General features: G+C 37.1%; 1 long non-coding RNA gene and 2 pseudogenes across 2 annotated transcripts; 1 reads left to right on the top strand and 2 right to left on the bottom strand.

Annotated features, from left to right (window-relative positions):
* Positions 1-14,233: 14,233 nt before the first annotated feature.
* On the bottom strand, positions 14,234-25,697 carry LOC120223626. 2 transcript variants are annotated; one of them, XR_005526347.1, is made up of 4 exons: positions 25,605-25,697; positions 20,121-20,286; positions 14,625-14,679; positions 14,234-14,413 (listed from the first exon to the last, which is right to left on the bottom strand). It is a non-coding gene; the product is annotated as an uncharacterized LOC120223626 (long non-coding RNA). The 2 variants fall into 2 exon arrangements; XR_005526348.1 differs by lacking the exon at positions 20,121-20,286.
* Positions 25,698-46,800: 21,103 nt separating this feature from the next.
* On the top strand, positions 46,801-47,537 carry LOC120223623 (annotated as a pseudogene).
* A 1,872-nt stretch (positions 47,538-49,409) lies between these two features.
* LOC120223628 lies at positions 49,410-49,543 on the bottom strand (annotated as a pseudogene).
* Between the last annotated feature and the right edge of the window lie 22,546 nt (positions 49,544-72,089).

Here is a 72,089-nt window from a genome sequence, read left to right as displayed (position 1 = left end):
CTTTTGGGGATGTGTCAAGTAAGAAGTTGCTGCGGTGGAGGTCAAGGAGGTTGTTTCCTGCTTTCTCCTCTAGGGTGTTGATAGTTTCCTGTCTCACGTTCAGGTCCTTTATCCATTTTGAGTTGATTTTTGTGCATGGTGTGAGAAAATGATCTAGTTTCATTCTTCTGCATGTTGCTGTCCAGTTCTCCCAACACCATCTGTTAAAAAGGCTGTCTTTTTTCCATTGGATATTCTTTCCTGCTTTGTCAAAGATCAGTTGGCTGTATACTTTTGGGTCCACTTCTGAGTTCTCAATTCTGTTCCATTGGTCTATGTGTCTGTTTTTGTGCCAATACCATACTGTCTTGAGGATGACAGCTTTGTAGTAGAGGCTGAAGTCTGGGATGGTGATACCTCCCGTTTTGGTTTTATTTTTCAGTATTACTTTGGCTATTCGGGGTCTTTTGTGGTTCCATACAAATTTTTGGATAGTTTGTTCTAGTTTTGAGAAGTATGCTGGTGCAATTTTGATTGGAATTGCATTGAATGTGTAGAGTGCTTTAGGTAGTAATGACATCTTAACTATATTTATTCTTCCTATCCATGAGCATGGAATGTTTTTCCATTTCTTTGTGTCTTCTTCAATTTCCTTCATAAGTTTTCTATAGTTTTCATCATACAGATCTCTTGTATCCTTGGTTAGGTTTATTCCGAGGTATTTTATGGTTTTTTGTGCAATTGTGAATGGGATCAGTTTCTTGATTTCTCTTTCTGTTGCTTCATTATTGGTGTATAAAAATGCAACCGATTTCTGTACGTTGATTTTGTACCCTGCAACTTGGCTGAATTCTTGGATCAGTTCTAGTAGGCTTCTGGTGGAGTCTGTCGGGTTTTCTATGTAGAGTATCATGTCATCTGCGAAGAGTGAAAGTTTGACTTCCTCTTTGCCAATTCTGATGCCTTTGATTTCCTTTTGTTGTCTGATGGCTGATGCTAGGACTTCCAGCACTATGTTAAACAACAGTGGTGAGAGTGGACATCCCTGTCGTGTTCCTGATCTCAGGGGGAAAGCTCTCAGTTTTTCCCCGTTGAGGATGATGTTAGCTGAAGGCTTCTCATAGATGGCTTTGATGATGTTTAAGTAGGTTCCTTCTATCCCAACTTTCTCGAGAGTCTTTATTAAGAAGGGATGCTGTATTTTGTCAAATGCTTTTTCTGCATCTATTGACAGGATCATATGGTTTTTATCTTTTCTTTTATTGATATGATGGATCACATTGATTGATTTGCGAATGTTGAACCAGCCCTGTAACCCAGGAATGAATCCCACTTGATCTTGGTGGATGATTCTTTTGATATGCTGCTGGATTCGATTTGCAAGGATCTTGTTGAGAATTTTTGCATCCGTATTCATCAAGGATATTGGCCTATAGTTCTCTTTTTTTGCTGGATCTCTGTCTGGCTTGGGAATCAGAGTGATGCTGGCTTCATAAAATGAGTCCGGGAGTTTTCCTTCGACTTCTATTTTTTGGAATAGCTTGAGAAGAATTGGGATTAATTCTGTTTTAAATGTCTGGTAGAATTCCCCAGGGAAACCATCAGGTCCAGGGCTCTTATTTGTTGGGAGATTTTTGATCACTGATTCGATTTCTTCACTCGTTATGGGTCTGTTCAGGTTTTCTATTTCTTCCCGTGTGAATTTTGGTAGTGAGTGTGTGTTTAGGAATTTGTCCATTTCTTCTAAGTTGTCCAATTTGTTGGCATATAATTTTTCATAGTATTCCCTGATAATTGCTTGTATTTCTGAGGGGTTGGTTGTAATAAGTCCATTTTCATTCATAATTTTGTCTATTTGGGTGCTCTCTCTTTTCTTTTTGATAAGCCTGGCTAGAGGTTTGTCAATTTTGTTTACTTTTTCAAAAAACCAACTCTTGGTTTCATTGATCTGTTCAATTGTTTCTTTGGTCTCTATGTTGTTTATTTCTGCTCTAATTTTTACTATTTCTCTTCTTCTACTGGGTTTAGGGCGTTCTTGTTGCTCTGCCTCTAGCTCCTTTAGGTGAGCTGTTAGATTTTGGACTTGTGCTTTTTCTAATCTCTTGAAATAGGCCTGGAGAGCAATGTACTTTCCTCTTAGGACTGCCTTGGCCGCATCCCATAGATTTTGAATTGTTGTGTTTTCATTTTCATTTGTTTCCATATATTTTTTAATTTCCTCTCTAATTGCCTGATTGGCCCATTCATTCTTTAGAAGGGTGTTCTTTAACCTCCATGTTTTTGGCGGTTTTCCAGACTTCTTCCTGTAATTGATTTCAAGTTTCAAAGCATTGTGATCTGACAGTGTGCATGGTATGATCTCTATTCTTTTATATTTATTGAGGGCTGCTTTATGTCCCAGTATGTGATCTATCTTGGAGAATGTGCCATGCGCACTTGAGAAGAAAGTAAATTCCCTGGCCTCAGGATGTAAAGTTCTAAATATATCCGTCAGATCCATCTGGTCCAATGTGTCTTTCAAGTCCATTATTTCTTTAGTGATTTTCTGTCTGGTTGACCTATCCATTGCTGTAAGCGGAGTATTAAAGTCCCCTGCTATTAGCACATTCTTATCTATAAGCTTGTTTCTGTTTGTGATTAATTGTTTTAGATATTTAGGTGCTCCCATATTCGGTGCGTAGACATTTATGATTGTTAGTTCTTCCTGATGGATGGACCCTGTAATTATTATGTAGTGCCCTTCTTCATCTCTTGTGATTGTCTTTAATTTAAAGTCCAGTTTGTCTGATATAAGTATCGCTACTCCGGCTTTCTTTTGATTTCCTGTAGCATGATATATATTTCTCCATCCCCTTACTTTTAATCTGAAGGTATCTTCCCGTCTAAAATGAGTTTCTTGTAGACAGCATATTGATGGATTTTGTTTTTTAATCCATTCTGCTACCCTATGTCTTTTGATTGGAGCATTCAGCCCATTTACATTCAGTGTTATTATTGAAATATGTGGGTTTAGAGTCTTTGTATCTTTTGTAGGGTTCATGTTTGTGGTGGTGTCTCTGGTATCTTTGTTCCTTGCAACCTTTCCTTCAGAGCATCCCCCTCAGGATTTCTTGTAGGGCTGGCTTCGTGGTGACAAATTCTTTCAATTTCTGTTTATTTGGAAAGGTTTTTATCTCTCCTTCTATTTTGAATGACAGGCTTGCTGGATAGAGGATTCTTGGCTGCATATTTTTACTGTTCATCACATTGAAGATTTCCTGCCATTCCTTTCTAGCCTGCCAAGTTTCAGTAGATAGGTCTGTCACCACTCTGATAGGTTTCCCTTTGTATGTTAGGGCCCTTTTCTCCCTAGCTGCTTTCAAAATTCTCTCTTTGTCCTTGTATTTGGCCATTTTCACTATGATATGTCGTGCAGAAGATCGATTCAGGTTACGTCTGAGGGGAGTCCTCTGAGCCTCTTGTACTTCCACATTTACTTCCTTCCCCAGGTCGGGGAAGTTCTCTGCTATAATTTGTTCCAGGACTCCTTCAGCACCTTTCCCTCTCTCTTCCTCTTCTGGGATTCCTATGATACGGATATTGTTGCGTTTGACCGTATCGCTGAGCTCTCGAATTCTTCTTTCCTGTTCCTGGATCAGTTTGTCTCTTTTTTTGTCAGCTTCTTGTTTTTCTATAATGGTGTCTTCTAAATCACTTATTCTCCTTTCTGCCTCTTCAATCCGTGCATTGGAGGCCTCTAATTTATTATGGATCTCATTTATCGCATTTTTTAATTCTTCATGCCTATTTTTATTTTCCATTCTGTCTGTAGCCATAGTTTCTTTGATGTCCCCTATGTTTTTTTCAAGCCCAGCTATTAATTTTACCATTATTATTCTAAAATCTTGTTCAGTGATGCTGCTGATATCTGTTTTGAGCAGTTCATTAGCTGTCATTTCTTCTTGGAGTTTCTTTGGAGGAGAGGTCTTTCGTTTCGTCATTTTAGTTAGCTTTCCGGCTCTTGTTGGTTTTAAAGACCTATTATGCTCTCTGTTTCTATGAGCACTGCTATATCCAAGAAGGCTCTTTGACTTTCCAGGGCCTATCCTTTCAGAGAGTGTTTTTTGAATGGTATCCCCTGGTCTCTCTTGTTGGGACCTTGGTTATTTTATTTTCCTATTCGTAGTGATATTTGGGACTCTCCACCTTGTGTACTCTAGCTTGTTTCTTGAGGTAGCCCTGGAAAAGAAAACAGACAGACAAACACACAGGGAGCAGGAGCACACAAACGCACAGGCTAATTCAACTAACATGCAAAGCGAGAGGGAAAACGAAAAAGTTAAGAGAAAAGATGGAGGAGGGAGGGCGAATAATAGGGAGTATAAAATACATAAAAGGGTCAAAAAGGGGAAAAGAAAAGGAAAAAAGAAGAAAACCGATGGACAAAGAACGGTTTAAAGCATATACCTGGATTTCCCAGCTACAGTTAAATAGCCGTGTGTATGCAGTGCTGGTTGAAGAGCATAGAGAAAGAGAGAGAAGGCAGGGCGGGATGAGGCACAATTGGAAATAGAATGAACAGGCAGAAGGGATAAGAAGCTTTTTTCAAAGAGGTAAAGGGTAGAATATGGTTGGATAGGTGAGAGAAGGATGCTGGAATTATCCAGAGAAACTATATAGTCTAATTACTCCTGAGAGAAAGAGCTGAAAATGTCGGTAGGTGTAGAATTTACATTTACAGAATGGACTCGTTGTGATTGTTTAAGCAAGCTGGCGACCAGAGTTAGTCAGGTCAGTGTTCTGGGGAAAAAAGAGAGAAAAGAGAAAGAAGAAGAAAAAAAGAAAGAGAAAAAAAAAGGGAAAAAATGAAAGAAAAAGAAAAAAAAGGAAAAAACAAAAAAAGGAGAAAAAAAGGAAAAAGAAAAAGAAAAAAGAAAAAAAAAGGGAGGAGGGCACCTCTCAGGCAGGGGTGGGCGTGGCGTGATCCAATGCCTCAGGCGGGAGCTCTGCCTGGGCGGTTGTGGGGAGGAGAGTGACGGTGCTCCAGTCCCTTCTTGAAGCAAGCGCTGCTCCTCGCTTTTTTGGGCGTGTAAACTCCCCATACCGGGGGGCGCAGTCGAAGTTGGTTGCACTCTTCAACCCAGGCCAGGCCCAATCTCCAAATCCCAGTCCGCGCGCCCCGCTGAAGTTGCCTTACACACAGCTTCCCAGGCAGCCCCCTCGGGCAATTCCAGGCCCCTTGCCGAGCTCTGGGGGCGGAGTCAGAATCGCTGCTTCCTTCTCTGGGTCGGGCTGGCGCGCATGGGCGGGGGCTTGCCTGCCGGGTGCTCTGAGCCCGAGCCCGCTGGAGTGAGGAAACCCGGGTCCCTCTATGGCTCGTCACCCAGGAAAACCGGGTCCCTCTATGGCTCGTCACCCGAAACACGAACTCACAGGCTAATATCCCAGTTTTTAGCTCTCTGCCTTCCCTCTAGAGCCCCAGCCAGCCAGGGGCGCGGACGCCCGGTGTCCGCGCGGCTCTTTCAGGGGCCCCAGCCGCCCGGCAGCTACAATGGCGGCAGGCGTGCCACCACTCTGAAGTCTAGCCTCCAGGAGCAGCACAAAGAAGCAGTTTGTGTGCTCAGCTCCCCCCAGGACCAGTTGGCGTGAGGGGACCTGGTGTGCAGGTATTTGGGAAGTACAGTCTTTCTATGCACCGAGCGGAGGTTTTTCTCCCCCGATCGGAGGTTTTTCTGTTTCGGACTCTCTCCTTTTCCCCTCTCAATCCCCGTAGAGGGTAGAGTGGGATCGCCTCCCACCCCGGAGTCTCCGATCCCGGCCCGATTTTATCTTCCCCGGTTCGCACTCACGTTAGAAGGCTCTCTCAGTGGATTCTCCGTCCTTTGTCTCCCAATCTCTCAGGTTTTGTAAGGTTTCCAATGGCTTCAGATCTTTTCTGTGTGATGTATGGGCACGAGTGCAAGTACGGAGCTCCTTACTTCTCCGCCATCTTGCCCTCTCTCTACAATATGAAATTTGAACCTTCATTGATGAGTCAACCTGAGGGATTTGAAGGAGGTGAGGGTTAGGTAGAGGAAAGGAAGGAACTGGAGACGACTTCCACATTCCTTGCTTGAGCAGCTGGGCAAAGGCAATGCCATTTCCTGAGATGGAAAAGATTGAGGTAAAAATTAGGAATTGGAGAAGAGACTGCAAAAACAGAGAATGAGCTCTCCCACTGTGAACAAAAAATTCAAAAAGCATAAGGAAATACAGGTCATAAAACAAATCAGCTTCCGATAGTGCTTTATGACAGCGATGCAAATATTGGAAACATTGCCACTGTGGAAATTTACATCAAAGGAAATCTAGAATTCATTTTCTTCAGGAGTTTCAACCCTCCCCCCCATTACTATGCCAGTAAATTATTTCACTAATAGTTGGTAAACTGAATTTTAACATATTTTTAGTACTTCACATATGAATATCCATATGACGCTGGGAAAAAAAAAAACCAGAATTTGGATCTAGTAATTATAAAATGTAGCTCTAGAAAATATTAGCAAAATCCATTATGCCTCTAAGGGTTTTGTCAAATTGCTCCCAATAGTGCTTTTAGTAATGCTTTTATGTCTTCCCAAAGCAGCATGTTAGACACAGGGTGGTAGTCACTAGTAAAATTAAGTTGAGGAATTGTTAAAAATACAGAGTGGCTCATAAAAAGGAATCTTCAAATCAAAGTAACATGTGTTATTTGGAATCTTAAAACTAACTGAAATGAAAATTATGTACAAAGATCTTTACATATTACTTTTATCCAACAAAGCAAAAGATTATTTTAATACTCAGTGAAAAGAACATGGAAAAACAGCATAATCAATCCTAAAGTCTTTAATAGACAGATGAAACAGAGTACTCAACAGAAATGAGTCTACAAAATGGAGCATCACTGTATTTTCTTGTATTTCATAAAGTACATAAGTAACATTTTTTTCATTAATGATGAAGTTTAAAAGTCATCTGAGGGGCGCCTGGGTGGCTTAGTCGGTTAAGCGTCCGACTTTCGCTTAGGTCATGATCTCGTGGGTTTGAGCCCCGCGTCGGGCTCTGTGCTGACTGCCAGCTCAGAGCCTGGAGCCTATTTCGGAGTCTGTGTCTCCCTCTCTCTCTGACCCTCCCCTGCTCACGCTGTCTCTCTCTCTCTCCTAGAAATAAATAAAAATATTAAAACAAAACAAAACAAAATTCTAAGAAATCATATATAAATAACATGTTAGTCTTAGTATAAGCTTATTTATAAAAATGTAATACATGATGACTAATCCCAGTGTTCTTCCTCTTCAATAATCACCAATGAAACACTAACTCTTGCGAGGCTTCTTTTTTTTTTTTGGTTTGTTTCCTAGTTTCATTTTCTCCAGATCAGTCATTCTAACCAGAACCGAATGTGTTACACTTAATGTGGACAGGGAATTCTCCATTTATTAGAAATAAAAGCATCTTTTCTAGGATCTGTTCACTTATGAAATTCAAATCCCTTTTGTAGAGGCATCTGGGTGGTTCAGTCAGTTCAGTGTCTGACCTCAGCTTGGATCATGATCTCGAGGGTGGTGAGTTTGAGCCCTGCATTGGGGTCTGTGCTGACAGCTGAGGCTGGAGTCTGCTTTGGATTCTGTGTCTCCCTCTCTCTCTGTTCCTCATTTGCTTGCACTCTGTCTCTCTTAAAAACAGGTAAACATTGAAAAAAAAATTCAAGTCCTTTTTTGTAAAAAAAAAATTTTTAAAGGAATTTCCTAAGCATTATAAAAATTATTGGAATTCCATAAAAGAGTTGAGTCTCAGGAAACTCCTTTTCTTTTTCTAGACAGAATGACTGAAAGTGCTGGATATCTATTTCTGTATTAATTAATTAATTGATAAGCAAATGGATGGAAGGCAGATCTTCCTGCTTCTGCTCTTACCCTGTGTCTGTGCTCAACCTATCTGTGATCCTGTTAACCTAAGAGTCAGGTTATACCATTCCTCTGGCTGAAAAACTTCTAATAGCTCCCACCTTACCCAGAGTAAATTCTCATCATTACCCTGACCTACAAGGCTTAATCAGATTGAACCCTTATTTCTCCTCTGACTTCCCTTCTTCTGTCCTCTCTTTGTTCACTTTGCTCTGGCCTTCCAGCCTCCTGCAATCTACTGTGCTCATCCCAGGCAAGGCACTCTGTTACTGAACTCTTCACCCAAATGTTATTCAGTTGCCAAATGCAAGGTATTCACTTAAATGTAAAATTTTCAATGAAACATTCCCTGATGACTCTATTTAAGGAGCATATCCTTCATTACTCCAACTCCATTCTCTGTTTTATTCCTCTCCATAGTATGCATCATGATCTAGTACTTCACAAACTTGCTTATTCCTTTTCATTGATTTTCTGTCTTTACAGACTAAAATTTATATATACTCTAAGAGGGTAGGGTTTTTGTCTTCTATAGCCTCCATGCTTAATACAGTAACACATAGTAGGTGTGCAATATTTTTGTATGAGTGAATGAATCTAACTAAATATCCTGACAGCTCTGAATACTTGTGTATTTTTTTTCTAAATGAACCAAGAAGATATACAATTATTTTGATTAAAGCAATAAATATTTTACCAAAAAACCCACATTACTACACAGGCAGTCCTTTCGGGGCATATTTTATTTTCAGCCAAATAAACCAGCAAAGTGAATCATGACTAATAGAGTCAGTAGTCAAATATACCCCACATCCGCTAATAAACTTTATTAAAGGTTTGTGTGTAGACTCTAAAATTATTCAGTCTTTGGTTGAGGAAAACTTTCATTATCTTCAAACTAGTAAATAGTCATCATAAAGCAGTCCACAGCTTCTGCACTGGGCTTTTCTATGTATAATATAATAATATCTGTCTCATCTCCACTCTCATCACAGTATTTATCTACATTCCATTCCTCTGAAATGATAAAAGGGAAATCCACGTGAAATGAGGATGCTGTTTACTAAAATTGCAATTGATGTTTCAACTGCCATTGACTTCAGTACCAAATGGAAAACTGGTGGTACTGGACACATAATGATCTGTCAGCATGGCATGGCTGAGAAGAAATAAATGACGATATCTTGAAGTAAGAGTTTCTCCTCTATGCTTTAATATCTCACTTGTGGTGAGCCATCTTTCTAATTAGTGCTAAGTATGGCCCACAGGTGACCCAGTGAGGAAATGTCTCTACATTCTTTTCAAAGCCTGTCAGTGAAATGAATTAACAAAAGGATGAGTGACACTTATAAATTAGTTTGGTTAACTTCCAAGAGTACCAAATTAAATAAGCTTTTGCCAAGCTTGATTTATTGAGGATCGTTTCGTCTTTATGATAGCCAAAAGGAGAATCTTTTATTGCAAAATATATTTTATACAATTTCTATGGAAGACAAGAGTTCTATTTCTTAAGACTTCTAGGGTTCTTGATGTTATTAGCCAAACCAGCCTTAACGTTTCTATACATGTCTACCAGACTCGGATTCAGCAAAAGTCAACCAATGTGTCAAAGGCATTTGAGCCTTCTGTAAGAGGAAATTAGTGAGTCTTTGATTCTTTGCTATTATACTATCATAATAAGAAAAGTGCTGTTTATTTAATAGCTTGATTCATTCAAGGAATATTTATTAGGTACCATTAACTTGAGATTGTTCCATATTTTCTGCTATTCAGGAGTTTATTCTTTAGATGCACAAGCTGCCAAAATAATAAAGATAATTGAAAGTCCATATTGCATGAACAGACTGTCTGGAAAGCGCAGAAGATGCTATGATTCTCGAGGGCCAGGAGAAGAAAGGCAGCTTTTCTGAAAAGATGGTCATGGCAATCAGTCCTCCCCGGGAATAAGCAGAGTGACTCAAATTCAAGAAGGACAAAGTCCTGATAGCAGCCATCTACCCTTCCTAAAGACAGAGTGTTGTTTTTTGTCATTTGGATGATATGGTATGGGAAATCAGGGAAAAGACTTAATGGAATTGTGGGAGGGCATAAGTAGATGTGTGTCTGCATATGTGTCTGTGTACTTGTGAACATTTTTGTGTGTCCGTATGCCCTAATGTATGAATATCCAGGTATGTCCACAACCATGGGCTGTGAGAGGGTGACTTCCACCACCAACAGAATATTGTGGTGATCCTGGTCAGCTCTTCTGGGCCCTGTGCCCACTTAGTCTTAAAGACAAACAAAACAATCAATAATGCATGGCTACAGATTGGTCATTGTTCCCCAGCTTCAATGTGGCCAAGTATCATCTTGTAACCATAAACTATGCACAGCGATGCTGCGTGGCATATGTGGGGTACTATGAAACTGTACCAAAGAGGCAGACAATATTGGATCCAGAGGATACGGTGGGCTAAATATAGTTTTCCAACAATAAGAAGTGATAGGTTCAGACTATCTGAAAACTGACATGGCTGGAAGGCCTCCATCGCCACTTATCCAAAACAAAGCAGCAGTGTCACCAACCCAAGCGTTACTGCTATGAGTTGATCAGTAAGTCCAGAAAAGTCACTCTTACTGAACATCTCCCAGCCTGAGGCTTTGCCAAAAGTATCTCTTGATCTCATCTCACTGACTCTAACTTGCATGTTTATTTTAGGAATAAATGCATGGGTGTTTACCTCCAGGAAGCCTCAAACCCAGTCCTCTGCATGATCACAAAATAAACAAAGATAAAGTTATATGTCTGCATGACTACAAAGGGGTGAGTTAATGTTTCCTGAAACTGTACATAGTGCCTTTTATTATTTTTTTAATCAAGAGTAAAAGAAATATATTTTGGCTAAAGGAGTGTGTGAGGATACAAAGTATTTTACATTAAAAAAATTGTTCATCATCACTGAAGACATCTATAATTCAGAGCTACATATTTCTATGATAAATGCAGTACACTGACATATTGCTAAATTATTGAGCGATATACAGGAAGTATTTGTTTTATATACCTATTGTGTGATTCAAAAGACACTAGAACAATAAGGATGGCAAATGGTTTCATCTTGAGTTATGACATCTCTCTTTTGAGAGCGCTGCCTTGAATGCTGAGCTGGGAAGGATTCTGATGAAATTAATGTCTTGAATCAGCTGACAAGTATGAGGTGATCCATGAGCAGTGGAAAAGGTCAAGGAGGCACATGTGTCAAATATTTGCTTTCCCTACTGCTAAATACTTTAAATAAACTCTTAACAAGAATCATAAACCCAACTTATACAAAACCAACATCTTAATTTTTCCCTTAAAATCTGCTCAGTCTTATCTGGTTTAGTTCATGACAACCCCCTCCGTCCAGGTGTTCACACAAAACCTTTGGTATTTTCCTTGTATTCTCTAGTTCTTTCATAACACATATCCAATTCATCAGGAAAATTCTATTGGTCCCATAGTCAAGACATATTCAGAATTCAACTGCTATTCACCATTATCACCACCACCACCTTGCTCTACATTACCATCATCTCTTGTTGAGGTTACTGAGAGGCATTCCCAGTTGTTTCTGTTTTTACCCTTGCTTTCCTATAATCTATAATTCTCAGCAGAGCAAGCGTATTTGTTTACTATTGTAGCCGAAACAAATTACCACAAAATTAGTGGCTTAAAACAACTGTTTATTGTCTTACAGTGTCCCTGGTCCAAAGTCCAGGCACAGTGTGGCTCAGCTGGTTCTTTGTTTAGACAAAGTCAAGGCATAAGCAGGGCTGTGTTTTTTTTTGTTTTTTGTTTTTTTAATGTTTTATTTATTTCTAGGAGAGAGAGAGAGAGAGCGCAAGCAGGGGAGGGTTTTTTTATTTCTAGGAGAGAGAGGGAGACACAGAATCTGAAGCAGCCTCCAGGCTCTGAGCTGGCAGTCAGCACAGAGCCCGACGCGGGGCTCGAACCCACGAACCGCGAGATCATGACCTAAGCGAAAGTCGGACGCTCAACCGACTAAGCCACCCAGGTGCCCCAGCTGTGTTCTTTTCTAGTGGCTTTAGGGAGAAGCATGCTTCCACAGGTTGATCAGGCTGATGGTGGAATTCAGTTCTATGAAGTGTAGACCTGAGATTCCTGTCTCCTTTCTGGTTTTTGCTTGGTTATGGCTCTCAGCTTCCAGAAGCTGCCCATACACCTTGGTTTGTGGCCTTTTTTCCACCTTCAAAGCTATCAGTAGTGGGTGGCATGTCCCCCATACACTGAATCTCTCCTCCGCCTCCTTCCCTCTTCTGCCACATCCCTCTGACTAATGTTAGATGTAGAAATGTCTCTGCTTTAAGGTCTTTAGCGATCAGATTGGATCATCTATGATGATCTTACTACCTTAAAGTCTGTGATCTTAACTACATTGGCACAGTCCCTTCACATTAGTACCTAGATTAGTGTCTACTTGACAAATGAGGGGAAGGGAACCTTGGAGAATAGCTTTAGCGTTATGTCTACCGTGGCAGCCAAATGATCCTGTGAAAACATAACTAGATTATGCTTCTCTTCTGCTCGATATCATATAATGAGTTCTTATCTTGTGCACAGTAAAAGGCAAATTTCTCTTTGTTTTTAAGTTTACTTACTTATTTTGAGAGAGAGAGCATGAGTGGGGAAGGGGCAGAGAGAGAAGAAGGGAAAGTCCCAAACTGGCTCCACACTGAATCCTAAGCAGGCTCCACACTATCAGCACAGAGCCCAATGTGGGACTCAAACTCATAAACTGTGAGATCATGACCTGAGCTGAAATCAAGAGTTGGAAGCTAAAACAACTGAGCCACCCAGGCGCCCCAAAGCCAAATTTCTTAGAATGGACTACAAAAGCCAACACAATGTTTTCTTCCATTACCTATGACCTCATTTCTTCTTATCCCTGGTATTCATGGTTTCCTCAGAGAAAACTTTTTTTTTAGCATCTTAGCCTTTTTGAAGAACTTTAAATACATTAAGTAAGCATCCCTTTTAGCTGAAGTAAACCAATTTTTAAGACTTTGTGTAAACTAGTGTTTCTCAATCTTAGCACTATTTATATTTTGAACCAGATAATTCTTTGTTGTGGAGAGCTGTTCTGTGTGTTACGGGATAGTTAGTACTACCCTGGCTTCTACTCACTAGATGCCATTAGCACACTCCAGTTGTGATAACCAAAATGTCTCTAAACATTACCAAATGTCTCTCAAGTGACAAAATTCCCGCTGGTTTAGAACCAAAAAGGCCAAAATAAATCCTTTTTTATGCAGCAATACCAAAATGATGGCTATAATACCAAAAGCAGGTACATACTAGTTTCTCAAACTATAACTTCAGAATTTTAAGAATTTCTTTTTAAACACATTTTCTATAAATAATTACACTGGAATGGTAAAGCAGAAATGCCTGAAGTTTCTATGTTAATGAATAATCTTCATTCATTCAGAAACATGAATCAAACATAAGTTAAAGATGAAAACAAAGCATAAAATGAAACGGGTGGTCTATAGATAGCAATTACTAATATAGAACAATATAACTGGGCTGACAAACAATATAGGATCATCATACTCATCCCTTTATATAATAGATTAGCAAAATCTGTTTTATACAAATGCCTGATATTAATATCCAATCTCTTGGTTTTAGGAAATCCATTTTCAATAACCTAAGGCTGCATGTTTAAGAAGTCTCTACTGAATATTTAAAATACATCATAAATAGATTTTAAATAAGAGCTTAGTGAATGTCCTCTGGCATTCAGTGTAAGGTTAGTTACTGTAGAACACTAGGGTGTTACAAGATTTGGAAAAAAATAAAACTCTAATAAATGAATCCAAGTTATCCTCAAATGTTTTGGTGGAAAAAGTTATGTATGATGTAATGCTCACATGCTATTTTTGATTTCTGGACAGGAACAAAAGTATCATTTCAGAAGAGAGCAAAGTCAAGGGCACATTCTGTTAGCAGCAGCAGAAAAAAAGAAATAAAACCTTCAGACATAACCACCGATGATGATTGAAAAAATCATCTCCAAGGTGATCAAGGAATGTATGTACCTTTAAATTAAAACACCATTAAAAGCACAAAGAAATGTTTTCATTTTCACCAGACTGTAATCATACTGATGATGTTCAGAAACAAAATTCAAAATCAAGGACACAATTATAATGATCAATTATTAATATTTTTTAACAAATTCGCTATATCTAGAATATTGTTAGAACTGATACTTGTAACATTTAACATTCTTTCTAAAATGAATTAAAGTCTATATAATCCCATGTTTTCAGTTAGACAAAATTAAGGCACCATCTTAATTGTGATTGTTTTATTTATTTAGAGAGATGCCTAGCATCAGTAATTGCAGACAGACCTCCATTTTGTCAATATCCAGTCTGCCATTCAACCAACATTTCCTGAGAGTCTTCTCTATGACAGGCACTGTGCTCCCGCAGCAGTGACCAAGACAGATCTGGGCCCTCAGGTCACGGCTCTTGTGTTCCAGTGGAGGAAGAAGGCAAATAAACAAATTAAGAAATAATGAGTAATAAAATACGAAGCAGTGACAGCAATAAGGATGAAAGAACAGAGAGAGCTTGGGAAACAGATCAGATTGTTGGGCAGGACTCCCAGAAGAAGTGATTCTACACCCAGCCCCAAATGACAAAAAAGTCCGTGAAATTCTGGGAAAAAGAAATAATTACCATGCTGTTTAAAATTGAGGGGTCTTGAGCTGAAGTGCCGGGATGTTATTGCTTCCTAGAATCACGGAAGGGAGGAAAGTAAAAATGAATCAGAAGAGGCCACAGGATCTGCTTATTAGCATGTCAGCAGTTGCCATAATTTTACACATAGCCCAGAAATACGACACTTTTCTGACCTTGGTGATTCTTCCGGCAGAAATGAGTCCTGTGATTTCTAAATGAAAAGTGTAGAGTTCTAATCAAATGGATAAGTACAAGTTTCTGTAGACAGAAACTCAAAATTCCAAAGTAGAAAAAAATAGTAATCAAATACCCAACAAAAGTTCATAAGATTCTAAGATCACAAGAAACATGTGGTTTAAATCAAAGAAAAAAATAACTGAAATGTTTGTAGGTCCTAGAGTCAAGGGGAGAGGGGTTAAGCAGAGGTCCAAATCCAGAAGTTTGTGATTAGTTTGTGATTATCTTATAATTTTGAAGAATGCTCTGATTTCAACTATGCTGTGTGATTATCTGTCAGAACATGTATACTGAGTCTGACCTTGTACAACTTTTTCTTTATATAAGTAACTTTTTCTTAATATTAGGAGTCTAATACTCATGAGTGAGAACCCACTTTTTATTTTGAGGAAAAACTATAATCAGCTCCTACTCTTGAAAATCACATGACTTTTGAAGCACCTATGTGGCTTAGTTGGTTGAGCATCTGACTTTGCCTCAGGTAGAAAGAAAACCACATGACTTTCTAAATATAACCATTCTCTCTCTCTTTTTTTAAGAAATCTGTACACCACTCCCCACCTCCCCCCCACAAAGGAAATCCCTATACCTAGTACAGGGCTCGAACTCACAACTCTACCAACTGAGACAGCCAGACCCCTGAGCCCACTCTTTCTATCCTGATTTGGGAATAGGAGTGAGTCCCACAGTGAAGTGCCTACAGAGCTGAGAGTGATGACTTTCTGTTGATATCTTCAAAGATAAAAGATATACTTCAAAGTAAAGATATACTTCAAAGATATACTTCAAAGTAAAATCTCTCCAAATTTAACATTTCTTGTTCTCTGTCCCATTATAATTTATTTGTGGCATATACCACTTACCTTCTTCATTCCTAGGCATTCATAACCCCTAGTCATTTCTTTATCAAATTAATTATAAACATTAACTTTTTACCATTGTCAATTACAAAATATGTACTTTTTAAGTCATTAACATGATTTGGTTATTTCCCATGCTTATCCAAATGAATAATTTTCCATTAAAATTCTTACAAATTTCTGTGTGCTCAGAGGGACACGAATAAATACAATGAAAGGAAAAATTAGAAAGATTAAAAAACACAATCTGATGGTTTTAAAATAAAAATTCAAAAGTAGAATGGATAAAAATATTGGCATTCAGTTCTTCCAAATACCTTGCCAAATCATTTGTAAATTGCTGTGGTGTGTAAAAGACATTGTTCTTTAAAGTTACTTATTGAGAAATTCTTTCCATTTATTTTCAGTGATAAAGGACTGCCACATGATTAATTTACTTGTGTACAAAGCCAGTAAGATCTACAACAGAGCACAAGACATTGCCATTATTGTAAGTATACGTATTTAAAAGTGTGATACTGATATCTAGGGTGATATACAAATAATATCCACTTGGTAGATGTGTTAAATGTGCCAGGATGCCAGAAAGTCATTTTAACAAAAGTAACAGTAATTTATGATGTTAATAATAACTTTGTTAACTGGCACAGTAATTCTGAAAATAGGACATTTTTCCTTCTCTCTACTAAGATGAGAATCCTGGCATCACTAAGCATTTGCAATCAAATGCCATACCTGCATTTTGAAAAAAGTTAGTATGGACATTTTTAAGTATAAAATGACAGGATGATTTGTTTTGTTACCGGGGATTTGATGAATTGCAGTTTAGCATGAGTAATTCCTATAAGCATATATAAATGAAGTGTGGACAAAAATATTGTTTAGGGAATTTTGTATTTATGTATATTAATTGCCTGAGTTTTCAAGGATGACTGATACATTATAATTCAAACTTCAAATGCCCTTCAAATTAACAGACTGTACATGAATTTAAATCCTTACAAAGAAAGAGCACCAGGAGTTCTCCTTTCTATTGTGAGGTACCTGGAAATAAAAATCGGTCTTTTTTTTTTTTTGGTGTTTCAGATGAAACTGTCTATTGACCATCAAATTTTAAAATGCATCTGGAATGTTTTTTCTAAAAAAACAGTTTACATTAATGGGTGAAATTTCAAGGGTGAAGGAGAAGAAACTAAGGTAAATGTCCTATTCCGAAGCTTCAAAAGGTCATTTCCTCAAATCAAGCTTTAGTAATAAAATAAATGAAATAAATGTCCCATGCTCTCTTCGTAAGCACCAACACCCTTAAGGATGTGTGGCAAGAATATCTTCTTGGTGATTCGACTCAATCTTGGTTATTTAAATAAATAATCAGCTCAAACAAAACCCACCTGGTTTTTATCTTAAAACAATCCTTTTCCAAGTCTCCTAATATTTCCTGGCTAACTGAATCATGAGGTTGATTTTAAAAGTATTTTTGATAGCTTTTCTTTACCTGTTCTTGTAATTTCATTTCCATTTCCAGACAAAATCAGGGAGGGCTAAAAATAACAAACGTGACTAATTCTCAATTACCTGCAATAAAGAGAAGGCAAATGGGGACCCGGCATGATGGAATAAATTACATCCACTGATAGCTTAAAAATCCAATTTAACCATTACTTTCAACCTCCTTCTTATTAACAAATAAAATGGGACTACTCTGAGTTCCATTTCCTTTCCCCTTATCTGAAAATCTCCCTGATGGGGATGCTGACATGAAGATAAATGTCCCAAAGATGCATAAAAGGAGATAAAAAGGGAGCAGAAAACTATGGATCATTTATATACTTAATGTTTCATTCCAAATAAATAAAATTAGGAAAAATAACTGAATTGACTTAAACATTATTTCAAAGTACTAACCCACCCACTTAAGAGTCAGGTTTCAAATGGGCACTAGGGTTGGAACAAAATGTAGAAGATACTAAGATCTTCCTTTCAATTTTAAAAATGCATGATTTTGTATATAATTATGATACAGAATTGAATCTTCATAAATGAACTGCAAAATATTTTTTATAATTCAGTACTAGAAACACAGTTTATTCATTTAAAACATGAATAATTAATATTGTGAGAAGATGCAGAATTGTGCACAGAATGTTGATCTAGACAACATAAAATCTGATTCATGATTAACCTTCTAAATATCTTGCACAAATCATTTGATTTGGCCATAGTTTCCTGATTCATATAAGGAAGAAAATATGGTGGTGAGAACTACATTATCTCTAAATTCTGTTCTAGATTTATTTTTTTTAACCCAACAAGGAAATATCAGCTGTAAGCAAAATTCTTAGAAGAATACATAACTTTTATTGGATGACAATCTGTGCCTGAGCCCTGTGTCATTCCCCACTACACATACATATTCTTATATTCTAAAAATTCTTATAGTCACCATTGGGTGGTGACTATATAGATGGAGATTCAGGTGTATAGATATGTAATAAAGGAAACATAGCAAAATAATAATCATCAGATTTAGGTGGTATATATATATACACATACATTATATATATATTTTTATATATATATAGTGTTTGCTGTACAATTTTTTCAACTTTTCTGCCGGAAACTATTCATAATAAAATTTTGGAAATAAAACTCAATTCTCTGAGAAATTCTCTATAAATAAATTTAAGGTAATATTAGAAGAGGTTTAAACATTGCATGAGTTGTTCTTCTCAGACAATATCAAGCATTTGAGTATATGTAACCACTAGAACCTTCACACATTGCTGGTGGGAATGTAAAATGAAACAGCACTTTAGGAAACAATTTGGCACTTTCTTAAAAATGTAAACACTTAACTACTAGGTAACTCAACTATTCCTGTGTTGGGTATTGACCCAAGAAAATTTTTAAAAATCATATTTTATACAAGAATGGGTATTCATAGCAGCTTTACACATAGATGCTAAACATCAGAGAAAACATGAATGTCTATTAATTAACATGTGGTGAATAAACAGTTTACTGAAAGGACTACTTCTCAGCAATAAAAAGGAATGAGATATTGATACATGTAGCAATATGAATGAACTTCCAAATCATTATGCTGAGGGAAAAAAGCTAGACAAACATACATATTCTATGCTTGCAGAAAATTCAAACTAATCTACAGTGACAGAAAGCCCATCAGTGTTTGTCAGGGGACAGTGTGTAGAGAAGAAAAGATGGATTTCAAAAGAGCACAAAGAAGCTTTAGAGGATGATAAACATATTTGTTACCGTTATGGTGGTAATGGTCTTTTGGGTGGATGTAAATGTTGAGAACTGCTAAATCTTGCACTCAGAATATGTGTACTTTTGTTTACTTCCACTATACCTACATAAAATTACCCAAAAAAATGGGATAAGTGGGGCTTTACAACCATTCTTCGATACAAAAAAAGAAAAATACCATCAGATGCATTAGGAAGTAATATGGAGAATTTTATAATTAAAAAAAATTATGTACAGGGCTTTCCTTGTGCAGAACAGATGCTGGGTATCATTTCCAAGTAACCTTCATGGACATGCATACATTCATGGTTGTACAGTCTAAGTAGTCACAGAGGGTCCCATACTTGGTTTAATGCCTCACTGTTGCCACCTTAAAATTCTTTGTAAATTTTAAACAAAGTGCCTCTCATTGTCCTTTGCCACTGCACCTGGCAATTATGAGCCAAGATCATGGAATCTTTCTGGAGGCAACTTATCAGAACCCAGCCTCTTGGTAATAAAGAGTAGATCTGTCCTCAAAGCATCACCCATATCTTAGAAATTCTATACGGAACAATATATGGAAAATTAGATCACACAGTGGGGATTTTTTGGATATCATTAGCAAGATACAATGTTTCTAGACTCAAAGTACTTGCAAAACATGGACTTTCCTGACAGAACCAGGAAACAACTACAGAAGCTCTAGAAAGTTAATGAGAAACTTTGAGCAAGTCAAATTTCTTTCACTTTTTTTTCTTTCTATATCAGGATATAAATTATACCTCATTTCCCTGATATGTGTTCAGTAGTTAGAGGACATCTTTAGGAGTCATCTGAGAGTTGATGATGTACATGTGATTTGCTAGGGAGCTCTGCAGAGACAAACATGGTAAACTGTCCTCCACAGATGTTTGTGTACCGCAATCACCAAAACAGCCATGCACTGAACAATTTTCCAAGCAGAAAGCAGAGACAGAGAACGATTGTAAGAGTACTGATGTTATTCAATCTCCTCCCCCCTCCCCTTTTTACCAACAGACATGATAAATATGAACAAAGTGATCCTGTACTGTCAACAAGAGAAGCTAATTAATAATGTATCCCTAGGTAACTTGCTGGGATTTCTTTGTGAAACAAAGCTTACCTTCTCTGTTTTCTCTTTCACTTTAAAAGCTTCAGGTCTTTGCATATCACTGAGTAGAGACCAAGAAAAAGTTCTTGCCTTAGCTACACAGAAACTGAACAGAAAAATAACAAGTCCTGGGTCACTTGCTTGATGTCCTAGAGCTAGATGAGCTGTGTTTTAGAGACTGTTTATTAAAAAAAAAAAAAAAAAGTCGTAAGACTTTGCTGAGCTGTGAAACTTCTTCTTCACCACAGAAGAAAACAGACAAAAATTCAGAGGTGGAAAGAAAAAAGAAGTAGGTAAGCCATTCACATTAAAAACCATGAATTGGGCTTACAGTACTGGTAGATTTATATTAACGGGTATCGTACTATATATTTCAGCTCATAGGCAAATTGTTCATATTACTATAGTAACTATTGTACCATTGTTCATAAAACTATTGTAAACACATGTTATAGGTTAGAGGCAGAACTCGGAGGATGGAGGGCTGCAGTGTGTCAACAAGCACAAGTAGATTATTATCTAAGAGTGACATCAAATGGCCTGAATGTTTCACCAAAATGAGTTTTAGGCCCTCAATACTCACAACTTGTTCTATCCATGGTAGAGGGATAACTTTGAGCTGATTATTGGTTGGTTGACTGGCTGAGGAATATCTCAAGATTTGCACTAGTAAACAGCTCAAGAAGTTTGGCTTTGTCCTGGGTTATCCTAGGTCCAGAGTATAAGGAAAACCAAGAATATTATAAGAATAATTTATGACTTCCAGGTTCCAAGCCAGGATTCCTCAGCCTAATTGTGCCATGACATTAAGGATTAGATGATCACCAAATCCCTGATACCATAATCTCAATTGCCCTAGACACTTTTCAAACCCATGTAAGAGAATGCTCTATAAATTTAAAATAATAAATCGTACAGAATAACTGAAATCCTTAACTCAAGTTAATTTGACCACAGTACTAATGTGGATGCTATTTCTGATTTTCACCTTTGAAATTGTGTTTTGGATGTCAGACTCTCTTTTCAAATGTTACTTTTATTATGTTAACTTTTATCCCACAGTTTTGGAGTAAATACAATCATTCCCCAGCACCCCTCCCCCCCTAAAAAAAGCAGCAGAGGAAAAGATGTAGAATAAATTTGCCTTCCCAAAAGGCAGAAACTGTTCATCCAACCTAGGTATAAGGCTATATAAGAAGTGTGCCCAGCAAGCTTTCTGGTAAGGTCACAGAGAGGATGCCTTTCCTTGAAAGGAAACTATTCCGGGTATTCCTTCTACTCTAACTTTAAAGGCAAAGATTTTCATTTCCACTAGAGTGCCATTATGTGGAAGAGGAGAGCAAGTGAGAAAATACATACTTAAAATAAGAAGCAAGAACGTAATAAATAATTTTGCAATTATTTGGTGAAGGGTGATGCCCTAATAAAATCTCTATTTTATCCTATTGACCCCAGGTGGGTTTTGTCTATACCAGAGTTTCTTGGCATTGGCACTGTTAACATTTTGGGCCAGGTAATCATTGGTCTTGTACATTCCAGCGCATTTAGCAGCATCCCTGGTCTCTTCCCCTTACATGCTAGGAGCAGTGCTATATACTCCACAGCTCAAGACAACAAAAAATGTCCCCAGACATTGTCAAGTGCCTCCTTGGGGGAGCAAAATCACCCCTGGTTGAGAACTACCATCCTGAATCATACTGCCTCGAATAACATAGGGTACAGTCTCCTCACACAGCTTGTGTATATACTGTTTCCACACACACACACACACACACACACACATACACACACACACGCACACCTTTCAGATTTTTAAAAAATGATTTGTTAAGGGAAATGCTAAAACTTAAAGACTGTTTTTCTTTATTTGAATTCACCCAATATTTACTCAGCACCTATGGTATGCAGAGTAGTGTGCTATGAATTAAATAAGTTCTAAAGATGAATAAGGAAAATTCTCTTCCAAAAAGAGTTTGCAAACTGTAAAGAGGAATTCAAATTACTGGATCACATTGCAGAGTAAAATTAGCACCATAACAGAGTAAGAGGGGCGCCTGGGTGGCTCAGTCAATTAAGTGTCCGACTCTTGATTTCAGCTCACATCATGATCTTGTGGTCCGTGAGATCAAGAAGCATGTATGGTTCTGTGCCGACAGTGCAGAGCCTGCTTGGGATTCTCTGTCTCTCTCCCACTCTCTCTCTGTCCTTGCCCCACTCATGTGTGCTTGCACTGTCTCTCTCAAAATAAATAAATGAACATGAAAAACTGAGAGGGGAAAGATGGTAAGAAATTAAAAGAAGATATGACACTGAGGCGTATGGATGAAACAACCTCCTCAAAGACTCTGTAGAGCACCTTGCCCCAGCCTTGCCCTGCTCCTTGAGGACAGCTTTAAAAGATTCTGAATATAAATCTATCTCCCCAAACCACCTTCTCATTTTTAGTAATGTTAGGAGACATAGAAGGGCCATAGATTTCCCTCAAGTGACATTAAATTTCAAGGCACCTAATCAGAGGTGCCTGATTAACTGTCACTATTCGGTGTTAATACTCTTATTACATCACGTTCCCTGCAGATGACTATTTGCTTTTCACAGAACTTTGGTAATTAAGTGAGAGAATTACCAACTTCATTTTGTAGGAAAGAACTAAAGGCCCAGAAAATATCACTGATCTTTCTTAAGACTACTGTGAGAATTACCTTTACATCCTTATTTAAAAACTTAGGATTAAAAGTTATATTCTAATGGGCTTAAATTACAACTGACAGTAGCTTGAATCAGAACCTGGTTTGGCTATGAGCTAAAAAGTCAGCTTACTTTATTATTAAGAGAGCCAGGAGAGAATGGTTTCATGCATAAACCTTGCCTATAAAAATCTGTAGTAATCCAAGTGTTAGTTTCAAAAGAGAGGCTGTGTATCAGAAAATTGATGACTAGAAAAAGATCTTAATTATTTCTTCCATTATTCTAATAGTAAGAGTAAAGAAGTTAGGTGAGGATACAAAAAGTCTGCTCCTGATCTGTTATGTGTTTTTTTAAATTAAGTCTTTTATTTCAATTCCAGCATAGCTAACATACAGTATTATATTAGTTTCAGACATACAGTACAGCGTTTCAATAGTCTTATATATCATTATCCAATGCTCATCCTGCTAAGTGTATTATTAATCCTCTTCACCTATTTTACTCATGTCCCTGCCCACCTCCTCTCTGATATGTTTTATTTTAAACACATAAACCAGAGGGGCACCTGGGTGGCTCAGTCCGTTAACCATTCAACTTTGGCTCAGGTCATGATCTCATGGCATGTGGGTTTGAGCCCTATGTTGGGCTCTGTGCTGACAGCTCAGAGCCTGGAGCCTGCTTCGGACTCTGTGTCTCCTTCTCTCTCTGCCTTTTCCCTTCTCGTGCACACGTGTGTGTGTATGCACGCTCTCTCTCTCAAAAATACACATTAAAAGAATTTTTTTTAATGAGTAAACAAAGGAGGTCAAAAAAGGTAAACGACATCATTTCTTTAGCTAACAGACTAAGCAAGATGAACAGAAAAGCAAACCAAAAGTCCTGTTTTGTGGGAATGCCACAAAAAACTTCCAGAACAGGATAATGATCCATGACATCTTATTATACTGTACTGCACAGTTGCAAACACAGTAGATTCCAAAAGAATAATATCCAATATAGCCACTCAGGCCTAAATAGAGACAATGCTAAGACTAAGCAAAGGTGAATAACAGAAGGATGACTGACGTTTAAATAAAACCTCTTAATCTAGTAGCCTGTTTAAATGAATGCTGGCATTAATATTTATTATTACAAGTTTCAATTACTATTTAAAATTACCAATTTTTGTCGCATTTTATTCTTAATGTGAACCACGTCTGTGGGTCACCTGTTGCTTTAGACTACAAGAAAGCAATCATCTCACCACTGTACAAGTTAATTTAACTACAAGTTATACAAGTACACAGAGAAATGCAATAACTCCCAACATGTTGGCCTTATACCAGGTCACAAAGAGGCAGGAAGTAGAATATTGTGATAGGAAAATCATCAGAAAAGACACTGACTTCCTTACGACCCAGCAATAGCACTGCTAGGAATTTACCCAAGGGATACACAAATGCTGAGGCATAGGAGCACATGTACCCCAATGTTCATAGCAGCACTCTCCACAATAGCTAAAACATGGAAAGAGCCTAAGTGTCCATCAACAGATGAATGGATCAAGAAGATGTGGTTTATCTATACCATGGAATACTACATGGCAATGAGAAACAATGAAATCTAGCCATGTGTAGCCACATGGATGGACCTTGAGGGTGTTATGCTGAGCGAAATAAGTCAGGCAGAGAAGGACAAATATTGTATGTTTGCACGTATAGGAGGATTAGGAGGAACTTGACGGAGGAACAAGGGGGAGAAGAAGGGCGGAAATGGTGGGGGAGAGGGAGAGAGGCAAACCATGAGAGACTCTTGAATGCTGACAAAAACTGAGGACTGATGGATGTGGGGGGGAGGGGGGGATGGGCATGGAGGAGGGCACTTTGGGGATGAGCACTGAGTGTTATGTAGAAACTAATTTGACAATAAACTATTTGTAAAAAAAAAAAAAAAAAAAAAACGACACTGACTTCATCCGTGTAATAACCATGGAAAATGAGATCTGGGGCAGTCAGTTAACCATAGGCTGCTTAGGTACTTCGAAACCATTAAAGAAGGTATTTAAAAGATTCTTTTAATTTTTCAAATAATTTTCACTTACAGAAAAGCTGCAAAAATAGTACAGAGAGTCCTCACTTCACCTAGTTGGCTTTAATGTTAACATTTCATAGAGTAATATATGGATAATTAGCATTGATTCACTACTACTAAACTACAGACATTATTTATATTGAATTTGCTTTTTCTCTATTGTTCTTTCTCTTGGCCAGGATCCTACATTATATTTAGTTGTCATTCCTTCTTATAAAGTAGAGTTTATGTCCTTCAAAAAATAATTTGACCTAACACTCTGGAACATGAAGCTCTAATTTCATAGACTATAGTAGGGTGGAAACTGCAGATTTGGGATCTGAAAATATCAGCATTACTTTTGCTTTTAATTCTAGGTCTAGTCACCCCAGGATCAGCAGAGCCATACTATCTCCTTAAATAGAAAAGAATCATTGAGTGGCTTTGTCCCTCTTGTCAATAATCCACTCACCATAAAAGTGAGAGTTTATTTCTGGACTCTTAACTCTGTTCCGCTGATCTGCAGGTCCACCCTTATGCTAGCACCACACATTGTGATTACTGTATCTTTATGGAAAGTTCCAATATGAAGAAGTGGGCCTCTTCCAATTTTGTTCTACTTTTCATAGACCCCTCAATGGGGGGGGAAGGATCATCTTTTCAGCAAATGGTGATGAGAAATTTAGAGCTTCTCCCACATCATCCACTAAAATCCACTCAAAGCATATTATAAACTTAAATGTAAGAGTTTGTTCTTACCTACAGTTTCCTGTGGAGTCACCAGGAAGAGAATGTCAAAGATGGGGGGTGGTGTCCAAAGAGGAACAAGCAGGAACTTCAGTGATTCTGCAGAAATTACTGGATGGGAGAGAAATATAAAATAGACACATGGTGAGAAGCCCAGCTCTGAAAGCAGCAACTTTTCACTATCTAGACCCCAAGGGTCATCTGCAGATTGAGAAATTCAGACATAATTAGTGACCATGTTATGTTAGAATGGAATTTACTTTTTAATGTAAAATAAATAAATAAATAGACAGAGAGAGAGAGAGACAGACAGACAGAGAGAGAGAAAAGAACCAGGAAGAACCTTCCAACTAGATTGTATATATGAGTGAAGTGGACAGTGTATTAAGTAAAACCCAGATTTCATAGTAACCAAGGCATTTTAGAAAACCATAAAAGGTTATCTCACTAAATCCTTTGGCTTTAATTTAACGAAATAAAATCTTCCATGTACATTTATTTTTTCTACAACCAAAGATATGTGCTTTCATGCATGCATGTCCCTGTGTGTGTATATTCACAGTGGGGTAAATATGGAGTTAATGTTTTAATTTCATTAAAACTGTAGGTATGCCACAAGTATTTTCTGTTGTCGATGGGGAACATGATGCTGATAACAATGAAAAAAAATTTTCATATTATCCATTTTTTCCTGGACCATTGCAGGCATCCTTTAATATCAATTTGAGTTTCTCTGGGTTAATTTTTCAGAAAGATCACTTTTTTTTTTTCCTTAAGCTTTACTGAGATAATTGACATATAATCTTGTATGAGTGTAACATGTACAATGGGGCAATTTGATGGCTGTATATAATGCAAAATGATGATCACAATAAGGTTAGTTAACCCATCCATCTCCTCACACAGTTACCGTGTTGTGTGGTTGTATGTGTGTGTATATTGAGAATATTTGTCTACTCTCTTAGCAACCTTCAAGTATACAACACAGCGTTATCAACTATAGTGACTGTGCTGTGCATTACATCCCTCAGACATATTCATCTTATAACTGAAAATGTGTGCCATTTGATCAATATCTCCCTATTTCCCCCATTCTCCAGACCCTGGCAATCACCAATCTACTCTTTCTATAAACAGAAAGTAGCTTTTTAAGATTCTATATAATGGTGACACCAGGTCATATTTATCATTCTGTGCCTTACTAATTTCACTTAGCATACTGCCCTCTAGGTTTATCCATGTTATCACAAATAGCAGGATTTCCTAATTTAATTTTGTGGCTGGAAACAACTCCACTGCATATGCATATCATATATATATATATATATATATATACACATAACACATTTTCTTTATCCATTTATCCATTAACATTTAGGCTGTTTCCATGTCTTGGCTATTGTGAATAATGCTACAATGAACATGAGGGTGCAGATATCCCTTCAGATTTTATTTCCTTTGGATATATACCCAGAAGTGGGACTGTTGAAACATACAGTAGTCCTATTTTTAATTTCTTTTTTTTAATGTTTTTTTAAATTTATTTCATAGAGAGAGAGACAGCATGAACAGGGGAGACTCAGAGAGAGAGGGAGACAGAATTGGAAGCAGGCTCCAGGCTCTGAGCTAGTTGCCAGCACAGAGCCCAATGCGGGGCTCGAACCCAGAACTGGGAGATCATGTCCTGAGCCAAAGTTAGACACTCAACCAACTGAATCACCCAGGTGCCCCTCTATTTTTAATTTCCTGAGAAACCTTCTAACTGTTTTCCATAGTTGCTAAACCAATGTACACTTCCATCAACAGTGCATAAGGATTCCCTTTTCTCTATGACATTATTCTTAAACATTTATATATTTTTGTACCTTTTCTTGGATATTACATTAAAAAAAAAAGTCATCTACTGCTGTGGCTAAAGGAGTATTGTTTGGATTCGTTCCTTCCAAATCTCACTTTCGCTCCTCTCCTGGGTTGGGGCATAAAACAAAACTTTATTTTTTCTGGACTATTTCTGATTTAAAAAAACATTATTCTTCTAAGTTTAACCATTTTAAATTGTTTTTATTAGTTGTCTAGATTTTTGAAAGTATTCCCAAGCAGTTATCTCATTTTGCTAAAATCAATTAAGTGTCAGTAATATTGTTTAAACTTAGAAAATTCTAAAGGATGTCCTTGGCTATGGAACTAAGTGTAGTTTCTTTACATTGACTTGAATCATTTCAATGTGTTTGCTTACAAAAAATCTGCAGTGGTTGGGGCGCCTGGGTGGCTCAGCTGGTTAAGTGTCACTTGATTTCAACTCTGATCATGTTCTTAACAGTTGGTGAGATTGAGCCCCACGTTGGGCTCTGCATTGACAGCACAGAGCCTACCTGGGTTTCTCACTCACCCTCTTTGTCTCAAAATAAAAAAAATTTTTTTACAACTGCAGTGCAAAAGAGAAGCTAAAATAAGACCAGATGATACACATAATGATTCAGATAAATCTTAAAGTCCTGCTTCATTTAGAAATATTATCAAATCAAAAACCACTCTTACTTTTCCTTAGTTCTTAAAACACAATTGGAAAAATGAGCATTCTCTTATTAATTTTACAGATTTCAAACAAATATCCTTGTTTACTAAAAAATATACTTTGCTTCTCAGAATACAATGCAAGAAATATTTTCTTTGTATGCTTTACATTATTATGTATAAAATGATCATAAAAATCTATACTAATTTCTATTTTATTTATGAAAAAAAGATTTCTGAGTGCATACTATGTATAAGACACTGTGCTAGAGTGATAAACATAGCCAATATGTAAAAATAAACAATAGAATACTGAGAAGCTAGCTGGAACCATTATTAAGCTTTTGGCTAGATTTTGCTTGGGGCAACACAGGCCAAGAATGGTAATAATAAACTGTACTAAGGTATCCCAACATGTCAGACTGAAGCCTGATGAAGGAGATGGAAACACGCGGCATTAGTGAACAGGTTTTGCTTTCACTGATTTAAGCGTAAGAGAGGAAACTTGGGAAAGTAAAACTTTCCCTGAAGCGGGGAAAGAGATGAATGAGCTTTCTCCAGGGGATGTACAGCTGCCAGTCTAGAAAACAAGCTAACTAGTATACCATTCACAGCCAAGAAAGCCCGAAAGCTTTGCCAGGCAGGCAAGGATGATTAATATCCAACCATTTATCCACCCACTGGGACACATTCACACTTCAGACAGCAAAAGCTGAAATCAAAAAACATTTTTTCCCTTTGCAGTTTTTTTGTGATAGCTTGATTCTTAACTAGCTTGCTTAGTGGTCACAGTGATCAAATTACCCAGTGTCATCATTTTATGTATCCTCTCATATTCTGGAAATACACAGTTAAATTATTGATGCTTTGCTTCTTGCAAAATAGTCTGTATTACACACTGAAATTTTTAGAACCTCGTAGTGCCTTTCCATGTTTCTTGTTCTAAATTAGCTTAGAAAATTAACAGGAAGCACAGCTCTCTGAGAAGCCGAGGGACACCTGTGTATTTCCCAACTCTTAATGATAAAACTGTTACCAAAATAGATGGCCACAAGTTCAGGAGGTCAAACAAAAGTGATTGAGGACCTTCATTTATTTGTTATGCTACCCTTCCTGTGTCTTATGTGCTTAATGTTGCTCTGTCATTATGAGAGCCCCTGCAGTTAGGTAAAAATAAATCATAATTAGCATTAATAAGTTACCTTTTGGGTAATAGGATTCCTAGTTGAGTCTGGCACAGATTAAGCCTTCCTTGAGAGTCTAATTAGGGTGTTACTTATCCTTTAGCTACTCTTGCCAATTACTTAACATAATCTTTGATCACTAGCTTATTTCGACATCTAAAAATATTAAGGTACAATTAAGAGAGGTCTTTTCGAGATTAGCTCCCACACTTTCTGGAAACAACTAGGGAAGTAAAATTAGAAAAAGCTAAGATGATCTTGCTTGGATGATTTAGAACACAAAATGTCTACCACTATTTCTGTAGCATAATTCTTCCACTGAAGTTCATGATATTGTAAAGCTTATAAGTCTTGGGAAATTATATCTAGACAACTTTATGAATATCTGTATACTTAAAACTTCTGTATCCTTTGTAATATATGGGAATTTTGGAAGATTTCAGAATTCCTTGAATCCACTAGTTAATAAAATGCACAAAATATAATGAGATCAACTAAAAATATAATAGTAGTAGTTAAAAAAGGAACAGCTACAACTTTATGCCCTAAATTGTAAAATATAATAGCCACAATAAGAAACGGAAGGTTCTGGGTTTGCAACAGTGCCCAGTTCCGTCCATTGCTCCCTGCCAAAATAGAAAGAAAAAAGAGGTAAGTGAACAATACACTCATTAATATCTTCCAATCTTCTGAATATGGAGGAAAGATAGTTAATAATGAAAAAGGTCAAGGGGCATGATTTATGAGTAGAAGCTCTGACATATCACATTGTGAACTACTGCAGTGTTAAGAGGGATATCCAGGGCTTCCTATTCTGCAGGACACTGGACTACCAGGGAAGGAGATGAGGGGCCAATGAACAATAACTTTATTTTTCTTAATCAGATTCTGAACTTTTAAAAAAATAAGGCAAAAGAATCATGTTATAGAGACAAAAAATTGTCCCTATTATTGATAAAACTGCATACGAGAATATGGAATGTAGTTGCAAGGTAGTGGGCTTCCTAATACTAAGACATTGATTTAGACTCACTTGCCCACACAGTAACAACCAGAACTGGAAATGTTAAGCCTTCCCCCTGTGAAGGCTCACCATTATAAAAATTAATAGAATCCAAGAGCAGATCAGAGCTCATGCTTCCTACAAGTACCTTGGTTCCCATAATGAAAGAGTGGCTTAACCATGCATGTCTACTTTCATGGACCAAACACTAAGCAAAACTCCTTCCAGCTACTCTCATTTCTAAAGGTAGTGAATAAGGTGGTGGTCTGGTCTACTTAGGGAAAATGTCCTCTTGGTAAAAGCTAGAGAATTCAAGGTTAACTTCCCTTTCCAACTAAGGTTATACTACTGTCTCTACAGAGTGTGTTCTACTAACAGAAAAGTAATCAGGTCTTAGAAGAAAGACCAAAGTCTTAGATGAACCCAGCCTTATCCCAGCTCTCCTTCTAGACCCAAATATGCCAGGCCTCAGGAAAATGAACCAAAAGTAGTGGTAAGTGGGGTAGGGAAAGGCAAATTATCTCAAATAAGATGGGTACCAAAGGGACATCTCCTATATTTTATCAGAATAAAATAGTTTGGATAAATATGCCTGAATCAGAGAAATAAATGAAAAATAATGGCATGACAACTTTGCAAAAATACTAAAAACATATTTGAAGGAAAGAATGAACCAAGAAAAACAATAAATGAGATGTGTAGAAGAGAGACAAAGAACTCAGCATGGAAGAAAGTATCATCTACAAAATAAAAGCAGCACTCCACAAGTGCTACAGAAACATTAAAAAAATCTACATAAAAAGAGCTGAAAATTAGATAATTAAAAAGTCAGAATGAGATAAAACATACTATAAACTTAGAGAAACAAATATAGAAATAATTTCATTAAAAATATATTGTCTAATTTAAAAAATAAAGGTGAATAGAATAGACATGGATGAATAAGAGAAGATTTGACATAATTATAATGAATTACAATAAAAGAGAAAGATAAAGAAATAACCAATGAGGAGGTGAAAATTATTTAAAATAGACAAAAATGATCCAGCATAAAGATAATATCTCTGAGATAATGAATATAAGGAAAATAGATCTGAAATGTAGGAAAACATGACTAGGGAGATTGAAAGGCATAATATCTCATGCAAAAAAAAAAAAACCTGATAAAAACAAGCACATCAAGATAAATTATGGCTAACTATTGAATTGTAAAGATAAAGGAAGATGGAGGTAATTCAAGATGGCAGCATAGGAAGACCCTGAATTCGCCTCCTTCTATGGATACACTAAATCTAATGCTGCATATAGAACAATTCTCTCTGAAAAAGACCTGTAAACTAGATGAAAACCTCCTCTTCAACAAAGGATAAAAAGGCCACAACAAGGTAGGTAGAAGCAGGGACAGAGTCTTGCCAAAAAGTACAACACCCCCCAGTACAACACCCCACAAGTGAGAGAGAGGGATCTCACAAATGTAGAGCATATCTCTGAGGAATGAAGAGTTCAAGTACCACATCAAACACTTCAAACCATGGGAACTACACAGAGAGGTGAGCCCCAAAATGTCTGGTTTTGGAAACCAATGGGGCTTACATCTAGGAGACATAAAGGGCTATAAAAAAAACTGAGACTCCATTCTAATGAGCTTGTTCCCAGAATTACTTATCCTGAGACCTAGTACAAAAACAGTAGGTTGGAAAGTACTTAGACCCCATGTGAAGGAGATTATTGGTTAATCTTAAAGCATCTATGAGAAGAGCAGAAGTCTGCTAGAACTTTCTCCAGGGATGGAGGCACTGGTAGGTATCACTGTTTGCAGTCTCCCTCTACTCTGCTGGCACTCCATGCCCCAAGCTGGGACTCTGCTGAGGTTCCACCCTGCTAAACGTGGCAGGTGGGTGCACCCTGGCTGTGTGTTCCCACATAGGCCTTCCCTGCTAAATCCAGTGGGCAGGTGTACCCTGGCCTGGCATTCACCTGTGGTCCCACCAAAGCTGATAGGTGCATACAATTCACACAGTGGATACCCTTTGACTGGCTGGTTCTGATGCCAGAGAAACTTACATTTCTGGGCCCTATGGGACTAAGACAATCTGAGACATAGTTCTTGGCAGGCTACCTGCAAGGCACTACACAGACGCAGAATGAATCATACCTTGGTTTTCCTATAACCACTTGGTCAAGACTGGGAAAGATAGCTGCTTCACCCAATTTAAAAAAAAACAAAAAACAAAAACAAAAAAACAGAGAAAGCCAAGTAAAATGAGGAAACAGAGGAAAGTGTTACAAATGAAAGAACAAGATAAAAACCACAGGGGGGAAAACCCTTATGAAATGTAAATAAGTAATATACCTGATAAAGAGCTAAAAGTAATGATCATAAAAATGCTCATCCATTGGAGAAGAATAGATGAACCCAAATAGATGAGAGCTTCAACAAATATATGAAAAACATAGGAAAGTACCAAACAGAAGTTACAGAGATGAAGAATACAATAGCTGAAATGAAAAATACACTAGAGGTGTTCAACAGGAGACTAGATGAAGCAGAGGAAAGGATCAATAACCTGGAAGACAGTGCAGTGTAACTCACTCAAACAGAGCAGTAAAAGTAAAACGAATTTTTAAAAAATGAAGATATTTTAAGGGATCCATAGGACAATGTTAAATGTAGCAACACATTTACATTACAGAGGTCCAAAAGGAAAAGAGAGAGAAACAGAAAATTTGTTTGAAGAAATAATGGCTGAAAACTTGACTAACCTGGGGAAGGAAACAGACATCCAGATCCAGGAAGCCCAGAGAGTTCCAAAAAGATGAACCTAAAGAGGTTCACACTAAGACACATAATAATTAAAATGTCAAAAATTGAAGATAAAGAGAGATCTTAAAAGCAGCAAGAGAAAAACAACTTAGTAGATATAAGGAAACCACCGTAAGAATATAAGCAGATTTTCTAGCAGAAACTTCGCTGGCTAGAAGGCAATGGCATGATATAGTCAAAGTGCTGAAAGCAAAAAAACTTCCAACCAAGAATATTCTACCCAGCAAGTTTTTAATCAGAATCGAAGGACAGATAAAGGGGTTTCCAGACCAGCAAAACTAAGAGTTCATCACCACTAAATCAGCCTTACGATGGATGTTAAAGAGACTTTGTTAAGTTGAAAAGAGAGGGCACTAATTAGTAACATAAGAAACATAAGAAAGGAAAAATCTTACTGGTAAAGCTAAATATATAGTAAATACAGTGGACTAATAATCACTTAGAGCTAACATCAAGGTTAAAAGACACAGGTAGTAAAAACAACAATATCTATGACAATTCATTAATAAACACACAAAACTAAAGAGATGTAAAATGTGACATCAAAAACATAAAATAATAGAGGGGGAATAAAAATGTAGAGTTTTATAATGTGTTCAAACTTAACTTGTGATCAACTTAAGATAAATTGGTATATATGTAGGCTGCTATATAATAGCCTCATGGTGATCACAAAGCAAGAACCACTGTTAGATAAATAAAAGATCATGAGAGTGAAATCTTTAAAAAGGCATCAAACCACAAGGGAAGAGGACAAGAGAAGAAAGGATCAGAGAGGAATTAGTAAACAGTCTGAAAACAGTGAACAAAATGGTAATAGGTACATACTCATTTATAATGTAAATGCAGTTAAATTCAAATGTAAATGTATTAAATCCTCTAATCAAAAGTGATAGAGGATAAAAATATACACGTTTTCCTGAAGTATACACAGAAGAATCCCCTGGTTAAATAACATAAAAAGAGACCTAACAAACATTACAAATTTAAAAAGACTGAAAGTATATTATCCAACCACAATGATACAAAACTAAAGACCAACAATAAAACAAAGCTGAATAATATACAATGCAAATATTAAATACTTAATATGTAAATATTAAACAACACACTACTGCACATACAATGGGCCAGATAAGAAATCAAACAGCAAATCAAAATATTCCTTGAAATGAAAGAAAAAGAAAACACAATATTCTAAAACCTATGGGATGCAGCAAAAGCAGATATTAGAATGAAATTTATGCTATAAATACCTGTATTATAAAAAAAAGTTAAAATAAACAACTTAGCATTATACCATAAGGACCTAGGAAAAGAATAAACTTAGCTGAAATTTAGTAGAGGAAGAAAATAACAAAGAAAAATCAAAAATAAATAAAGCAGAGACCAGAACAAACAATAGCATAACAATGAAAGTAATGAGCAGTTAAAAAAAAATAAAATTGGCAATGCTGTAACTACATTAACCAAGGAAAAGAGAGAAAATTCAAAAACCAAAATGAAAAATGGAAGAGAAAACAAAACACCAGATAACCACAGAAATACATAGTGTGAGAGCAGATTTCTATAAATGATTATATACTAGCAAATCAGATACCTTAGGAAAAAAACAGATAATTCCTAAAAATGCATACATTACCACGGTTGAATCCTGAATCCTGAATCTAAAAAGTAGGAAATGTTCTTAGAACAATAATAAGTATAAAAGATGAATTAGGAATCAAGGAAATTAGTAAAAAAAAATTTGGATATTTGTTTCTGCAAATCCAAATTTTTTTTACTGATTTTTTTATTAGAGTCTACGTCAGTATATTATGATAAAGAAGAACTTGGTAGCTATATTCAGTCTACAATTCATCTTTATTTCTTTAATTCTGAAATACAATTTCAATGAAATATAAATTTGTCATTATTATTTTAGAGTTTATTATATATTATATATTTAACACCTGCTCAGACCTCTTTAATTCTAAATCCAAACTATTTTAATATTCCATAAGTTTTTATGAACCATATGACTTTTACATTCATAAATATTGTTTTACTTCATAATCAATGTTTGCAGCTAATGTTCAGATAGATAAGAGAGAGTTTAGGTAGACTTTATATTTTTCCTAGACTTCTCCAAAATACATACCCTTTCTAATGCTGGGAAACCATCCTCAGAGTAGGATTGAGTATGAAACTAATGAAACTTCAGGCTCAGGTACCCTAACTTTTGGGAGCGTCTATGAGTTCAAGAAGTTGCCATAGGGTCACACCAGTCTTCCACTTTGAGATTTTGCAGGCAGCAGTACAGTGGTGGAGTCCTGGTAGAGATTGGTGTGCTTCCTGAGTTGAGGCGACAGAGCTGCGAGCGTGAAGAAACCAAAGGGACAAGAGCTCACCTGTCAGAGTATCAAAGAAGGAAAAGCTATACACCAAAAAAAAAAAAAAAAACCCTTGGGAGATCTTCACAGAGTACAGCTCTAGTATTTAGCAGAGAACTTATCAGCACATGTCTGTAAGGAACCATACAAAGCTGGGAAAAGAGTGATCCTAAATGATTAGAGGGGCTAATCAACAATGCTTAATGAAGGCCAGGAATAATTCCTTTTCCCAGCAGTGAGACCTGAAAACCTTATTATCATGGAGCATTCAAAACATTTCATCAGAAGTGTTTTGCCCTAGTAGTGGGGAATAATTAGTCCTAGACTAAATATTTCTCTGACCAGACCAACAAATCATAAAAAGATCAAACTGTTTCCAAGAACCCTGACTGTATCCCAGAACAAAATTCAAGAAGATGTACAGAAATATAAACATATCTAGAATGCAACAAGTTAAAAGTCATAATGTGTGGCATCCAATCAAACATTATGAGGCATGCAAAGAGGCAGAAAAACATGACTTATAATGAGGGAAAAATCAATTAATGAATGGACCCAGAAGTAACACAGATGTGAGGATTAGCAGGAAAAGATATTAGAACAGTTATTATAACTGTAATCCAGATATTCAAAAATTAAAGTAGAAACATGTAAAATATTTGAAAAAATACCTTCAAACTTCTGCAGATAAGATCTACCAACTATAAAAAGCTTCTGCACAGCCAAGGAAACAACCAACAAAATAAAGACAACCTACAGAATCAGAGAAGATATTTGCCAGTGATATATCTGATAAAGGGTTATTATCCAAAATATATAAAGAACTTCCCAAACTCAACAACCAAAAGCAAATAACCAACTTTTAAAATGGGCAGAACACACAGACATTTTTCCAAAGAGTACATGAAGATAGCTAACAGACACATGAAAAGATGTTCAACATCACTTATCATCAGGAAAATACAAATCAAACTACAATGATATATCATCTCACAACTGTCAGAATGGCTAAAATTAACCACACCAGAAATAACAGGAGTCAGTGAGGATGTGGAGAAAGGAGAGCCCTCCTGCACTGCTGGTACAAATACAAACTGGTGCAGCCACTCTGGAGAGCAGTATGGAGGTTCTGCAGAAAGTTAAAAATAGAACTACTCAACAATCCAGCAATTGTACTACTAGGTATTTGCCCAAAGAATACCAAAATACTAATGCAAAGGGATACATGCACCCTGGGTTTATAGCAGCAGTATCTACAAGAACAAATTATGGAAGCAGTCCAAATGTCCAATGACTGATGAATAAAGAAGTGTGGTGTACACACACACACACACACACACACACACACACACACACACGAATATTACTCAGCCATGAAAAGGAGTAAAATCAGGGTCCCTGAGTGGCTCAGTTGGTTAAGTATTCAACTCGATTTCGGCTCAGGTCATGATCTTACAGGTTTGTGAGATCCAGCCCTGCATTGGGCTCTGTGCTGATAGCCTGGAGCTTGCCTTGGGATTCTCAGCCTCCCTCTATCTCTCTGATTGATTCTCTCTCTCTCTCTCTCTCTCAAAATAAACTAATAAACATTTTTTTAAAAAAATGAAATCTTGTCATTTACAATGATATGGATGGAGCTAGAGAATACTATGCTAAGCGAAATAAGTCAGTAAGAGAAAGATAAATACCATGACTTCACTCATATGTGTAATTTAAGAAACAAATGAGCAAAAGGGGTAAAAAGGAGAAAGGCAAAACAAAAAATAGACTCTGAACTATAGAAAACCAAATGCTGGTTATCAGAGGGGAGGTGAGTGAGAGGATGGGTCAAATAGGTGATGGAGATTAAGGAGTGCACTTGCTGTGATGAGCACTGGATATTGTATGTAAATGTTGCATCACTAAATTGTACACCTGAAACTAATATTACACTGTATGTTAATTAACTGTGATTAATATAATTAATAAAAGCTTTTTTAAAAATAAAAAATAAAAATAAAAGTCAATCTAGAACGTCTTACCAAATTGAGTTCATTAAATTATTATTGCTTATAATTTTACCATTAGTTAATAAACATGCCAATGTCATTAAAGTTTCACAAATTCTAGATAGTACTGTTTTTAACTATGCTAAATTAATGGGCAAAAAATTGGTATATCTCCTCTTAATTAAGTAAAATGAACTAAATTTTAGATATGTAGAACATTTTGCATATTGGCCACTTATATTCTTCTTTTGGGGCTTGTGAAAAGGAATTTTAGTACAGACAATTTATAGATGCAGGCAGGCATTGGGAAGTATCTTTATGTGTGGAATCCCTAGCCACAGGGTTGAATTTAAGAAGCAGAATTTCTTGGGACACCTGGGTGATGCACTCAGTTAAGCATCCAACTCTTGATCTCAGCTCAGGTCAATATCTCACGGTTTGTGAGTTCAAGCCCAACATCCAGCTCTGCACTGATAGTGCAGAGTGATAGTAGATAGAGCCTACTTCAGATTCTGTCTTTCCTTCTCCCTGTTCCTCCCCCACCTTGCTTGCTCTCCCTAAATAAATAAATTAATTTAAAAAAAAAACAATTTCTTTTGGGAAGACTCTCAATCACAAGGCAGTGTTTCAAAAATATCAAGGTGTTTGGCAGATTATTTTAAAAAACAAAAGTTGAGCACAGAAGACCAAAGAAACCTTTCTCCATTGTAAAAATTCATGTAACAGTTTTGACTCAGCATAAGGTAAATGTGAGATATATTAAGTAAAGCAAAAAGCCACAGATAAAATAGTGAAAGACAATCACAGATTTGGGATCATTTGAATACAGTATCTAGCACTGTGCTTAACATATAATAAAAGCCCAGTAAGTGTTTGTTGAATGAATAAATGAGTGACTGAATAAACCATGGAAAACAAATTTCTCTGAATATCCTTTTCCAATACTAGCATTTCTTTATCTTGTTTTTTTATCCAGCTAAAATCCTTGTCATGTTAAGAGAAAAATGTAATTTTTTATGGTTTCCAAACTTTTCCTGCATATCATTTTTAAAACTGCATCATTTTACAAGTAAAATATCTTAGTTGCTGATAAAAAGAAACACTTTTTTCTGGAGTTATTGGATTTAAGTAATTTATCCAAAAAGTTGCCAACATATTAATTTAAATTGACTTGTAAAAACGTTTGGCATTTGTTACTTTCTTCCAGGATTAAAGTACAAGTCTGATCACAAAAGTCTTGTTCTTTCCTGCCACAATCTTCTAGGGTCTTCCATCCACATGTGCCACCGAGCATCTGAAGCAGCAATAGAAGACATGCCTCAAGGACTTTTGAATTTCACTACAATTTTTAGGGTGAACTTTACAGTAAGTTTTTTCAAGAGAAAGGTAGTCATTTGAAAATAGTTTTATCTGTTCCTGTAGGATATGCCTTACAAATCTTGTCAAGAGTTCTGCTGGGTCCTAAGTGACAGAAAACAGTAATAGAAAACAGAAACTTAACACTACACGGTGACAGATGATAGCAGTAGCTACACTTGTGATGAGCACAGCATAACGTATAGAGATGCTGAATCACTATGCTGGACACCCGAAATTAATGTAACATCGTGTGTCAACTATACTTGGATAAAAAAATAATAATTAAAATAGATTTTTAAAAAAGGAAAAAAGAAACAGTGGGTATAAACACAATGGATATGTTTTTTTAATACCCTTACTTGTATATCAGAATTAAACTTATCTCTATTTTAAACTGGACAGTTTCAGGTGGGGGCTCAGTCGATTAAGCACCCAACTCCTGGTTTTGGCTCAGGTCATGATCTCACAGCTCCTAAGACTGAGCCCCACATCTGGCTCTGTGCTGACAGCGCAGGGCCATCCTGGGATTCCTTCTTTCCTTTTCTCTCTGCCCCTCCTGCACACTCTCTCTCAAAATAAATAAATAAGCTTTGAAAAAAAAAGAATTTAAATTTGACAACTTACTGTCTTTAAAAATCAATTTTTATTTTCTTAAATCCCAATATGATGTTCACTTAGTTTCTAAATTTTTTCTTTAAAACTATGGGACATTCTTTGATGTAAACTGTATGATTTAAATATTTTGACTTTCATATTCAAATAGCATTTACTCTGTATGTTGAGAGCTTTTACTAAAGTCCATTTTTTCCTGTTAACTTTAAGTGGCCATAGAATTTTATAAATGTAGTTTTGATAAGACAATTTCACTTTCTATGTTATTTTTAAGATTAAAAAATGTTTACTTATTGATTTTGAGAGAGATAGTGTGCAAGAAGGGGAGGGACAGAAGGGGGTGGGGGAAGGGAATCCCAAGCAGTCTCTGTACTGGCAGCAGAGAGTCCCATGTGGGGCTCGATCTCATGAACTGTGAGATCATGACCTGAGTTGAAATCAAGAGTTGAGAATGCTTAACCAACTCAGCCACTCAGGTGCCCTTCACTATCTCTACTCAAAAAACAAATCACCAATACACACTGGTGCCATGAGAGGGAACAATGAACAATGCATTTTTTATTTCAACTATTCAAAAATATTGTTTTTAAGGAAAATAATGCATTTTAAAATATTACATAAGCTTTAACCTCTAATACTATTCTGTTTCTTTACTCACTGCTTAAACTCTGTTTCAAAGTACTAAAATCTTAGTGAAATTTTTAAACATTCTATTACTTAATTGTACTAGTCAATTATTGAATGTATTGCTTTTTTAAAGAATAATTGAACATAAGATTTTGTACATTTCCATTTGAAAATTTAAAAAATTTCTGAATTCATATAGGTAGTAGACCTTTCAAACAGTGTAAAAATATAGTTCACTCTTCAATCTTGGTGACATTTTATAATTGTCTTGTGGCTTCTAATGTGGGGCCATAACAGAGGGAAATAAAAACTATATGTCAAAGGTATGAAGAATTGCTGTAAGTTATTTTGTTAAATATAAGTTTCTAGGGCCTATCAATAAAATAGGTACAGCTATTATGTGAAGTTACACATTGCTTTAAGTTTTATATTAGTCAGAAATTCTTTAGCTACATTACCACCATTTTAAGCAAATTCTTATTTTTTTAATTTTTAATGTTTATTTATTTTTTTGAGAGAGAGAGAGAATGAGAGCAGGGGAGGAACAGAGAAAGAGGGAGACACAGAAACTGAAGCAGGCTCCAGGCTTTGAGCTGTCAGCACAGAGTCCAACGCAGGGCTTGAACTCACGAACCATGAGATCATGACCGGAGCTAAAGTTGGACACTTAGCCAACTGAGCCCCCCAGGTGCCCCATGAATTCTTATTTTAAAAAAGTATAGATAAAGCTTTCCTTTTTCTGTACATTAAAGATGGTCTTGAATTGAATCTTGAAGTATATTTATGTTAAAAATTTGAATGATTTTTCTCATGTTTCAAAAAAAAAGCTTAGTGAATCTCCTCAGACAACATTTCAGAGAAACTATCAGCATCTATAGAATCTACTTTGTAGACGGGCTGGAGCCAATCTTGGTCATCTTCACAACTGTCACTACCTACCTTCCCGAAATCACTTGTGCTATTAGGTGGACCATACAAACGGACACATTTTAGGTCATGTAGCTAACTTGTATGCATGTATCTCCAGTCTTCTGAGCACTCAGCTATTTTTGGGTCATTATTACTCTGTAAGGAGGCATATTTCTTGGCCAGAAGCGACTAAACCACACACTGTCATCTTTAATGAACTTGTGGTTAGTCATTCACCACACTTTTTCACTTGCCATTTATGTCACCAGAACAAGTAGGCTTTGCAAGACGCATCCAAATTTTATTTTTGGAAGTGCTTTAAAAAGGAAAATCCTTGGCTGAAGAATCACTGGAGTAAGGATATATTTTAATCTTTATATGTGGGGAACATCTATATTGGACTCTGTAAGCTTTTAAGATGAGATCACTGAAATTTCAATATTAACATATTTTGCAACTAATCTAGCTTTCTGAATGCATATATGGTTTAAATTGGATGTTTGCAAGGAAAATAGAGGTGAGAAACATAAATGTTGGCTAGCTAAAATACAGATAGGCAAACTTCATAAGGAAACGGCTTGTCCTGAAAATTTTAAGGTTTGATTATTCATGTCTTATCTCATCTTTCATTGCTGTAAATGTTAGTATTTGTTATCTCTACTATTTTTCACCAACACTGAAGTTCACATAGAAAATTATTTTTTAAGACTTTCATATCACTAATTGGGCTATAGCCAACTCTAATGAATATAAATTCCAAGTTATGAGCACAATGTGGTGGTGAAGAAGACTGTGGTGTCCGAGTATTTGTTTTTTCTTGGCCTCCATCATATGCTAACTTTATGATGTAGAGCAACTTGCTTAGTTTCTCTGTACCTCCATGACTTCATTTCCATTATTTTTTTCAAGTTTTTATTGAAATCCCAGTTAGTTAACATGCAGTGCAATATTAGTTTCAAGTGTAGACTTTAGTGATCCATCACTTATATATTACACCAAGTACTTATCCCAAAAAGTGCCCTCCTTAATACCCATCACCCATTTAGCTCATACCCCCACCCACCTTGCCTCCAGCAATCCTCGGTTAGTTCTCTGTTGTTAAGAGTTTGTTTTATAGTTTGCCTCTCTCTCTCTCTCTCTCTCTCTCTCTGGTTCTTTTTCTTCCCGCTATATTCATCTGTCCGGTTTCTCAAATTACACATATGAGTGAAATCATATGGTATGTCTTTCTCTGACTGACTTATTTCACTTAGCACAATACCCTCTAGCTCCATCCATATTTTTGCAAATGGCAAGATTTCATTCTTTTTGATGGCTGAGTTGTGTATGTGTTTGTGTGTGTGTGTGTGTGTGTGTGTGTGTGTGTGTGTGTGTTTATGTACCCCTTCTGTATCCATTCATCAGTCAATGGACGTATGGACTCTTTCCATAATTTGGCTATTGTTGATAATGCTGCTATAAATATTTGGGTGCATGGAACCCTTTGACTCAGTATTTTGTATCCTTTGGTGGATCATAGGGTAGTTCTATTTTTAACTTTTTGAGGAAACTCCATACTGTTATCCAAAATGGCAGCACTACCATCCAACAATGCAATTCCTACCAACAATGTAAGTGGGCTCCCCATTCCCTGCATCCTCACAAATATCTGTTGTTTCTTGTTTGGTTGATTTTTGCCATTCTGAGAGGTGTGAGGTGATATCTCATTGTAGTTTTGGTTTGCATTTCCCTGATGACATGAGTATTTTTCATGTATCTGTTAACCATCTGTATGTCTTCTTTAGAAAAAAAAATTCTACTCATGTCTTCTGCCTATTTTCAACTGGGTTATTGGCTTTTGGGGTGTTGAATTTGATAAGTGCTTTATATATTTTTGATACTTTATTAGATATTTCATTTTCAAATATCTTCTCCCATTCCAAAGGTTGTCTTTTAGTTTTGTTGATTGTTTCCTTTGCTCTGCAGAAGCTTTTTATCTTGATGAGGTCCCAATAGCTCATTTTTTGTTCTTGTTTTTCTGGACTTAGTAGATATATCTAGTAAGAAGTTGCTATGGACGATGTCAAAGAGGTTACTGCCTGTGCATTGCTTCATTTTCAAACTGTAATAATACTAACCTAAAACACTGGCCATTTTGAGGTTAAATGAGATGATTCTCTGAATTGCAAGAATAAGCATCCATATATCATTATTATTACCGACAGTATATTGCAGGTAACTTCAGGAGTCTCTGCTTCTATTCTTCTCTACCTGCAATCTATCTTCCCCACAGCACATGTTTAAAAATTAAATAATGTCACCACTGTTCTTGAACTTTTCAGGAACTTCGTGCATATTTGGAATAAATTTCAACCCCCTTATCAAAGCTTAAAAGGTCATGGCGATCTGTCGTCAAAGTGTTTTTCTGGCTCTGTCTCCTGATGCTTAGTGCTCAGGCCATAACATCCTTCTTGCTTCTCTAGCACACCAAATCCTTCTTGACACAGCACTCTCCACCAGCCTGTATCTTTTCTGAAAACACAGGATGTATGTATGGCTATTTCCCTTTAGGCATCAGCTCTGATGTTAGCAAAATCTTCCTTAACCATCATATTGCCCTGGGGTCTTTCTTCATAGAATTCAACACTAGCTAAAATGACCTCATTTACCCATTTACCATTTGTTCTCTTTTTCCCTCAGTCTACTAAAAGGCACACAGGTATAGGGACATTTTCTTTCTTATTTTCTATTATTGCCAATGCCACAACTGTCTTTATAAATATTTGCTTAATGACTATATAATTATAGCTTGGCTCAAAGGTGATGCAATTTCTATAACTTGGCCAAAACTCCCATAAGGATAAAAATCTCTATGGCAAGAAGCGATGGTTTCTAGGCTAGGAGTGTTTCATTTTAGTTAAATTTTATACTTTCTATCTATCAGGGCTACACAAACCATGGCAGGTCTGTGACTGTTGATTTTTTAAACCTCATGTGATCATGTAAGTCTCAAGAACCAGGTTTCAAGTTGAGAATTATATGAATATATGCAAAGGCTACAAGATGACAGAATTTTTATGGAGAATAGCCTAGATACCATCCAAAAAAACTGACTTTTGACGAGTTCCCCTACAAAACTTTCCACCCTTCCATATTCCTCTCATCCAGAACCCATACTCTGACTCACCGTACTCAAGAGACTTTGCAGATTTGCGGCTCCTTCCTCTGTTTGTTTCTAATCTTGCACGGCACCTTTATATGTTGTGATATTAACATGAAACAGATGAGACATTCAAAATTGGAAAACGTAAGGAAAGATTAGTAGGGAAACTATTTCCGAAAGACATGTGGCAGGAGGACTGGTGCAGCTATTCCGAACCTTCACAATCCCCGAATCTTAGAGTGATCAGAATTCAGAGGTAAGCGCCTGAAGATGGTCAGACCACAGCCGGCTTTCGGGGAATTCAGCCAGCTGGCTGCACGCTAGCAAGCAGGGAGCCAGACAATCCAGCCCACCTCACCTCTCCCACCTGCACACATCCGCAGGTGCCGTCCACTGGCCCACAGAGGCCATGCATAGATGTAACCTCTCGCCGCCCTCCCCCAACTGGGAGGGTTCGGCCAAGGGAGTGTACATTTGACGTTACAAAAAGAAGACAGACAACACCTCTTCCTCTCTATCTGTTCTGTCCTCTCTATCATTTGTGACCCACCTGTAACAAATCTGAAAGGATTAAACCCAAATCTAGGACTTGGCTACAGAAAAGTCCTTTCTGAGACCTCCATGTGCTCTGAATGCCCCACATTCCCTGCACTTGCTCTGTCTACTCCTCACACTGTCACTGTTTCCTCCTCACAGGTTTGTCCTGTCTTCTGGAACATACACTAACCACAACCTAAAGAGAGTGAAAAAAAAAAGAGCAGTACACCTTTAAGGGCTTCCACATTTTCTTTTTCAAACACTTCAGGGAAGTAATCTACTCCACTTGCTCCCATTCTGTTATCATCTACTCTCCACTTTGCCATACCAACATTTTCCCACTGAGTCTTCACACATCCACTACAATTATTTTAAGTTCAGCTTACTTCTAAACAAATCACTTCATCTTTCCTCAATATTCCATCCTTTATTCTCTGTCTCCTAAAGCACTGTAATCTGTAGAGTTTGCCCCTTTGTAACCTTTCTACATGCTGTTTTAGTTTTGCCCTAACTCTGGATAGTATCAAGTCTTCTTACTATTCCCCTCTATTCAATCACTTATTTATTTAATACCATGGCTTGAAATATTTTTATTTAGTATCTTGCACATTGGCAATGCTTCCAATTCCACTTTACCAACTAAATAAGTATCTCCTCCTACTTGATCCATATTCAAGCCTGTTTTACTTATCTTGGCTTATATTTGTCTATCCTTCTTTTAATATCATGGGAGAAAAAATAATCTCACTATTTATGCTACAACATCAATTGGTAGCCAAATCCTTTTACATTGTCTTCTGTAGTATCCCTACTATCAATTTACAGCATCACTACCCTGCAAGATTTAGGCCGTACTAATTCTTGGCTTGATTGTTGAAGCCATCTAATGTGTTTCCTTCCCTTCAAATTCTTCCTCAACCACTGTCCAGAGCCATCTTACAAAATCACAGAACTTATAAGGTAATTTCTCTGAGGGGAAATTTTCAATGAAACTTCCATTGCATTCTGAAAACCAACTCCTACAATAATACATGAAACCAATTTCCCAGAGAGCCTATAATAACCTAGTTAATGTTTTATTTTTTGACATTAAATATTCCAAAAAATAAAACTTAATATGTCAGTTAAAATGAAAATATTATAAAAATTTTACTAAGTCGCTAAGAAAAAAAGTTTCTTTTGAAATTATTTAGTCTGATATTTTAGTTGTCTTCATGATTCATTTTCTGATTTATCATTAGATGTGTACAAAGGAGGAAAGCACTGAAATTTACATGACTTTATGACACTTTCCAATTAAAATATTTTCACTATTGTTGATAATTAGTTTTATCTTATTATTTTATTCCACATCTATTTAACTTCATGGCAAGATGCAGCCTTTCTTCCACTAAACTGAGGATTTTAACTGTAGAATTAGGTCTTACTTTTTTGTATTAGGGGATGATATTGCTTTAAAGGGTAATAGAGAATGACTATAATTTTGGTATTAATTATATATAATAGAAGTATCTTTATAAGAGCTCTACAGAAAAGAATCTAGGTACTTCATATAGAATAATTGTACTTCTAGAAAAAAAAATTTCAAAATGAAACATGAGAGTATAGCAACAATAAAATGTGGTGAGAGAGTATATGAGAAGTCATTTGAAACAATGTATGTTAAGGGGAAGGGACTAGGCATCTCACCCAGAGGAGCCCAGGAAGTCAACAGTCAGAAGCAGGCACAACAGTCTCTGGAAGGAACTCCAGGAGACTGGCCACCACAGAGTCAGGCAGCCAAGGAGAAGCAAACACTCTGTAGAGGTTGGCAGTGAAAACACCACCTCTCCAGAAGGGGGAGCCTGGTAGGTAAGAGTGCCAGTCTACCGGTGGCTTTACCCCCCACAGCATCTGGGGCATACAAATTTATTGGCTCTCTTCATTCTTACAGTTTCTCCTTCAAGCACACTCAGAGTCTGTCAACTGAAAGACATGCAGACTGGCTTCAGCAGGACTAGCCTGGCAGTTGCAGGGCATTCCTCTGGTGTAAGAAGGGCTTTGCTCAGAGCCCCCTGAGGTTGCTGCTCAAAGCAATGTCTCAAAACCCTCCAAAAGCCCCTCTATCCCTCTGAGAGATATCACCCTGAAGCCATTCATGGAAACTGTGCAGATTGAGCACAGCAATGGCCAACCTCATGTGTACCACCAAGATCATCCTATTAGTGTTGGGGCCTACAAACTCATCAACTTGCCATATTCTTCCTGCTTCTCCCAGCAGAACAAGAGCCAGGTGTGCTACCTGTAGAAGCAGGTGGAGAACTATGAGCTGAAGACTTTGTGACAGAGGGTTAGGCAATCCAATAGCCAGGTGCACAAGCTTCAGGAGAAGCTGCAGTTGTTTATGCAAGTACCCTACCTGAACAACTTACTGCAGCCAGCTGCGAGCCCCCCAAAATCAATCTAGTGGTGGAGCCATTGTCCTGGATGCTGCATATCTGGGTGTCAGATCCCCAGGACATACCCGATGATACAACTGTTCTAGTACCTAGAAGAGGTGAACATCTCACATGCAGGCCAGCCCATGTAGAACTTCTGGTTTAACATTTTCCACCATGACACAAAAATCATGCATAGAGAGTGTAGTAGCTGCATCTACCAAGAGCCTGAAAGCAACAAGGAGGCCTTAGCACCCAGAACTCAGGTATTGTGGATGGAGGGCAAAGGGAACCAGCAAGAACTGTGCACCATGTCCCACTCCAGCACCAGTCCGTCCTTGCCAATGAGCCCCCCGGGGGGCAGATTACCTGAAAATTCAGGTTGAATTCTGGAGGTAAACTTGAATAGAGAGTCTCCATAGCAACCACTACCCAGCCCAGGACTCAGAATCTTTAGAGTACCTACAAGATGATGACCTCTTTATGCAGAGTAAGACTTCGAGCTGGGTGGGGCCTGGCCACCTGTGTGTCATGACACTTCAGCTTCACAGTAGATGCCCCACAGCAGGTGTGGGTGTGACCACAGTTCTCCATGGGTTCAAAAGTGTGGCCACTGTACCTTTGATGCCATAGAAAAAAACAAAGGCCTTTATTTATTTATTTTTTAAATGTTTTTATTTATTTCTAGGAGAGAGAGAGAGAGACAGCTTGAGCAGGGGAGGGTCAGAGAGAGAGGGAGTCACAGACTGAAACAGGCTCCAGGCTCTGAGCTGGCAGTCAGCACAGAGCCCGACGCGGGGCCGAACCCACGAACCGCGAGATCATGACCTAAGCGAAAGTCGGACGCTTAACCGACTAAGCCACCCAGGCGCCCCACAAAGGCCTTTATTTTTAAGAAAATAAATAAAAAGAAAAAAGGAAGAAGGCGCTCTACTTGGATAAATGATTTAAATGATTTTTATTAGTATAATGAAATTTACAATTTATAAAACAAATCAATTACATGCTTATTACTACAAATATTATTTGAAGTTTCTAACTATGATTTAATACTGCTCTACAGGTGAAGCAAGAATTGAAGCAAGAATTTGGCTAATAGCCATGTTCATTAGTATTTCTGAATAATACGATCTTCGGAAAATTTAACCTTTTAACTTTCACATAATTGTTCTTAGAATTATTTTAAGAATCAAAAGTATACACTAATTCAATACAAGGTTATGATATTAAATTCTATTTTATAGCAATTATAAGATCAGAATAACACTAACATACTTTCAAGTAGTTACACTGTCATCAAGACATAGGGCAAATCATCTTCAAAAATAGTCTGTTTAATGTCAAGACAATATAAAAATGAAGTGATCATTAATCTACATCTGAATGTAGAATATACATTCAGATGAATGAATGTGAAATATACATTCAGACAAGAATGTCTAAAAGTATCTGGTGAGGACTAAAATATCTGATGGAATAATTGCTAGGAAATATATTTTTACCTTCTTATTTTGTTATCTGATCATTCAGCCTACCTGCTAGAACATGCTCCATTAGCTAATTAGACTAGCTGAAATAAAAGACTATGATCTTGATTTAAATCATTCAAAAAGGTTTTTAATATAAAAAATACAAAATTAAAAATTTAGCCATGTTCAGCCAGCTAAAAATAACTTAATGTCAACTGGCCAAAACCTACTGCCAAGTATGTATTTTTTGCAGTTTTTGGAGTATTAATAGTAGGTTTTAGTGTGTTATTAACTTCCAAGCTCAACAATAAGCACTCATCAGTATTCTCCTAACCTTTTCAGAATGAACTGCGTAGGACTTACTGTGAACTCCAGTGCTAATGTGACCATCTAGTAACAGTAGCCAAATTTTAACAAGATGGTCCCTCCCTTATACAATGTAATATATCAATGACAATAATGCTTTATGTTTTTAGAGCATTTTCAGATCCTTTAGTTTCTTTTTCTAATAAATGAATTTGTGAAAAAGGGAGATCAGATATTTTTCTCCTTCCTAACTAAAGGAAGAAAATAATTTATAAGAAAATGTAGCTGACTTACTAAAATGTATACAAATATACAAAAGGAAAAAACAGAACCTAGGCTCCTGGGCATCCTGTGTTTTTTGCGATGATCAACAAAACCTGAATGGGAGTGCATATTTTCTCTCAAAAAACATTTTTATCATCATTGTTATGTCCAGAAGCTGATCCATTGATAGGCTCAAGACAATCCACATTTTTATTTCTGTTACCATGGCAATTTCCTAATTAACATTAGATAGCTCATCTTTACATACTTTCTTTTTCTCAACAGAAACCACACAGACTGCATCATCTCCCTCTTACTTCCCCAAAGGAGGAGAAGAATGGTCATCAATGGCAATACGCAGTTGTGGAAGCAATACTTAAAGCCAGCTTCATGCTCAGGAGAGAACACCATGCCTCCTAATCATACTCCTTTCTTTCAAAGAGGTAGCTTTCAAAGATACCTGAACAACATGGCCCTGACCTCCTTATGTAACAGTCCACCCATAGCATTTCAGTAATATCACTTTTCCCACAAGGGACTCTACCTAGATCTTTCTGTTCCTCTGGAATGGAGGTCATAGCAACTCTTATATGTTCATCTAGAGCCTAGGAAACCCTAGATTGCTCAGAAAATGGTTGTATTAGCTCACATAAGTACAATGATTGCTGAAAATACTGATTAGAGATTTAGTGCCAGATAATGTTTAATTGCCTCCTTACTTTATCTGTTAATAAATATATCTTAAAGAATGTCACTATAGCAAAGGTAAAAGCAAAAAACAAAACAAAGCAAAACAAAAAAACAACACAGGTTTTTCATATGCTCAACCAAAAAGGTACAGTGACACAGATCTACTCCAAGAAATAGGAAAAAGCTCAAATAAACAATTTGACCTTATACCTAAGGAACTTCAAAAAGAAGAACAAACAAAACCCAAGGTGAGTAGAAGAAAGGAGATAATAAATATTAGAGCCAAAATAAATGACGTGGAAATAAAAAAAAAACAATAGAAAAAAAAACAATGAAATCAAAAGCGTGTTCTTTTTGCTTTTCTTATTTTAGAGAGAGAGCAAGCATGGGCAGGGGAGAGGGGGAAGGAGGGAAGGGAAGAAAAAGGGGAGAGAGAGAGAGAGACAGAGAGAGAGAGAGATCTCAAGCAGGCTCCATGCTCACTGTGTAGCTTGACACGGGGCTTAATCCCATAACCCTAGGATCATGACTTGAGCTGAAATCAAGAGTCGGATGCGCAACCAACTGAGCCACTCAGGTGCCCCAAGAACCAGTTCTTTGGAAAGATAAAATTGATAAATCCTTGGCCAGACTCATCAAGAAAAAGAAGGAAAGAAAGAGAGAAAGAGAAAAGAGAAAAAGAGAGGAAGGAAGGAAGAAAGAAAGGAAGGAAGGAAGGAAGGAAGGAAGGAAGGAAGAGACGAACGAACTCAAATAAATAAAATCAGAAATGAAAAAGAAGTAACAACTGACACCACAGAAATACAAAGAATTATAAGAGAATACTACATAAAACTTCTTTGTCAACAAATTAGAAAATCTAGAAAAAATAGATAAATTCCTAGAAACCGATAACTCCTAAAACTAAACCAAGAAGAATTAGAAAATCTGAACAGACTGATTACTAATAATGAAGTTGAAACAGTGACCAAAACTACCAAAAAATGTAAATCCAGCAACAGATAAATTTACAGGTGAATTCTATCAAACACGTAAAGATAAACTAATACCTGTTCTCCTCAAACTATTCCCCCCCCCAAAAAAACAAAACAAACAAACAGAAGAGAAAGGAAAACTGACAAATACATTCCCTAAGGCCAGCCTTACCCCAATACCCAAACCAGTCAAAGGCATACGCAAAAAAAAGAAAATTACTGGTCAATATCCTTGATAAATATAGATACAAAAATACTCAACAAGGCGGAGGCAAGATGGCGGAGAAGTAGGGAGCTCCATACATTTCACTCGCCCCCATCTCTCAAATGGGGAATGCCTGAAGCCATAGGAACCCTTAAAGAATTCAGCAGTTTGGGAGGAAAAGGAGACAGAGTCCGCTGAAAAAGCAACCTTAGAGGTGTGTAAGTGCGAACTGGAGAAGATAAAAACAGGCTGGGACCCAGAGGCATGGAGGGAGGGGAGAGAGCCCCATTTATGGGGAGCCACGGTGAGTCAAGGGGGAAAGAAAGAGTGGCTGAAACTGCTCAGAGAACTATCCCTGTCCCTGGAGAAGAGAAAAACCTTGGCTCGGGACCTTGGCCGGGACAGAGAGTGATCCAGTTTACAGCTGTGGAGCTGACTTTGAGCTGGACGCCCAGGTCCCAGGCGGCACCAGGAGTAACTGCTCCTCTGCTCTCTAGCTCGACCTGGAAGGGAAGCAGCGCTGCCTGAAACCGCTCTACGCTCTTCTGGCTCAATCTCCAGTGGGGAAGTGGCCGGCTTGAAACTGCTCAGAAGGATTCGGCCTGCGAGTTTATATTTCTGGTGGTACCAATAATGTGCATGGACTAAGATCTGGAAATGAGGTGTGGCTTGAGTCATAGAACACGGCCCCCCTTGGCTATGCCCGAGGGACAGAAAGGTCTCACTAAAAAGAGTGATTTGCAACACTTGGTTCCAGAAGGGACCGGGGCACTGCCATTTTTCTCCCCACAACCACCAAGGCCAGACCTCAGGGAGTGGCCAGTGGGATGTAGTGGAGGCTAAGACATACCTACAGCAAACCACGCCCATCCCCTCTGGAGAGCTGGGTTTTTTTTTTTTGTTTGTTTGTTTGTTTGTTTGTTTTTACCAGAGCCCAGGGCAAGACCAACATGATGCACTGCCTTGATTAATTCTAGATCAATTCTTTCTATTCAGATGTATTATCCCTTGTCTCATTCGTATCCCTCCCCTCTGCTGGACAGGGCACTCTGGTCACTGGTTTGCTTAAACAGTCACATTTAATCCATTCTCTAGATGTATATTCTACACCTCCACCACTGCCTTTCTCTCTCTCTCTCTTTCTGGAGTAATCAGACTACATAGTTTCTCTGAGTACATTATGTTTGCTTCGTTCTCCTCACCTCCTAACATATTCTCCTCTTTCTCTCTGAATTAAGCCTCTTAGTCTCTCTGCCTGGTCATTGTCCACTTTTGCTTTCTCCCCACCTCTTTCATTTCTCTCTTTGTATATGCTCTTCCATCAGCACTGCATACACCCTGCTCTTTATTTGTAGCTGGGAATTCTGGTTTTATGCTTTTAGACTGTCCTTTGTCCTTGGGCTTTTTTTCTTTTTTTCTTTTCTTTTCTATATTTCTTCTTATTTTTTACATTTCTAAAAATTTTTATTATTTGTTTTTCCTCCTTCATCTTTTTCTTTTTCTTTTTCCCTTTTGGTTTCTTTGCTTGTTGGATTTGTCTGGGCATTTGTGTGCCTTTGTTCCCTGTGTGTTTGTCTGTCAGTTTTCTTTTCTAGGGCTACCTCAAGAAACAAGCCAAAGTACACATGGTGGAGAGTCCGAAATACCACTAAGAGTAGGGAAATAAAATAACCAATGTCTCAAAAAGAAAGACCAAGAGACACCATTCAAAGAACACTTCCTGAATGGACAGGCCCTGGGCAGTCAAAGAGCCTTCTTTAATACAAGTGCAGAGTGCATAACAAGCTTTTAAAACTAACAAGAGGCAGAAAGCTAGCCAAAATGATGAAATGGAGGAACTCTCCTCTAAAGAAATTCCAGGAAGAAATGACAGCTAAAGAACTGCTCAAAACAGATATAAGTAACATAACTGAACAAGAATTTAGAACATTTGTCATAAAATTAATTGCTGGGCTTTAAAATTGCATGGATGACTTCAGAGAAACTATTGCTACAAAGACTATGGAGCTTAAAAATACTTGTGATTAATTTTAAAATGCTATAAATGAGTTGCATAATAAAATGGAGGTGTCCAAAGCATGGATTCAAGAGGCAGAGAGGAGAAGAGATGATTTAGATGACACATTTATAGCAAATGGGGAAGCCGAGAAAAAGAGAGAAAAACTGATCCAGGAACACGAAAGGAGAGTTCAAAAGCTGAGTGACACAATCAAGTGAAACAATATCCATATCATAGGAATTCCAGAAGAGGAAGAGAGAGGGAAAGGCGCTGAGGGAGTCCTTGAACAAATTATAGCAGAGAACTTCCCCAACCTGGGGAAGGAAATAGACATTGAAATCCAAGAGGCACGGAGAACTCACCTCAGATGTAACTTGAATCAATCTGCACGATATATCATCATGAAACTGGCAAAATATAGGGACAAAGAGAGAATTCTGAAAGCAGCTAGGGATATAAGGGCCCTAATATACAAAGGGAAACCTATCAGAGTGGTTACAGACCTTTCTACTGAAACTTGGCAGGCTAGAAAGGAATGGCAGGAAATCTTCAATGTGATGAACAGTAAAAATATGCAGCCAAGAATCCTCTTTCCAGCAAGCCTGTCATTCAGAATAGAAGGAGAGATAAATCTTCCCAAATAAGCAAAATTTGAAAGAATTCATTACCAGGGGCGCCTGGGTGGCTCAGTCAGTTAAGCGTCCAACTTCAGCTCAGGTCATGATCTCACCGTTCATGGGTTCGAGCCCCACTTCAGGCTCTGTGCTGACAGCTAGCTCAGAGCCTGGAGCCTGTTTCACATTCTGTATCTCCCTCTCTCTCTGACCCTCCCCTGTTCATGCTGTCTCTCTTTCTCAGAAATAAATAAAAAACATTTAAAAATTTAAAAAGAAAGAAAGAATTTGTCACCACTAAACCAGCCCTACAGGAAATCCTGAGGGGGACTCTATGAGGGAAATGTTGCAAGGAACACAAGGTACCAGAGACACCACCACAAGCATGAACCCTACAAAGAACACAGTGACTCTAAACCCATATTTTTCTATAATAACACTGAATGTAAATGGACTAAATGCCTCAATCGAAAGACATAGGTAGCAGAATGGATAAAAAAAAACAAAATCCATCTATTTGCTGTCTACAAGAAACTCATTTTAGACCTGAGGACACCTTCAAATTGAAAGTAAAGGGATGGAAAAATATCTATCATGCTATCTATCAGTCAAAAGAAAGCTGGAGTAGCTATACTTATATCAGACAAACTGGACTTTAAAGTAAAGACAGTAACAAGGGATGAAGAAGAGCATTATATAATAATTACAGGGTCTATCCATCAAGAAGAGCTAACAATTATAAATGTTTTTGCACTGAATATGGGAGCACCCAAATACATGAAACAATCACAAACAGAAACAATCTTATGGATAAGAATGTACTAAGAGCAGGGGACTTTAATACTCCAAATACAGCAATAGATAGATCAACAAGACAGAAAATCACTAAAGAAACAATGGACTTGAATGACACATTGGATCAGATGGAGTTGACAGATATATTTAGAATTCTACATCCTGAGGCAATGGAATTCACTTTCTTCTCAAGTATGCATGGCACATTCTCCAAGTTAGATCACCTACTGGTTCATAAAGCAGCCCTCAATAAATATAAAAGAATTGAGATCATACCATGCATACTTTCAGATCACAATGCTATGAAACTTAAAATCAACCACAGGAAGAAGTCTGGAAGACCTCCAAAAACATGGAGGTTAAAGAACACCCTACTAAAGAATGAATGGGCCAATCAGGCAAATAGAGAAGAAATTTAAAACTATATGGAAACAAATGAAAATGAAAATACAATTCAAACTCTATGGGATGCGGCAAAGGCAGTCCTAAGAGGAAAGTACACTGCACTACAGGCCTATTTCAAGAAATTAGAAAAAGCGCAAATACAAAATCTAACAGCGCACCTAAGGAACTAGAAAGAGAGCAACAAGAGCACCCCAAACCCAGTAGAAGAAGACAAATAATAGAAATTAAGGCAGAAATAAACAATCTAGAATCGAAAAGAACAGTTGAACAGGTCAATGAAACCAAGAGTCGTTTTTTTGAAAAAATAAACAAAATTGACAAACCTCTAGCTAGGCTTCTCAAAAAGAAAAGAGAGAGCACCCAAACAGACAAAATCATGAATTAAAATGGACTTATTACAACCAACCCCTCAGAAATACAAGCAATTATCAGGGAATACTCTGAAAAATTATATGCCAACAAACTGGACAACTTAGAAGAAATGGACAAATTTCTAAACACACACTCACTACCAAAATTCACATAGGAAGAGATAGAAAATCTGAACAGACCCGTAACTAGTGGAGAAATTGAATCAGTTATCAAAAATCTCCCAACAGGGGCGCCTGGGTGGCTTAGTTGGTTAAGTGTCCGACTTTCGCTTAGGTCATGATCTCGCGGTTCGTGGGTTCGAGCCCCGCATTGGGCTCTGTGCTGACTGCCAGCTCAGAGCCTGGAGCCTATTTCAGAGTCTGTGTCTCCCTCTCTCCTTGGCCCTCCCCTGCTCATGCTGTCTTTCTCTCTCTCTCTCTCCTAGAAATAAATTAAAGAAAAAAATCTCCCAACAAACAAGAGCCCTGGGCCAGATGACTTCCCTGGGGAATTCTACCAGACATTTAAATCAGCATTGATACCCATTCTTCTCAAGGTATTGCAAAAAATAGAAATCGAAGGAAAACTTCCGGACTCATTCTACGAAGCCAGCATCACTTTGATTTCCAAGCCAGACAGAGACCCAATAAAAAAGAGAAGTATAAGCCAATATCCTTGATGAATACGGATGCAAAAATTCTCAACAAGATACTTGCAAATCAAATGCAACAGCACATAAAAAAAAAAATTATCCACCATGATCAAGTGGGATTCATTCCTGAGTTACATGGCTGATTCAGTATTCACAAATCAATCAATGTGATATATCACATTAACAAAAGAAAAGATAAAAACCATATGATCCTGTCAATAGATGCAGAAAAAGCATTTGATAAAATACAGCATCCCTTCTTCATGAAGACCTTCGAGGAGGTTGGGATAGAAGGAACTTACTTATACATCATAAAAAGCCATTTATGAGAAGCCCTCAGCTAACATCATCCTAAATGGGGAAAAATTGAGAGCTTTCCCCCTGAGATCAGGAACACGGCAGGGATGTCCACTCTCACCATTACTGTTTAACATAGTGCTGGAAGTCCTAGCATCAGCCATCAGACAACAAAAGGAAATAAAAGGCATCAGAATTGGCAAAGAAGAAGTAAAACCTTCACTTTTTGCAGATGACATGATACTCTACATAGAAAACCTGGCAGACTCTTCCAGAAGCCTACTAGAACTGATCCAAGAATTCAGCAAAGTTGCAGTGTACAAAATCAATGAACAGGAATCGGTTGCATTTTTATACACTAATAATGAAGCAACAGAAAGAGAAATCAAGAAACTGATCCCATTCACAATTTCACAAAAAACCATAAAATACCTAGGAAAAAACCTAACCACAGATATAGGAGATCTGTATGATGAAAACTATAGAAAACTTATGAAGGAAATTGAAGAAGACACAAAGAAATGGAAAAACATTCCAGACTCATGGATCATAAGAATAAATATTATTAAAATGTCATTTCTACCTAAAGCAATCTAAACTTTCAATGCAATCCCTATCAGAATTCTTCTCAAAACTAGAACAAACTATCCTAAAATTTGTATGGAACCACAAAAGACCCTGATAGTCTTTGTAATATTGAAAGAAGAGATAGCCAAAGTAATATTGATAGCCCCTACCAAATAGTCTACCAAAGTAGACCCTGATAGCCAAAGTAATATTGAAGAAGAAAACCAAAATGGGAGGCATCACAATCCCAGACTTTAGTCTCGACTACAAAGCTGTAATCATCAAGACAGTATGGTATTGGCACAAAACAGACACATAGACCAATGGAACAGAATTGAGAACTCAGAAGTGGACCCACAAATGGATGGCTAACTAATTTTTGACAAAGCAGGAAAGAGTGTCCAATGGAAAAAAGACAGCTTCTTCAACAGATGGTGCTGGGAGAACTGGACAGCAACATGCAGAAGAATGAAACTAGATCATTTTCTCACACCATATACAAAAATAACCTCAAAATGGATAAAGGACCTGAACGTGAGGCAGGAAACCATCAAAACTCTAGAGGAGAAAGCAGGAAACAGCCTCCTTGGCTTCCACCGCAGCAACTTCTTACTTGACACATCCCCAAATGCAAGGGAATCAAGAGCAAAAATGAACTATTGGGACCTCATCAAGATTAAAAGCTTCTGCATGGCCAAGTAAAAAATCAATAAAACTAATAGGCAATCGACAGAATGGGAAAAGATAGTTGCAAATGACACATCAGATAAACGGCTAGTATCCAAAATCTATAAGGAACTCACCAAACTCCATACCTGAAAAACAAATAATCCACTGAAGAAATGGGCAGAAGACATGAACAGACACTTCTCCAAAGAGGACATCTAGATGGCCAATAGACCTCATGAAATGATGCTCTACGTCACTCAACATCAGGGAAATACAAATCAAAACCACATGGCGTGGTCACAGTGTGACCACTTCACGCTGGTCAGAGTGGCTAAAATCAATAAATGTACCCCAATGTTCATAGCAGCACTCTCAACAATAGCCAAATCATGCAAAGAGCCTAAATGTCTATCAACTGACGAGTGTAACAAGAAGATGTGGTTTATCTGTACAACGGAATACTACATGGCAATGAGAAAGAATGAAATCTGGCCATGTGTAGCAACATGGTTGGAACTTGAGGGTGTTATGCTGAGCGAAATAAGTCAGGCAGAGAAGGACAGATACCATATGTTTGAATGTATAGGTGGACTAGGAGGAACTTGAGAGGACCATGGGGGAAGAGAAGGGGAAAAATAGTAGGAGAGAGGGAGGGAGGCAAACCATGAGAGACTCTTGAATGGTGAGAAAAAACTAAGGGTCAGTAGGGGTAGGGGAGAGGGAAAGGGGGATGATGGGCATAGAGGAGGGCACTTGTTGGGATGAGCACTGGGTGTTATATGGAATCTAACTTGAAAATAAACTGAGAAAAAAATACTCAACAAAATATTAGCAACATATTTAATAATACACTAAAGGGATCATTTTTCATGATCAAGTAATATTTATTCTAGGGATGTAAAGATCATTCAGCATTTAAAATCAATCAATGTGATACATCACAATAACAAAACAAAGGATAAAAATCATATTGTCATCTCAATAAATGCCAAAAAAGCATTTGAGAAGATTCAACATCCATTCAGATAAAAATTCTCAACAAAGTGAGTTTAGAGGGAACATACTTCAACATAATGAAGGCCACTTTTGAAACATCCACAGGTGACATGTATTTAATGTAGAAAAACCAAAAACTTTCCCTCCTAGATCAGGAAGAAGACAAGAATGTCGATTCCTGTCACTTTTATTCAACATAGTACCAGAAGTCCCAGCCATAGCAATCTGGCAAGAATAAGAAATAAAAGGCATTCATATTGGTAAGGAAAATGTTAAACTGTCACTATTTACAGATGATATGATACTGTACATAGAAAACCTTGAAGATTCCACCAGAAAACTATTAAGAGTAATAAGTGAATTCAGTTAAGTTACAGTATATAAAATTAATTAAATGGCAGCATTTCTATACACTAATAACAAAGTAGTAGAGAGAGAAATTAAGAAAACAATTACACTTACTACTGTACCAAAAAGAGTAAAATACCTTGGAATAAACTTAACTCCAAGAGATGAAAGACCTGTACCACGAAAATTATAAAACACTGATGAAAGAAAGTGAAGATGGTACAAACAAATGGAAAGATATTCCATGCTCAAGGATTGGAAGAATTAATATTGTTAAAATGTCCATACTATTCAAAGCAATCTACATATTTAATGCAAATTCTATGAAAATACCAATAGTATTTTCCAGAGCTAGAACAACTACAATAGAACTATGAAAGGCTCCAGACAGCCAAAGCAATCTTGAGAAAGAGAAACAAAGCTGGAGGTATCACAATCCCAAATTTCAAGATATATTACAATGCTATAGTAATCAACACAGTATGGTACATAAATTAGTAAAACAGAAAAGAAAGCACAAAAATAAACCCACACTTACATGGTTAATTAATCTATGATAATGGAGGCAAGAATATGCAATGAGGATAAGACAGTCTCATCAACAAATGGCACTGGGAAAACTGAACTGCTGTATGCAAAAGAATGAAAACTGGTGCACTCTCTTACACCGTATACAAAAATAAACTCAAAATGGGTTAAAGAACTAACTGTGAGGCCTGAAGCCATAAAAACCCTAGAAGAGAATACAGACAGTAATTTCCTTGATCAGCCATTGAAACATTTTTAAAATATGTCTCCTAGGCAAGGAAAATAAAAGCAAAAAGAAACTACTGGGACTATATCACAATCAAAAACTTTTGCACAGCAAAGGAAACTGTCAACAACAAAACAAAAGACAACCTACTGGATGAGACAAGATAATTGCAAATGACATATCTGATAAAGCGTTAATACCCAAAATATATAAAGAACTTATAACTCAAAACCAAAAAAAAAAAAAAAAAGACAAAAAACAACCAATCTGATTTTAAAGATGGACAAAGAACGTCAATAGACATTTTCCTAAAGATGTGTACATGGCCAACAGACACATGAAAAGATGCCCAACATTATTAATCATAAGGAAAATATAAATCAAAGCCATGATGAGATACCAACTCACACTTGCTAGAATGGCTAAAATCAAAAAGATAAGAACTAACACAAGTTGGTAAGAATGTGGAGAAAATGGAACCCTCATACATTGTTGGTAGCAATTTAAATTGGTACAGGTACTGTGTAAAATAATATGGACTTTCCTTAAAAAAATTTAAAATACAGAGGTACCTGAATGGCTCAGTCAGTTAAGCCTCCGACTTCAGCTCAGTCATGATCTCACGGTTCATGAGTTCAAGCCCCGCATCACGCTCTGTGCAGACAGCATGGAGCCTGAAGCCCACTTCCAGTTCAATGTCTCTCTCTCTCTCTCTGTCCCCCCCTGCTCATGTTCTATCTCTCTCACTCTCAAAAATAAATAAACATTAAAAAATGTTTTAATTAAAAATACAAATACCATATGATCCATCAATTCTACTACCGGATATTTACTGAAAGAAAGAGAAACATTAATTTGAGAAGACATATGCACCCCCATATTTATTGAATAATTATTTACAATAGCCAAGATATGGAACCAACGTAAGTGAACAATGATAAACAAACAGATAAGGAAGATGTGATACACACACACACACACACACACAAAGAACATTATGCAACCATATAAAAAAGGATGAGGTGTGCTATTTGAAGCAACATGGATGAACCTAGAGGGTATTATGTTTTGTGACATAATTCAGACTAAGAAAGACAAATACCATATAATTTCAATCACATATGGGATCTAAAAATGAAACAAATGGATACACAAAAAGTAGCACCAAACCTATAAATACGGAGAACAAACTGGTTGTTGTCAGAGGGGACTGGAGTGGGGTCAAATGGTCAAAATGGGTGAAGGGAGATACAGGCTTCCAGTTATGGAATGAGTAATTTGTGGGAATATAAGGCACAGCATAGGGAATGTAGTCAATGATATTGTAATAGTGTGGTATAGTGACAGATGGTAGGTATATTTGTGGCAAGTCAAAAAATAAATAATTAAATAAAAATAAAGGATACAGAATAGATTCATGGAACCCATTATTAGGAAGAATATCCAGGATCAAGATAAGTAGTAAAACATCAATCTGTTAATCTTTGTCTTTCTTTATCCTACTGGAACCTGACATTCTCTTTTGCTCTTTCTTTAAGTGCATCTACTTCATTCTTTTTCTGAAGATCCACTTCTCCCCACCTTATTGCACAAGGCTACTTACGACTTTCATAAAATGGTAACATTAATTCTTGGTCTGTAATGATATCTGGCTTATATTTTCCAGGTAAGTCACTCAGTTTTCATACCTCAGTGTAACTACTAGAAAACCCGATTAATACAACTTGTCGTGAGCTTTCCTCACAGCCCCACTCCCTTCAGCCATATCTGGAGTTACATGCCTATGTGATACATCAGGCTTACTCTTCTGACCTTGAGAAGAGCTGGTTGTCTCTTATGAGAACTTAAACCAGTATCTCTAATATATTAGCTTTTGAAATAAGCAAAGATGTATAAATGGCTAGAATACTGTTAAAAAGGGTCTATAAAAAATAAGTCCAATAAGATATTTTCAACTGTAAATTAGTACTATTTTCTGGAAGAAAAAGTGCATCATTAGCATTAAAAATAATCATATGCTGACTCCATAATTCACTTCTAATAATTTTCGTTAAGGTAAAAGGCAGAGGTGAGCAGCAAGATTTATATATGATGCTAATATTGTAAATATTGAATGATATCTATAGTACTTAAAAGCTGGAAAGAACTTAAAAATTCAAGGACAGAGAAACTGTTAAATATCCCAATACTATGAAGACTTAAACAATAATATAAAGGGACGTTTAATGATAGATGGAATGCTAAGAATATATTTAAGATAAATGGAAGACAAATTTGTACTTATGCTGGAGTACATAAATGAATAAATGTGTTCTCAGAAGAATGCCAGATACATAATAAGCACCTAATAAGTATTAGATATTATCTCAGTTGGGTCTGAAAATGATTGTGAATGCAGAGATGCACATGCAGGGTTATATATGTAGTTAGGGAAATTTTGTATGCTTCTCAAATCACCAATCCCTTCAATTAGCCAATGGAATAGGATAAATCCATAATTCTGATGCAGCTCTGTCTAGCTTGGTTTACTAATCCTTGTAACCCTTTTGTCCAGACTTTTCCTTAGCTTAAACAGGTTGGTCGTACAAGAAGTCTGACTGTGATATAATAAACTGTGAGACATGCAATTCCAAAAATTGTAATGAAGACACATAAAGTGAAACAACTCTGGTAACTGGAACATAGAATTTCTCTAAGTGATTCTCAAGTATACTTAACAGAATGTCATTAATGAAAATGGGAAGGGAATAATATCTCCAGTGAATTTAAAGAATGTCGGGGGCACCTGGGTGGCTCAGTCGGTTGGGCATCCAACTTCAGCCCAGGTCATGGTCTCACAGTTTGTGGGTTCGAGTCCTGTGTCGGGCTCTGTGCTGACAGCTCAGAGTCTGGAGCCTGTTTCAGATTCTGTGTCTCCCTCTCTCTCTGACCCGCCCCTGCTCATGCTGTCTCTCTCTCAGAAATAAATAAAACATTAAACAAAAAAAGTTTTAAAAAAAGAATGTAGGACAGATTATTTGACACCCATATGAATTTTCAAATTGCTTTTCTTATTTTATCATAAAATTTCATGAAGTTTTCCTATCCTGAATGATAATATATGTGTGTTTTAATATTAAGAAGAGAGTGCTTCCTTTTTCTTTCTATTTAAAAATTTTTTTTAATGTTTACTTATTTTCAAGAGAGAGACAGAGAATGAGCAGAGGAGGGGCAGAGAGAGAGGGAGACACAGAATTCGAAGCAGGAAGGCTCTGAGCTGTCAGCACAGAGCCCGATGTGGGGCTCGAACTCACGAACCTTGAGATCATGACCTGAGCCAAAGTCAGATGCTTAACCGACTGAGCTACCCAGGTGCCCCTAGTGCTTCTTTTTTCAAAAAACGAAGCAAAACAAAACAAAAACACTTTTATGTAATATTAACATTTAAGAAAGATGAGCAGTGCTATAATTGTGCTTTAGGCTTACATAGTGCCTGGTACACCATCATGTGTCTTCAATGGTAATAGTGCATTCCCTTGAGAAGCACAAAATTCCATGATTTCATATTCTATAAAAGATGTTAAAGCCAAGCTTGTCCCAGACTTTCACAGTGCAACAAAGTGTAGTGTCTACTGGCAGTTAAAGGGTAAGTCACCATCACAAAATTATATACCTTGCCAAGTTTATTACATGAAATAAATAAATACAAACTTACTCTATGTCATTTAAGAATAGAGAAAACAAGGGGTTCCTGGATGGCTCAGGTGGCTAAGTGTCTGACTTTGGCCTATGTCATGACCTTGCCATTTCTGAGTTCCAGCCCCATTTCGAGCTCTGTGCTGACAGCTCAGAGCCTGAAGCCTGTTTCAGATTCTGTCTCCCTCTCTCTTTGCCCTCCTCTGCTTGTGCTCTGTCTATCTCTCAAAATAAATAAACATTAAAAAAAATTTTTTTTAAGAATAGGGAAAACAAGAAAAAGCTAAATGTCATTAATGAAATTCTGACTTGAAAATTGTACAGCATGTAAATATGAGATGAAGCAAATTATAAGCTCAAGATGGGGCAGCACAATATAAAAAAAAAAACTGCCAGTAAACACTAACGTCATCTATAATAAAAAATATAGAGATATTTTCAGCCATATTTTAAAACTTGATTTAAATATTCAGAATTATTCTTTGTGTAATGTGTGTGTAGTGTGCACGTGCACGTATGTGGACAAAGTCCTCACTTCACGTGGTAGTGAAAGACCATAAAAACGATCATGTATGCTGAAAACATACAAAGCAATCTTTACAATCAGTGGGAAAAGTTGTGGTTGTTCTGTGACATCTAACGTGCTTTGGACCACCTTCTCTAATATGTCTGTACAGCAAGCAGCTTTCAAAGATAGGCACAATCTACTGGAAGAGATTTATTTATTGTCCAATGTAATAGAAATAAATTCTCCCTCTGGAGCACGGTGTAATATGTAAGGCCCCTCTCTCAGATCAGGCTTCCTAAACTCAAGGTTCTGTAAAACACTCCACTGTATGCACAGGCCACACTGGGCCCTCATCTCCTTGCCCTGTGGGAACTGGGGCTTAGAGAAGCGACATCATAGTGTTACTCTGGCTACTGCTACTGTTGTAAGTGATACATTGTCTTTGTTGCCTACCCAGGGGTCTCCTGTCTTCTGGCAGTATTTATTTAAACCGTGGCAAGCTAAATTTTCAGTGCAGGTCATGAACAGGTCGAGGATTCTATCACTCCCATTATTCAAAATTATTAAAATTTAGAAAACAATACAAAGAGTTTTATATGTAAAAAAAGGGGAGAAAAATTCTGTACCCTTTTCAGACAGTGGGATCACACAAGTGTAGCAGCAACAAATATTAATTCTGAATTTAACTAAAATTCAAAAGATTATATTTTGAACTAGTAATTTAAAAAAGAGAATAGCCTTTTTCCCTCCCCAAATCAGTTGAAAATGAAAGGTAGTCAGACTCAGACCCAGCCAGATACTAGACCTTAATATGAAGCTAACAGAAAATAAAGTCACTGTACTATATAGACCACTTTGCATTTGAATTGGCAGGCATTCCTCAACTTATTACTATAATTTCACATTTTTTATATAAAATGGGATTGTTTTTAAATGCTAACTTATTTTTGTGTTCTTATTTCTAGTTAATGATATTTATAATAGTTTATTTTAGGATATCTTGAAACTCACAAAATGCATAAAAATAGAAATAGAAATAAAACATGATTCTACCATGCAAAGAAGCACTTATCTATTTTTTACTCATTACAAAATCAATACAGTTTGACAAAGAAGACAAAATAAACTTAACCAATAAACAAAATAAACAAAATCTCTCACAAGTGTATCTCTTAGAGATAACTACTATTAACACTTTCATAAACAGATCCATACATTTTTCTATGCATATATATAATTGGCAATATTCTGCTTAGTAACTTGAATTTTTCACTTAACCATACATCATAAACATCTATTAATGCTAATGGATATTTATCTACCATTTTTAACTGGATGAAAGGTGTTGCCTTTTATTAATGTACTATAATTTACTTAACACCTATTTATAGATATTAATGGGTTTCCCCCTTAATATAATAAATAAGGCTCCAGTCACTCTTTTGCAGAACCAGCAGATATACTGTCTGGGTTTTATAATCTAGACTCCTGACTTTAAAACTTGTTTCAAGGACTGATAATCATTTTGTTTCTACAATACATTTTGCTTGTTTTACATCCAGCTGCTGGGTCCTGCTCAGGGTCTTAAATGCACCTGAGCAGCCATTGGACCCTCAAAACTCATCCTGCAGCAAAAGAAGGAGGAAAGACTGTCTCTGCACAACCCCAGATTACATTCTTTAAACAAAATCCCGATCAATAAAATCTTAACAACGGTGGAAATCTGGATGGCATGGATGAATGTCCTGTGGCCTGATCTCATCTGCCCTTGGCCTAAAGAGGTGCTAAGAATGAGAGAGGTGGCCTCTGATATCTGGGAACTGCTTTGTACTGCCAATTAGGCCTTGTTGTTTTCCTTTTGAACATAAACAATTTTATAGCACATCAACATTATAAAAGGCCACATATGATTATATGACAATAGTGGCTCAAGACCAAAACAAGGCCAGCCTCTTATCATGCCTAAATATAGATGGAAACCTGAGCACTGTCCAAACAACAAAAATGAACTATACATTCCTTATCCTGCCAAATGAGTGATTCCCTTAACAATTATACTTTTGGCCTCATTCCAGTTTTCCCTCCATCTAGATAAGATTTGCATAACCAACCATCGAACTACGGCTACTTCCTGACTGCATCCAATCTGGAACCAAGCCCTGCTTCCTTAAATCTCCCTGAAAACCACCAGTATCAGGGTAGTCAGCCCAAACCGTGTAAATCTTTTTAATAGTTTCCCACTGGAATGCCTGATGGCTCCCCATGATGTGAGCGCTTCCTCCTTACGATGGATCATAAACCCAAATTATTCAACCACAGGCGTGGCTGGAGAACAATGACACTTTTAAAACACTTAGAAGAATTTCTGGCACGAGGTAAGTGCTTAACAAATGTGAGCTGTTACCATTATAGGAAGCTTATTGTAAGGTAACTTCAATGGATTTAGATATCAGACCTCACACTGCACTACCTTAGCCAAGTCCCAGATTTCTCTAAACCTCATTTCTCCACCTGTAATGTGAATTATAGTAACTTTTTCCTGCAGAAAATTGACTATTATTAGATAAAGACTTCATTTAATATTACTTTCCTTCCTATATCTTCCCATTTATTCTACAAAATTCATACCCTATTTCTAGGACAATAAGTAAATTCTCATTGGGACAGTCCTATTGTTTTTAGTTCTCTCTTAGGGACCCACAATAAGCAGAAACAAAAGCGTAAATAAACCTTTTAAATAGAGGGGTCATTTATACACAACCAGTTTTATTTTTTAATGTTTTTTGTTTTTTGTTTTTTGGTTTTTTTGGAAAGGCTGCTGCAAACTCGTAATCAGAGGATAAAGGAATGAAAGAGTGAAGGTATAGCTTCGCTCCTTGGCCAAGACAGAAGAGACCAGAACCAAATGGAAACATTACTTAGAGATTAGATGGCGATTTATATAGAGCCATTCCTACACATATCTAAAACATGATCTGAGACTTAAAATTTCAAATTATACACAACTTTAACAACACCTCATTGTATAAAAAAAGCTACACTTGAAGATAAACACACTTTTATTAGCCAACACATTAACCAAGGACATTTGGCATGAAAAAATAGTAGTATAACTTTTTTCCTGCGTTTTGAGCAGAGGTCTACTACAGGAAAAAACAGAGAAGGAAAAGATTTTTAAAGCCTTTGTTTTTTCTACTAAGAATTGAATAGGAGAAAAAGAAGGGGTGGAAAAAGACAGGGACAATAGGCCACACTCAAATCAAATATAAACATAGATATGTACATACTGAAACTAAAAGCAGTGACTGTATTCCATGAACACTTTAATTCTCTTGCTTTGGATATCTCTAGGTTTATTGAAGCATGTTATAAACTGTTTTCCCAAGAGACTGATGGTCTTCTCTAATGGGAAGAAACACTCAGATTAAAAGGGTAACATGTAAAAAAATTAGAGTGAAGAAAATCGTGTCCAGTGGAAATCAACTTTCAACACATTAGAAAACATCTAGTCAGTTTCCTTACTTTTGACTTTTTTCCCTTTAGGTACTTAGAAGACTACTTATCAGAATTTTAACCTCATAATTTAAATTACCTAAATTTCTGATGAAAGCAAGAGAGTAAAATATCAATTTATGGATTTACTAACATCATGGATTTGCTAACATGACGGATTAATCAGGGAATCACTTAGGAAATAAAGTAAATGTAACTGAGGAGCAATTTGATAGGAATTTACTGATATAATTTCACCCATCTGTCATTTTTGATTTCTGGAAAACATTTTGGTACTTGTATGTTAATATACTTAAATAAATATTCCATTTGTGTGTACATACAATTGTACCTTCCAACATTAAGCATCTCATTCAACATATTCCGTCAATTTAAATTCATTTACATAATTTTTAAGGTATATTTTGTGTTTTCTCTTATACAAGCCCATAACTCTTAGATTATTCTCTTTCTTAAAAGTGATTATTGAGTTTACAGCTGCTCACTGCTTTAATTTACTGATTTTTCTACACATAATGAAAACAATGCAAATGTCCTATTGGTTTTACCACACGAAGATGGATTTGAATTAAAAATAATTGGTAAAACTTAGCTATTCATTTGTGACTCTACTTGTAGTTTGGGAAGGCTGTAAATAGTTAAATCTTTAAAAAGCTCTCTAAGGAGTATGTAAATGGGAAAAACATAATTAATCTTTAATGTATGTGTTAATGAATCTCGGTAGCCAACCAGGTGTGCAAAAAGTCAGTTTTAGATTTTGTGTAATGACATTATTTCTGACTCTGACTTCATTCCCTCAATCTAATGGGAAATAAAAATAACTTCCTGTGTTTCTCCATCTTCTTCCTGGAATTGATCAGGAAATTGATTAGGAATTTAGAGGTGAACTGCAGCTTGACTAAACCTGACACACTTTTTACTGACTCTAGGCCCCTTTCTCTCCTTTTTATTAGAGCATTTATTTTAGAAAATTTATAATTAAAAGTTTTTCTCTGCCCTTGGAGACATAAACCTTTTTAAAAGCTTCCTGCCGGTTTTACACGCCAGGAACGGCCTCTCAAGGACCTGAGCACCACCCTTTCATCTTTTTCAAGTCAAGGATGATAACACCCCTATCTGCCACTCTGTGACACAGTTAAGAGCTTACCTTCAGTGAGAGCCAATTAGCAAGCATAGGTGGTCTAATCTCAGAGAAAAGCATTTACAAACTTGGAATAACTCAGCGTGCTCAACACGTCCCACTGATCACCTCCCCACTAATGTTTGCCAGTATTTTTCCACTAGCTCACCCCAGCACTTAAAAACCTTCCCATTCTATTCTTATAGACAATCAGAAACCAAAACTTCCATTCATTCTTCAGAATCATCCTATTGCATTTGCTCAGGAGCTCACCTTCATATAACTATATCATTTTAATATTCTTCTCACTAGAATGCCCCTGGGTCAGTTCTGCACTCAAGAGAAATCAATGTGGCCAACTTACACAAAAGCGGCATTTGTTAAAAGGGTCATGAAAATATCACTGGGAGAGCCCCAAAGTGTGGTTGGGGTTAAAGAGCCACAAGATGCACCATAATGCCGCAGGAATTACCAATATTCTTGCCTCTGTTAGGCACAGACACTACTACCTCCTGCTTTGCCAATTGCATTCACCTGCCAGGTTGTGACCTCTGTTTTCTCTGGAAGTAGGAAGTAGCTCCTTCTGCTACTGCTGCTGCTGCTAATACTATTGACTATCACCCCTGCCAGACTGAATCCAGTGCAGACCTGACTTCCTCAGCGTAGCCTTATAGTTATATATATATATATATATATATATATATATATGCCCATTCGCTAGCTGCCAAGGACCCTGCGACATTGAGTATTTTACATTCAATAGTGAGAAATGTCTGCCATATAAGCTGGAAAACCCCAAAATCACGGGAAGTGTTTTAGATGCTAAATTCTAAATGACAAAACCCCACATAAGCTCCCTTTCTTATCAATCTTATGTAAAAATCTAATGCTATTTACTCCATTATCTTGCCATGGCCTTGCTTTAAAAAATCCACTGGTTATAGCAATATGGATGGCTGAAGGATACTACACTCTATGAAATAAGCTAGACACAGAAGGGCAGGTACTTCGTGACGTCATTTGTACGAGGAATCTAAAATAGTCTAACTCACAAAGGCAGAGAGTAGGATACTGGCTGTCAGAGGCAGGAAGAGGAAATGAGGAAGGTTAGTCAAAGGGCAGAAAGTTTCAGTTATACAAGCTGAGTAAATTCAGGAGATTTATTGTACAGCATAGATCCTATAACAGGTATATATTCTATACTTAAAATTTTGCCAAGAGGGTAGATGTTTTTAATCACCTACAAAAAAACCCAATAATAATAATAAAGAGGATGAGAGGTATTTTTTGGAGGTGATAGATATATTTACAGCATAGGTGTGGTTTAATGGGTATATACTTATCTGCAAATTCATCAAGTCCTCTACAAAAATATGTACAGTTTTCATGTCAACCTTACTTCAGTTAAAGTAGTTTAAAAAAAAAACCTGGCTCTCAGCAACCAGGTGAGACTTCAATGAGCATCTATGATCGACTGAGATCTACACTGCAACCACCCAACCTCCCCTGCCCCATTACTCAGTGTATATCCTCACCTTCTATTATTCCTAGGACACAAATTCTAAGGCCAACCCTTTGCACATGTTCCACCCTCTGCCTAGAATGCCCTTTCCTTAATTTGTCTGTACAAATCAGGGCTGGTAAACACTTTTCACCTCTAACTGTATCTGTGATGAAACACAGGGTCTTCCTGCAACACTATATTGAGAATGATTAATACTACTTCCAGATTTGGGGGGGAACATGATTGGTTAGGGGTCTCTGTCATGGCTAAAGGAGAAGGAAGCGATTCTTCATGCAAGATCTCTGTCCTCCCGGGCCCAAATATCCTCAACTTTCAAAACTCGGGACAAGTACAACCTCTTCTATTAAGCCCTGCCCAGCTATCGTAGCTCATTATGACCAATCAAATTTAAGAACTTAGCACTAATTTTTTTCACATTCATTGGTAGTTCTCTCTTTTCCCAGTCTCATGAGCATATCAGATCTGTATGTATTTTGCTGTCTAGATAGTAAGCTCCTGAAGGTTAGAATTTTTTAGTTCCTTCTTTTGCACATCAGCACATTAATCTGTACTGTCTTCAGCAGACAGTCAAAAAGTTTGCTTGGTGAAGGAGAAAACTCCACTGTAAACCCACCTCAGGCTTTGTCTTCCTCTTTAAGATGTAGGGATCTCATATTCTCCACAGTGACTCCTATGATATTTGTGTTCCTGATGTCCCCAAGGCTGGCTTCTTAAGCTCCTAACACAACCCTGGCAATGATGTCAGTAGATAAATTGGCGCAGTCTCGCCAGTAAATTCCCTAAGGCTCCCTGAAGCCCAAGCAGCTGCTACAAATGTGCTGTACTTGATTCCCTTGGCAAGCTCATTATGCTCACCTCAGTCACCTGTTCTCACACTGCTTTGGCAAATTCACCTGTTGTGACAAACGTCCTCTCTTTTCTGTCAGACAGTGATTCCGCATATATCTTAATCAGGCATTTCCTTTTCTAAAGCTTGGTATGCATTTGTTCTTCTCATTATTCCCGTGTGCCAAGGAAAATGATGTCTCAGATCCCAGAGAAGGGAAAATGCTTTATTAAAGAGTCAGGTGTGAGAAAACTACGGTAATGTTTTTTTGAGTGTAAAGGTTTTGAATTTTGAGTATGCAAGTGTGCTAGAGTGTGTGTGTGTGTGTGTGTTACCATTTTCCATGAAACATTATTAATTTTGGAGAAAGTAAAAATTACCTTCATTACTAGCTTTCACTTGTAATAAGTAAAATGAAAAAAAAAATCCGTATTCAAGTGGGAAGCTGTTCAACTGTCTTGCAATTTCTCCAAAGAGCAAATGTATCGTAAGCATCTTCTAACATCCTCATTCATTTCTTCACGAAATTTTCAGCTTACTGGATCTTTTCCACAGCACAAAACTTTCAACTGCCTAATCTAGCAATTATTTACGATCTACTTTCCCGATATTACCACCACCCAGCCAAATTCACACCCTGAAACCGGGTGACAGTCCGCCCTTCAGCAACTTCAACGCTCCCAGCTCTTCACAGAATTTCCAGATTAGTTCTTTTTTTCCCATTCTGCAATATGTCCCCAAACTTACTTTTTGGCCAATTTTCTCCTATGTCATCAGGAACCAGCTCATATACCCTCCTTTTCAGTTAAGCTTGTCAGATTCTCAAGGCCAATTAAAAGTGGTTCACTAACTTCCCTCAGAACTGTTTTCTATCACAACTGACTAGTTTCTGAGAGTCTGCATGCCTGGAGATTGTGAGCTCCAAGAAGGCAGAGCCCCATTCTTTATGTCCTTGATGCCTGGCATAATATATGATACATATGACGAGCTCAATAAATATGGGAAGAGTAACTGTAAGTTTACAATTACTTTTGGTAGACTTTGTTCCTTCTAAAAAACAAAAACAAAAAACTAGGATAGAGATTTGTATTTTTAGCGTTGCGGTATTTTTTCAATAACACTACCATTGAAACAAATGCAGAATGCGACATAAAATATAAAAAGCTTCATTTTACACCTATTACTGGACTGACAAGAGCATTAGAAATCTATAATAACAGCGAAGGCAAAGGAGATAACTAATGATTTTGCTTATGTCTGTAGGGGGTACAGTGTGTCACGGGTAAGGGAGGGTGGCCTTGCAGTGTCACCTCCACTCCAGTCAGTGAGTCCGACAAGAGACCACTAAATAATGCTGAAAACTTAAAGCAGGACACATTCAGCGTGACAGAGAACTTGAAAGAAGTTTGGTGCAGGAGGGAAGAGCAGCAAAGGAACTTCGCCTTCTGTACCTCGTGATTGAGTCTAGGAGCAAATATATTCTCTCC

The sequence above is a fragment of the Hyaena hyaena genome, unplaced genomic scaffold (assembly GCF_003009895.1).
Source record: "Hyaena hyaena isolate Hyena2069 unplaced genomic scaffold, ASM300989v1 scaffold_1026, whole genome shotgun sequence".
Classification (NCBI taxonomy): domain Eukaryota; kingdom Metazoa; phylum Chordata; class Mammalia; order Carnivora; family Hyaenidae; genus Hyaena; species Hyaena hyaena.
Note: the sequence above shows the minus strand (reverse complement) of the source record. Positions and strands in the feature narration are given on the sequence as shown.